The sequence below is a fragment of the Python bivittatus genome, unplaced genomic scaffold, assembly GCF_059951505.1.
Source record: "Python bivittatus isolate LINGU-HERP-01145 unplaced genomic scaffold, Pbiv_v1 ctg000700_np1212, whole genome shotgun sequence".
Lineage (NCBI taxonomy): Eukaryota > Metazoa > Chordata > Lepidosauria > Squamata > Pythonidae > Python > Python bivittatus.
Genome location: NW_028277098.1, coordinates 42,515,307 through 42,587,395, shown reverse-complemented (window position 1 = coordinate 42,587,395; position 72,089 = coordinate 42,515,307). Strand labels below are relative to the sequence as shown.

Below are 72,089 nucleotides of genomic sequence, written 5' to 3'. Positions count from 1 at the left end.
TGTTATAGTTCTTAAACCTGCTTCACTAATCATTGCTCAATCAGATTCCCACTTTTAGGAACACTGAGATACACACCAGAACATTTCAACCTCTTTCCTCCTGAGCTCTTTTCCTCTTTGCCTTGGTGTACATCACACAACTGGCCTTTCCTCCTTATACCAACCTTATGCCAAGCATCATGGTGCAAGTACCAGTCCCATTGGTTTCTACATGTGAAATGGCTGGAAGAAGTTCTTAGGCTGCAAAATGTCCCAGGCTGGCAAAAAATGGATGGTACCATTTTGTACTATATCAATTTTGAAAGCTTTCATAGAAGCAAAGTTTGTCAAATTAAAAGAAGAAGAACGAAGCAGTATAAAGAATATAGTTTGGGGTAGTCCACCACTGATACTGGCTCACTTGCAGCAGCTTTAAATATGGGGGGAGGGGTGTTACTAAAAAGATGATGATCTTCATGTCTGTGGCTTGCTCTAAGTTTATTTCATGTTTATAGAACACCTCTAACTGAAGACATGCTGACTACAAAAGGATTCTTAAAATATAATCTAATTATAAAAGGATGTATTTATTGTGTATTTGGGAAATTTTCTATTAAAATAGAAATATAGGTAGAGGTTATGATGGTGCTGAACAAAGGGACTTACGACTAGTCCTCAAAGTTCCAGCTGTTGCAGTGCTCCCGTGGTCATATGAACAAAATTTAGGCTCAGTTGGGCCCACCCGCATTTATAGACACCTTTCAGCTTCCCATCTATCTGCCACCACCAGCTGACCCCACCATCCAGCCCTGCCCCCACCATGCCCCCACCACACCGCATGCCGCTACTGTACAGGCTGGAGCCTTCTTTTGTGCCACCTTCTTTTGCACCAGTTCAGTCAGGGCTTCTCTCGTGCCCCACCCAGGGCCTCCATTCACACGCCAGCCGGGGCCTCTGTTCATGACCTGCCCAGGGCCTTCTTTTGCGAAAGAAGGCCCTGGGTGGGACATGAATGGAGACCCTGGGTGGAGTGTGAATGGAGGCCCTAGCTGGCATGAACAGAGGTCCTAGGCAGGGCGCATGAGAAGCTCTGGCTGCACTGGTGCAAAAGAAGCAGCGCAAAAGAAGGCTCTGGCTCGTACCGTAGCGGCGTGTGATGCGGTGGGTGCAGTGTAGTGGGCAGGGCTAGGTGGCGGGAGCAGTTGGCAGCAGCGAGTAGGCAGGCGGTCAAAAGGGCAGAGATGGGGAAGAGATAGAAAGGTGGAGGGATTCAACAGGAGGCAGAGGAGGCAGTCCCTTACTTTTCCAAGGTTAGGGCTGGGCGGGACTGAGCCGGGAATGGCTTGGATTTTGGGATGGATCCTCACCTAATGACTGGGGGGGATTCAGTTAACTCCAGTAATGGGGACTGCTTGGATTGCTGTCACTAAGCAATGCTGTCACATGACATTGCGCTTTATGACCACATCGCTTAACAATAGAAATTCTGGGGCTAATTACCATCTTTAACCGAGGACTACCTGTAATTAAAAAATGAAATGCGTGCAGGAGAGGAATTAGAACTAACAGGGCTTATGAAAGATCCAGTAGAAGAGGGAATGGATTGAGAAGAATTCATCAGAAGTGCTATGTTTACATGGTGATTGCCTAAATCAGTGTGCCCCAAGCTACGGCTCTCCACATTTATTTGATTTTATCTCCCAGAAATCTCAGGTCATACTAAATCAAAATGATGGGAGTCTAGTTCAACATATTTGGAGGCCCCATGTTGGAGAAGGCTGGTGAACATTAATGATAGTTTGTGTTTTTTAATGTCAGCAGTGAGGAAGCTTGATTTTCTTCAGATAGTATTTGTAGTGGGAAATATCATATGTGAATCAGGAACTGAGTGATATAATCGGCATAGATTTTTGTGACTGCAGGAGCTGCAAAACTGGTCTCACAAGCATGAGTGTTGAGGCTGCCTTCATCTGCCAGTTCACACATTGCATTTCCTCGCATAAATGTGTACTTGAAGTAGGTTAAGAATGCTCATTAGGAGAAGTGGGGAGGAGAGGAAAGCATTGTTTGAACCAGCCCATGGGAGCTTCTTTCTGTTTAGAAAGAATGCAGACATTTAATCTACAATGTGTAGAAATTCTCTGACTCAGAAAATAAAAAGCAGATGTGTCTTATTCCTCTGTTTTGGGAGACTGATGTTCATTTGGGTCAGTTAACTCATTGAGGTCTGTGAAAGGGATCAGAACAACACAACACAACACAAGTCATGAATGGCTTCACACAAGGGGGAGGGGGCATTTATTTTGGTATTTATAGCCTGCTTTTCAAGGCAAATTGCTTCCACCAAGCAGCTAACAGTGTAATTAAAACAATATAAATACATTGTGAAACAGTATAATCAATTATCATAAAATAAAAATAATTTGAAATAAAGAGAACACTCATTAAAGTTAAGGCAGCTGCAACAAAGACACCCCAAGAGAAAATGAAATGCATTAAAAAAAAAAAAGATTAGTTTTAGTATTTTAAAGCAGACTGTGACAACAATAACAAAGGACCGTTCAGAGCAACTAAAGCAGGGTGGGTGGGGAATTCAATGATAGGAAGTTAACACACAAAAACAAGGCAGCAAAAATACCATCAGCAATTATATGAAAGGTTTCTGACCATCCAGAAGGACATACAGAATTGCATTCCCCTCTATAGGTCATTCCCCAGAGTAATGGAGGCTGTTCTTGGAACTGATCTTATTGAGTTAACATCTTTCCTGTTCACATTAGCACTGGGAGTGTACTGACAGCCTGAATGGTCATTAAAATAATGACCAAGCACACAATCTAGCCAAAATAAGACTGATTTGCCATATATGTTTTTAATAAATCATCTGTGCATCCTTATTATTATTTATCCCCTCCTACTAGATCCGCATGCTAGCTATACTGTCTCTGAGTATGGCCAGTGAATATAATCAATTTGGCTTACTGGGCCACAGGTTCCTGACTGATTGTGTTTGTGGTGGGGAGGGGGAGGGTACCTTTTATCACCACAGGTGAGATAGGGTGAAACTGAAGGCAAAAAGAACTGGAACCCTCTTTTGGAACTGCTAACATAAAAAAGGACCATGACAAGTTTAAACTTACTGAGCTTAAAACATTTGGCACTGCATTTGGCATCTGTGTTAACCAAGGATGTCTTCAAGAGGAAAGCTATCTATATAGAACTTTATATACATAGGCCATCTGAAGTCTTGATAGCCAATCAAAAAGTTTTAGATTTTCCAAAAGCCTACAGATGGATCAATAAATATATGCTCGATTTATCATTCATCCATCCATCCATCCATCCATCCATCCATCCATCCATCCATCCATCCATCCATCCATCCATCTATCTATCTATCTATCTATCTATCTATCTATCTATCTATCTATCTATCTATCTATCCATCCATCCATCCATCCATCCATCCATCCATCCATCCATCCATCCATCCGGCAGGGAAAAATATTCCTGTCATAACGAATCTTCATGGCAAATTTCAGATAGGTTAAGAGGTTTTATCATAAAGGGAAGGATTATGGTAAGGGACAATGATCCTCCCTGAATGCGGTAGCGCTGATTTTTGGAGTCTGAGGACAAGTTATTTCTCTGGAGTTTTCTATAAAATAAAATAAAATAAAATAAAATAAAATAAAATAAAATAAAATAAAATAAAATAAAATAAAATAAAATAAAATAAAATAAAATAAAATAAAATAAAACAGTTGTGAAATGCCATCAGTTAGCTAAAAGAGCAACTGTACAGCAAAAATTTGTGAACTAAGAATGAGGTAGAACAAATGATAACAATATAAATCTGTCTTCAAGATCTCTCCACTCCTCAGTGATCTGATCATAAGAGTCATTCTAATTTAAGAAAAGGCCTCTCAGTATTCATATTTAGTTCCATATCTACCTCTCCCCACTGAGTAGCAAAACATTTTTAAAAACATATTTTCCTTCTCTTTTGGCATGGCTGCCTGGCTCCTCCAGACTCAATAAAGAGGCCTTGAAACTTTCCAGAGTTTTTAAACAGAAAAAAAGTGGGTTGTCCACTTTTAGTGGGTAAAAGGTTATCCTGAATTCCTGTGACTTGCCCCATGTTTTGGTTTCATCCCCAGCTGCGGCACAGGCCCAACCCTAGAATGTACTGTATTTTCCATCATTAAGGAATCAGATAATATTAGACACCCCTTTTATTCATTATTTTATGGAAGAGGGAAGCAGGGTTGCGAATACAGACTCAGCTACACCCTTTTCCTGTGTTCAGCTGAAGATAAAAGCATGTGTGTGGGGCAGTTTATGACTGAACATGCAGGTGGGTTTGCAGATCTGGACATGATCTACCTTTCTTTTCTGTGCATTTTTGGAATATAACAAGTGGGGATGGATAGATCTGTCGATTTCAGTTTGTTTTAGCTTTTCACCTTTCCACTCTGAAATGTGGTTTCTGCATCTGATTGCTTTGTTTTAATTAGTGCAAAAGTGGGAATGCATAGTTCCTTCATTTAAAGTGTATTATACTAGGGCTATATGAAGGCTAATTTGAAGGTGACTTGATTGAATCATATATTGCAATTTCTAACTTGATTCAAGGCATTGAATTGAACTGGATGCTTTCAAACAGATTTGGCAACTCAGTGAACGATATGTGTACACACACTTTTTATAGAATTAGCTCAACCCAATGAATCAAAAATTTGAATTTGTCCACAGTCAGTCAGTCAGTCAGTTCCAGTACTCTCAAATAAGCAGTGCAGCAAGAAGAGAATTATGGAAAAAAGGGGGAATATTGAGGAATTTGACTGAATATGAAAATCTTACATCCCATAATACTGTATATTTATTTGCTGACACAATTTATAATCTGTTATTGATACATGATTCACAACCTGAACAAGTCAAAGACTGTATGATTAAATGGATGCAAAATTTGAACGCAGTTGTAGAGACAGAATAGTGGGAATTTCAATGGAAAAAGAATATTAAATTCAACTCAAACATAATACCATAGAGAACTGGTATTAGATATTTTATCCCTGGTACATCATTCCATTTATGATTTCTAGAATGAATGGCTCCTTTTCCCTGAAATGCTAAAAATGCAATGAACAGATTGGATTTTTCATCTATATTTGGTGGCAAAGTTGCAAAGGTGAACAATATTGGAAATTAATTCATTGTAAATTGGAACAAATTTTGAACATCATACAGGTAGTCATCACTTAGTGACCACAACTGGGACTGGCAATTCTTCTGCTAAGTGGAAAATCATGTACCATGATGGACTTACAACGTAACTTCCCATTTCGTCATTAAGTGAGTCACTGTGGTTGTTAAGCAAAACATCATGGGATCATGACTTACAATTTTCCTCCCGCATTCTCCATAAACTCTGCTTGTTGCAAGCTGGTTGGGAAGCATGCAAATGGTGATCACATGACTGTGGGATGCTGTGATGGTTGTAAATGCAAGGATTGGTCACAAAGGTGTTTTTTTACACTGTCATAACTTTAAACGGTCACTAAATGAGGCAGTTGGTAACGATGACCACCTGTAATCCCATTTCAACCTTAGATATTTTACTAAGCTTCACCAATCCACACTTTCCTTCAAAATACACTGAACTGCCATTATATATGATAACAGCTGAGCAGATTTTATACACTTTTTATTGGAAAAGATTTCTGATTCCCTCTATGGCAGAATGGTTAATTAGACTGTGGCAATATGTGTCAATGTCTGGAATCACATCAAAAAAGTAAATCTGATGTACTGTTTAATCTTTTTGGAAAGATGGATTTCTGGACTGCAATTCTATAAATGAAATTGTGCCTCACTCCATATCTGGGTTCTAGAGTTTACATTTTAATTGGACATATAGCCTTCACATTCTTGACAGTATTCTTTTAATATATTGCTTACTATTTATAGCTTTCTTTTTCCTTTTTGAATCTAATTGTCTTAACCAAGTATTTATACAGTTCAGTTGAGACATCTGTTGATTAGAAATTGGGTATGAAATGTCTTGTAGTACTCTAAGTTGTTAATGGTGTACAATATTAGAATATGTTAGTCATGTGATATTTTTGATCTGCTGGTTATTCGTGACTTGTTGGCTATTCTATTGCTTCTATTGTTTCTATTTTGTTCCTTTATTTTCTATAGTTTTCTAAATGTCTATTTGTATTCATTTTTTCCTTTTTCTTCTTTCTTGGAATTATAATAAATAAATAAATAAATGTATTAAAGATATGAGAAGAACTATGCATAAAAGCACTTCATAGGATGCATTTGGGGTCTGGTACCAACCTGTACTGTTAGCAACTCACTCAATGTTGGTTCTTTGCTCAGAGAAATCTATTTCAAACTTACAGTTGCATATCTATCTATCTATCTATCTATCTATCTATCTATCTATCTATCTATCTATCTATCTATTTGTCAAACTGTCTGTCTATTTTATATGGCTGCTCACTTGCAAAGCAATTTTGGTTGGCTTACAATTGTAAGCAGAAAAACAAAAGCGGTAAAAACAAACACAAAAGCTTCCAGAATCAATGAACCAAATAATAGAATAATGGGATCAAAGGAAGCAGAATAGCCAAAGTCAGCCATTGTACAGTCCATTGAGGACCCTTTCATTCTGATAAGCACTGAAGCTCTTAAAATCTTACTAATATATTTTCAATTTCACAATTCATGTTTTCCCCCCAAAAAACTGCCAATATAAGAAACATATCTTTTTTTTAAGGAGCTCCTTGTTGAAACAAAGCAGACTGGCACACATTTGGGGATAGATCAGCTGCTTTAAAATGTAAATAGTTCATCATGTTATGACATTGTATTTACTCTCTCTGTTGATGTGGTTGCTTGGTTATTACCATTTATTTTATCTTATTTTATTTGTTGGATATTTATTTGTTTGCAAGATTTATATCCCACTTTTCATATAGAAGCTCAAGACAGCATACAGTATGTAGTGTTTCCTCCTCCTATTTTTCTGCACAACAACCCTGTGAGGTAGGTTGGCTCTGAGTGTCTGTCCCAAAGTCACCCAGTGAGCTTCCATGGTTGAAAGAGAACTAGAACCTCTGTCTCTTTTGTACTGTGGGGCTACCAAAAAATAGGCTAAGCACATACAAAAATAAGTAAGAAGATGGAAGAGATGGGAAATATAGCCAGAAATAGGATTCTCTTGAAATTTTTTAAACTGATACAGCAACTTTCACCCAGAAAAGTGAGCTTCATGAAAAGTTCAAGAAATTTGCAACTCCACTCATTTAAACATTTAAAAAACATCATTATTAAAGGATACACATGATTACACTATGGAATAAGGGAAGTAGATTGTCTGCAAGGTCTATAGCAGGTCACAACAGAAATGATCTATGAGCATCTTTAAGCAGCTGTTATTTCTTCTAGGATGTATGACTGGCTTCTCCAATATTTCTTTCCCATGACTTAGGATGTAAACTTTCTTGCTTTGACCAATTTAACACTGATACATATCTGCAGTGCATGCAGAATTTTCAAGCAGGCCAGCAAAAATAATTGTCCCACTTAACGAAACATTTTCTGAATCTACTGTACTCAATTATCTTAAAATGAAAGCTGTCTTCTCTGATCTTTTAATAAGAATCAGAGCTGTCTGACTAAATAAAAAGGAACCTCAACTCTACATGTTGTTAGCAGGGAGGAGTGCATATCAGTAAGCTAGGACACAATTAATCTTTTTAAAGCCAATGGAAATATAGAAATTACAGAAATCATGAAGGAAATTCTACTTTTAATGGATGATTGAAAAATAGTCCCATTTGATAATGAATGGGGGGGGGGGGAAGAAAAGAAACAAAATGTGAAGATTCTACGGAAGGTGGGAATAAGATGATGATGATGATGATGATGATGATGATGATGATGATGATGATGATGATATTGCTGAGTAATTGTGAAACTAAGCTGTTACTTAAGGCAAATCCAGATAAGTCATTGCACAACACTAGAGTTTACCACCAAAAGTGGCATCTCCTCATTACACACACACACACACACACACACAAATATCAGATAGAGAATAATGTGAAAAATAAGGAATACGTATACATGTGTTTATTCAGAATTAATTCTCATGGACTTCCTAGGTTTAAGGTCCAGTTAAGTGGTTAAAGATTGCTGTATGAATTTGCTTACCCATTAAAATATAACTTATCAGTAGAGATTAGTGGAATGATAGAGTACAGTATCTTAATCACGATGTTAAACAATTAGCCCAATAGGACCATTAAATATAAAGAATTGCAATAAAGGAAAGGAAATGAACAAAGATAACATATGGCAGAAAAGTATAACAGTTTATAAGACTTGGATATTACCCATCTTTAAGTCAGGAGATGAGTTAAACTGTCAATTGCATTGAAAACATATGGTTTAATTTAATTATGCTGAAGGATGTTACAACTAATGCAGGACATCTATGTGCTGTGAGTGAATTACAAGAGAAAATAAAAGCAAAATAATGTATCTATTATACAGTACATACTACATATAATAACTTCTTACAATGTTCAGTGATATAGAATGATATAGAAAATGTAAAGGTATCTCATTATACAGTAGTTGCAACACATCTAAGGTCGAATCCTTCAAGGGAAGACCTAATCACTCTGGAGTCCATTAAAAACAACCTCCTCTGGTCTTATTCTTTACCTGCATTGACACCTTTGGCTGAATCCTCAAGGACTGAGGGGCTTGTGATCCAATGTACTACTTATCCTTATCTGCCATACAAAGCAATTGTTCCATCATGCTTAATCATAGGGTTGGCCCTGACTGCATGTCAATCCCAGCTTGCGATTCTGTTTTGTTCTGGTCTCGAAATACTGATCTTCCTTTCCCTCTGATTCTCTTACATACATTGTGAACCTGGAGATGGGGCCTACTCCCTCCACATATGCTGGGACCATAACTCCCACTATTTCTAGCCTCTATTCTCTAAGCTGTAGGGGATCAACTGGAAAAGGCTGTCCGAAAGAATTGTAGACACTATTGGGCACACTAGACCATGAACTGCGATTGCATAAGACTGGCTGATATATCCCTTTTATGCACTTGATAGATTAGGGACTTGCATAACCAGATTCTGGTCACTGTTACTTAGAAACATCTGGAGTTCTCTAGATTTGCCATTCCTGCTATAATACATGGGTCTGAAGATTTGGACCTCTTTTGTACTTGGTATTTATTAACTGGGTTTAAAAGGAAAGCACTTATTCCAGGGATATTTTTTTCAATATGGTTTATTCGGCATGAAACGAATGAAGAAAGTCCTATTCAGCAGTTTACGATAGGTTGCTTTCTCACCCCCCTCGTATCAGGCTGAGTACATGTGGAAAGAAGAACCTTTTTGAGTTGTGTGCGGTATTCCTTTCCTTACCCATAAATGTCTGCAGTATTGATGTTTTCTTGTGTGCACCTCGCTGTAAATCTCATCCCACTTTAGAATTCTTTGTAACACAAGTAATATAACAGATCTGCAATATGTTGAAAGAGCTGCCAAGTCTGAGAATGCAAGATAGACAGCCTTGGCAGAATTGCAAAAGGCCAAAGAAATGGGGGGTTGTCCCTCAAAGTGTAGTAAATCAGTTGCAAACCAGCAATAATCTTTCTTGATGATTTGAGGGGTATTTCATCCCAGGATGCAAATCCTTGGTAATTTAAATATGGTCAAGTGCAGCTAAGTCATATTTATCTAGATGTGTTACCGGAAGCCCAAACTGATCATATTTATTCTAAGATAAGAGAGAATAAAATGGTTCATTGAAGGCAGGGAGCAGTCAAATATACAAATCAAGAACAAATTAAAATAATAACTGGTTAGTTTGCAACAAGTTCATACTGCTATAGATAAAGAGGTTTTTTTTTTCTTTTATAATCTACATTTGTTTATCTAGGGGTCAGCCAGCCACACGTACATTGTATGTGGAGAAGAGCATTGTGCATCTTTCAATTTATGTCAGGGTTAAACATCTATTTGTTGCAAAGAATATTTCAGACATTTTCCCTAATATTTTCTTACTTAGAGAATCATGAGGCTGATCTTGTGGGGAAGAGGATGTGACATTCTGCATGAGAGAAAAGCTCCTGTTGGCATCAAGGCAAATAAGAAGTTACTGGCATCTCACTCAGATTTCGATCACAGCAAGGGCAAAGATTAAAGTCATCTTCCCAACCATACAGTCTTTCTCCAGCTTCCCCTACTTTGGGTATTTATTTTTTTTAAATCAAGGCAAACCTTGGAAAAAATGTTGATCTCTCATATGCTCTTTATGGAGGGGTTTTATAGATAGTGAATCTGTTAACATTTTAGATAAATATATCTTCTGGAATGCTTCTATAGAATCATGCTGAGAACAGTACTTTAAAATGGCCTTCCCCATCCTCATGCCCTCCAGATGTGTTGGTCTAAAACTCCAATAACCCTCAGGCCCATTTATTGGGGGCCGACATGTCAGCTCTAACCTTTCATTATTATACATGGTTGTCTGATGGGGGTTCTTTGTTTGTAATCCTTGCTACTGGATGAGATTAGAGAACCACACTTACGTCTTTCTTTGTGTGCAGAAAGTACATTGGTTCACTTGGGATATGCACATTTAAGCCTTTTAAAGCTTGGATATGCTTCCTAGCTGGCTTATAATGAAGTTACTGTATATTACCTAATGTGAGGTCATTCTCTGGTATATAGTAAAAACTTGGATTTTTTTTTTTTTTTACTATTTCTTCTAGAATAATGTCTCATGGGAAGATAGTTTATTATGGACAGTAGCTGACTTTTGCCATTATTCTCTTCAGCTGAATGTGAAGGGGCCATGTTCACTTTAAACTGCTTTCCCCATTTCTTGGAGGCACAAGAAAATGACATCCCTGCCTCTTATTCCCCATCAAACAATTGAATAGATGCTTAAAAAAAACCCCATTGTAATTCCAAGCTTCTAGTATTCTACAGTTTTCTGCAAATTATCACTGACAATCATTAGCAGGGATAGTCCCTAAACCAGGCCAGGTATGGCATAGACCAGTGTTTCTCAACCTTGGCAACTTTAAGACATGTGGACTTCAACTCCCACCCATGCTGGCTGGGAAATTCTGGGAGTTGAAGTCCACACATCTAAAAGTTGCCAAGACTGAGAAACACTGGCATAGACGATTCAGGTGTTCCAGAGTGCTTGCATATATGGCTTTGCCATTTTGGACCCTTCCAAAGGGAAGCCATGAAATAGGTTCACACATACTGTAGATCTAGTTCATAAGTCACATAAAGCTGTCATGTACTTTTTGGGTGTAGCTTAACATGTTATTTAAGCCCCGCTATATAATATTAGAAAAATGTCATAGGCATCTATATGAGTTATTAAGCTGGGGAAAAATACTGTGATCTTTGCGAATGGGTACTACTTTAGATATAATGTTATCTGATGCTTAGTCAGGTATCTGATGAAAAAATGTTAATGGCATTCTGTGACTGACATTGTTTTTGCTACGCGGGGAATTTATCCACATGATAGGAAGAACAGGTAGGTTTTGAAAAGACAGCTAAAAGCTTAGCCTATGATGACATGGAGAGATATTTGGGTTCAGCACGAGTTTATTTATTATTTTTATTATTTTTATTTATTTAATTTGTCCCCGCCCATCTCCCCACAGTGTGGGACTCTGGGCGGCTTACAACACACTAAAAAACATAAATACCATTAAAAGTTATAAAACCAAACATTAAAAATAAAAAACTAAGGACTGAAGGAATCAAATCATATAGCTTTTGGACCTGATTAATGTACTGTAGATTTTTCAGCTTACACCAGAGCTTCAATTGTCCAGATTTTCTTTTTATTTTACATAGGTGTAATTAGGGTGTGTGTGTTTTTTTAAAATCAGGTGCATGTTGACTTCAAAAGCAGCTCTGCTTTACCATATATTTTTATTTTTCTTTACAGAGGAAGTCGGCATCCAGGAGATATTAAACAAAGTGATGTCTTTCATTACCATTACCACCTAGAATTTGGTGAGCTGGTTTAGAAAGCACCATCCACTTCCTCTACCTGAGTAAGGGGTCTGAAGTAAACTCACACAATTGTATCCTTTTTGTTTACTTTTATTTTTTGGTGCCTGGACTAGTCCCTGCAGTTTTCTTGGCAATATTTTGGAAGTGGTTTGCCATTGCCTTCTTCCTAGGGGTGAGAGAGAGTGACTGGCTCAAGGGCAACTAGCTGGCATCATGCCTAAGGTGGGACTAGAACTCACAATCTCCCAGTTTCTAGCCCAGTGCCTTAACCATTATATTAAACCAGCTCTCTTTTTGTTTATTACTCCTTTTAATATTATCTGAATGCTTTCAATAGGCCTTCCATTCATAAGGGACATGAATTTCTTCACAGACAGGTGTCTTCTTTACATAAAAAGTAACTTTCTTGGATCTACTTGTTTTGAAATAATAATAATAATAATAATAATAATAATAATAATAATAATAATAGACGTTAGAATTCAAACAGACAAGCACCTGCCATACAACATCCCAGACTTAACAACTGTTGATAAGAAAGACAAAAAAGTCTGGACAGTAGATATTGCAATACCTGGAGACAGCAGAAGAGAAGAGAAAGAACTGGAGAAAATCACAAAATATAAAGACCTGCAAATAGAAGTACGACGACTATGGCAAAAGAAAGCAAAGATAGTACCAATAGTTGTAGGTGCCTTGGTGCAATCCCAAAACATCTGGAGCACCACGTGAAGACCATCGGCATTGACAAAATCACCATCAGTCAATTGCAAAAGGCATCTTTACTTGGAACAGCTTATATCTTGTGATGATACTTTTAACACCATCAAACAACAACATCTGCCTATCCTTGGGAAGGACTCGATAGGTGGATAAAACTGCCAAATCCAGTCTAAACATCTGGCTGACTGGCGAGCAACAATAATAATTTATTAAATTTGTATGCTGCCCAACTCCCAACAATTTTGGGCAGCGCACAACAATCAAACAAAGAAATAACAATAAAATCAATTAAGCATAAAAGATAAAGATAAAAGATGGCAAATAAGATGAAGTGAGGGATGTCGCTCTCCCTTGCCAATATCTTCCAGTTTCTGTGTTCTAATCATGATTTTTATCCTATCAGATTTCTTTGTTATTATCAAGTCATATTTGCTTTTCTGAATTAAACTTCCTGTTTGTCACTTTAGTATATAGACCAATTCCATTGGCCAAGCTCTACCCTGGATGAAATAGTGAGTGACAACATCTGGAATAAGGTAGGGGGAGGTAGGGGATTATTTTTCCCCCTTTACAAGATATTTATTTGTTTGTCAAATTTATATGGCTGCCTATCTCACAAACAACTCTAGGTGGCATACAACAAAGCTAAAAAACAAAGCTAAAAAACAATGAATATATACAAGATAATTGTTAATATTATTATTATTATTATTATTATTATTAAAAACTTTATAAAAGCACAAAAACTAAAAGAAAAAAAATATTGGGAGAACAGCATGTGTTAATAACAGTGGAGCCACCTCGATATTTCACCAGTTCCCTGTGGTCCCCAGGACTGATGGCACAACCAGGCCAGGTCTTGAGGGACTTCTGAAAAGAGAGAAGGGATGAAGCCAGCCTCATTTCAGGAGAGAGAATATTTCAGAAGCGGCCATCACAGCAGAAAAGGCCTGCCACCCAGGACTGCTTAGGACTTGCCAAGTGCAGTTCCCTAGTCAACGAGACCCGCAGCATGCTCTCTCTGCTGGATCTGGTGCGATGGGCAGACATAATTGGGGAGAGGTGGTCCCTCAAGTAACCCAATCCTATGCCATGTAGAGCTTTAAGGGTCAAAATGAGCACCTTGAATTGGACCTGGAAACAAACTGGTAAGCAATGCAGCTTGCGGAGCAGAGGTGTAACATGTGTTCATCTAGAAATACACATAACTGCCTCCACGGCTGCATTCCGTACCAGCTGAAGCTTCCGGATACTCTTCAAGGGCAGGTCCATGCAGGGTGTGCTACAGTCGTCCAACTGGGAAGCGACTAGGGCATGAGAGACTGTGAGCCTTTCCAAAGGCTGCACACTTATTGGCTTTTGTTTCTGACAAAAATTATTGGCAATTTGCACCTCTTTTTTGCCACACAATTTAAGTGGGAGAACTAAAAAAATGGTCAGGGGCTGCATGTGCCCCAGGAAGCAATGGATTGCATACTTCTGTACCAAGAAGAGGAATATCAAAAACAGCCCAATGATATCAGAGCATGCTCAGAGATCACAGAATGCTAATTCCTCATGGCAATGGTGAGGTATCATCTTGCATATGGCATTTGTGTTATTAAATTCTGTCACTCCTTTCTCATTTATTTTTTTAGAATTGAAGATATTTTATTCCTCACATAAGTTACAACTGAAAGAAAAAGGCCATGGACTAAGTCATATTACACTTGCGTCCTGTTTCCATGACACATCTGACCCAATAATCCCCTCCTTCAGTCAGTTCACTCACTTTCATGTGCTGGCAGCACATGATTTGGGATGGCGGGGTCAGACAGCCAGTTATCATGGACTTAGTCCTCCCAGCTGTTGCTAAGGAGGCTGGAAGGCTGTCATTTCCCTCCCCTGTTCCTGCTGTTGCAGACAGAATCAGGGGGTCATAGGAAATGCCTCACCCATTCCTGCCTTTTTTTCACTTCTCCATGTAGTTGCAGGGAGTGAAAACCAAAACAGCTAAAGAGACAGAGTACTAGAGAGGCCGCATTTTCACATATCTTTCTTGTACTTCATCTCTGCTATGGATGTTGGATGAGTGAGTTAACCCCAGATGAGTCATTTGCAGGGCAGGGTGGTGGGGGGACATTTGTTGGCTGGACAGAGTTATTGAAGTCCATACAAGGCCAGATCTGTTTGGGGTTAAGCCTAACCCTTTTTGTGCTGGGTTAGTCAACTGTGTCTGGAGGTCCCCATGACATGCTAGTTAGATCCTCTACCCAATATCCACTTCAATGTATCAGGGACCCAGATTCTCAGAGTGATTTGCTTCTAAGTGAAGCTGGTGGAATGGTGCTGCTGAGCTCTAAATATCCCTTTGAGTGAAGACAGTGCAGAAGGCTCTTCAGAAACAGGCTTTGAGGAAAGCAAGTGTGTTTATGACAAGGGGGAAAATACAAGAGCATGCCACGCTGTGAAGTACTTTGGATTACTACCAAGGGCGAGGAGCAAACCTTGGACCTTTCATTTGAAGGGCTCAATGCCTTTCTCACTTACAGAAAGACTTTGAAATTTGGCAGGGACTTGAATAGTAAGGTCAGAGAAGTGTTTTCTTCTGGCCATCATTAAAGCTGTATCCATTTAGCTGAGTTATGATCTGTTGAGCACATATATAGATTATTTGGCTCGGTCAGCTGGTGCTCAAAGAAACTGATTTCAGTTCTTTTTATATCTGTTAGTGTCAGTGCTGAACACTGACAAGTGACTTTTCAGCACTGTTAATAATCTATAAGGGTTAATAATGCTTGCCAAGGGTCTTTTTTCCCCAAGTACATACTTAATTTTGAACCTTAAAAGTTTCTAATAATAAGCTAAATTTAAATGATAATGTTAGAATATGATATGTATTTTCTTTAAAAAAATAATATATATTATACTGTTGTTTGATTTCTTTAGAGATAACAAAAGCAGAAAAGGAAACTTTGAAAATGCCATGGTTGATATGCATGTTAGGGCTACAAAAATCCATATGGCTCCTAAATAGCGACAAAGAGTGTCTTCTGAATTTTATTACTTAATGGTTGCCCACATTTTTGCAGGCTAAATCTTGTAGTCTAAGTCTGTGCCTATATGTGCATGGATATGTATATGTGTAGACCTAACTCGAATAGATTTTCTCCCACCTGGGAAGGCTTAAGGTTTTTACAGATAGTGATAGATTCTTGGGGCTTCTCAGACTGAAGTCATAGAAAACTGCCTATGCTAAGTCAGATAATAGGTCCATCTATTATCAGCCTATCACCTAATATACCCATCTATTATCTCTGTAGTCTATTAGCCATTGCCACTTAGCATCCTCCAGATGTGGCAATATTAGAACTACCAGAATTCCTAGCTAGCTGTCTGCAAGTCCCAAAAGGTTTCTTGGTCCAGCTAAGCTGATATCCACTGAGTGGCATACAAAGAAAGCTATGCAGACCTATCCCCAGTTGCTAGGAATTAGTAGATATTTGAATCAGTCCAGCTCCTTTTGCATTCCCCACTCGGGGAAGAATTGTAGGCACTCCAATTACTCAATTACTCTCCTTGCAGGATGACTAAGCTTTTGAGAGATTGGCTGCTGACTCTTTAATGGCAGGTTCAGTTTATCATGCAGAGTTGAGAAAAATGACATAGGCTGAATTTCCCTCTTCTGAGCAACTATTAAAGAAAGGAGAACCTTATATTCCTTGGAGGTTAAGTTTATATCTGCAAAAACCAGAAGCAGAATTCTTATTCATAAGTAGAGCTGCTGGAGGGTTTTGTTTTCTGGCTAGTTCAGCTGCAGGGCTTCTGTGGTGGGGTGGCGGGCAGATGAAGGGCTGCATTTCAAGCAGCATATTTTCTTCTTCCTGTTCTTTGAAACAGACCCCTCCCCAGCTGGCAGTTTTGCAAGATCCATAGTAGCTCTGCCAACTGGAAAGGGTTCCATTTCACTCTTTCAGTTACCAAGGATCTGATGTTCCATGTAACATATGTTCACTTCAGTGACAGTATGCAGAACAGCTTTGGAGACTGAATCCTTTTTCTGTATTCAGTCCTGAAGTGAAGCACTCATTAGTGACTTTAGTCACTCGGGACCTGACAGCCATGTGATATCTTGGAAATGAATAGTTACAGAGACAGATTTGGAAATCTGTGCAATTGGACGAACAAGTTTAGAAATGAATTTTGGCTGTTTAGCCCTGCAACATTCCTTTGAGCCCAATGAATTCTACACCATTGTGCAGTCTTTGGGGGTATTTGGCTAGTATGGTTGATATTTTAAGACACTGCAGCTGTTTATCAAAAACCTCTCAGATGTTTCCTTTCACTTGAAGCAGTTTTACCTTTTGAACCAAATCTGAAGTGGAAAATTGCAGTGTAAGCATTATTACCTGGCTTGGTTGAGACATCAAAAAGTAAAAAAATTGGTAACCTTGCAGGCCTACCTAACACATCTCTGATACACTTGGATCATATGCTATATACACAAGCACAAGTATTTTCTTGTTCTTGATCCAAAATTACTTTCCAAAAAATTCTCAAAGGCTAGAGTTACTCACAGAGAATAGAAATTAGAAAAACCAAGAGAAACACTTACAGGACAGGGTAAAGCGATGAGAAAATGAAACATGACAGGTTGTGCCAGCTCATTTCAGAATTACTCAAGCATTTCTTAGATTTTATATGCACAATTATACCCACACAGATCACCCACGATGCCTCACCAACTTATATGAGTGTAACCAAAATAATGTTTGCAAAAACATTGAGATACTGTTAGTCACCTCCGCATGAAATTCCACATTTGTTTGTAACTGTGCAATGGAAATGGAAAAAATATGCACGCCTATGTGTCTAACTATAAGCTAAAACATCCTTTGAGAGTACATTTTCTGTCTGTTGTCTGAGCCTTGTTCTCTGGCTTACTCACTGAGCTTTTCTTATTCACTGGTAGCTTTCAAGGCCTAGCACCTCCATTTAAAATGATCAGAAAAGAAGTCCTGAAATATACCACTGAATGTCAGCTAGTGCACTAGATAACACAGTGTATCGGGTTTTCTCCAACTACAACTCCCATAATTGCTGGCTTTTAGATATACTTACTGCAGCCAAAAGGAAATCCAACGCCTTTGGAAGGCACAAGATGGCCTACCAGCCCTGTGCAAGATGGCTGGAATTTGTCCTGATGAGGCACTTTTGCTGTGGAGCATCACAGTTCTCACTGAAGCAAAGCGATTGTGTGATTTGGCTTGATTAGGCCAAATCAGAGCCTTCATTGGCACTTACATGTGCAACACAATCTTCTTCCAGCTACTGAAACTCCCAGAGGAAGTATCACAAAAGGCATAACAAAGCAATGTGGCTGATTCACTATTAAAAGTGAAGAAGGTCCCTTGCTTCACAAAGAAGTTTCTGGGGCGCTTAAATTGAACTCTCCTCAAAGTCAAGTGCCCTTCAAAATTTGCACAGCAGTGGCCTATTCCAGAGTAGATGTTCTTAGGCCACACCAATAAAATCAACTGACTCAATATCAGGGATGGTTCTACTATTAGGCGCAAAGAAGCACTCTCTTTGGGCACTAGACTGGGATGGGCAATGAGTTAGGCCCAAGCCCACTTGCTACTCGCCCAGCTTCCCATCCTCAGGAACTGCTTCATTGTGGCCAAGTCGGGTAGTCTTTCAGAGTGGCTAGCCCAATAGCCAGCCACCTTGTACTGGACATATGGAAGTTCTCAGGGCAATACATAGTTTGGTGAATCCGAACTATGAACTGGCTGTGGTGAATCTAACTGAATGTTAGATGTGTATGCCTGGAGGTTTTAGATGAACTCTGGTGATTTAAAAAAAAAACTTTCTGAAGCCTTATTATTTCCTTGCTGCACTTATGCTTGTGTTGTCTTTGTTACACTACTCCTCTCATTATTCTGTTTACAGGGCTTTACATTTGCTTTCCTTTCTTATTAGTACCACTCTAACAGGAATCAATGAAAAGGTAGCAAAAAAATAAGCACACTTTCTTTCCTTTTTTAAAGAAGAAATTAATTATTAGCTATTTAATTAATGTTGTGGGAAGAAATATAGTATTTCAGTTTAAAAGAGGCAGAAGAAACATAACCTTTCTGTGAACCTCTCAGTCTTACTTGAATCATAATTTAAAACCTCTTAGCCAAGAGGCTTTTTGGCACAAGACCGATGTCTACAATCAGAATTCTGTCTGCAGGTATTCATAGATTCATTCAAAATCTCTCTGCCTCCTGGAACTTTCAGCCCCAAAGAGACTTCTTCTATTTTGGTTTAATTTTTTTATAGTCGATGTTAGTAGGCTTCTGTGGTCTTGGTCAACTGGGGGCCACAGTTTTGGTTCTTGGAGCTGCCTTCCTGATTTCTTCTCTAACTGCAAGGAAAATGCACAGAGAGTGTAATAAAAAGGCCAGGGAAAGTGAAGGAGGACAGACAGAGAATTCTTTAGTATGACCTTCTGATGATATTTGGTTGTTTGCTACCATAGATCTGTTAATTCAGAAGAGAAACTGCACTGAGTAAAAGGTTTATTCCAGTTAATGTCTGGCTCTCCTTCCTCAATAAGTGAATTTAAGGAAATCAAGGTATGAGAAAGTAGAAACAAAGGCACCACCCAGGTTATTTTCAGACTAACCCATATTAACTCAAAGTAACACAGCAGCCAACAGTTTACCGTATATACTGGTGGATAAGCTGAGAATTTTAGGTGCCCAAATACATCCAAGAAATCGGGTTTAGCTTATCTGTGAGTATATATAGTACTGTAATATTTTTTACAAGTACCCATAGTTCCCGTATATACTTGCAGATAAGCCTATCCATGGATAAGCAGACCCTCGATTTTTCAAAATACCATGAAAAATGTGGTGTGGCTTATCCCCGGATGGGCTTACATGCAAGTACATAAGGTAGATCATGCTGAGATATTATGCACCAATTCACTTACGCCATGCCTTGAATGGATAGGGGAAAGGGTTGACGGAGCAGGCCCATTCCACCAGCCAGCTGCAGAAGGAGAAAGGGGAAACAGACATTTATAATTTCTCCAGCAAGGCAACAATTTCAGCTACAGTATTTTGTATTCCAGCTAGTTGTTTGTTACTCCAAGACTGAATTTATTTATTTCCTGATGGCTTCTGATGGCTCTGCTTAACCCAGTTAGTAATCGATCTAGTTAAATATCCTTACCACTGAATCTGGTGCACACAGTCACATTCACTGGATCAGAAGTCATATTGGGGGAATACAGAGTTCCTCCTTTTGTCTCAAGAATTGTGCCGCACCAGGAGAATACATCATAAGCCCCTTCCCCACTGGCCAGGCAGGGAACAAGTGGTATGATGCTGCAAATAATGAGGGCTTGGAGCTGTGTTTTGTGTTGCCAGCTAATTTTATAAAGAAGAGGTCTGATTTTTCTGCTGTTTTCTTCTTCTTCTCCAGCTCTTTTTCTTGAAGTCTTATATAGGAAAAATTGAACAACTGACCAAGTTTTGATGTTAACATGACATGGTATTTTGGGTAGAGTTAGCTTAATCCTTGGAAGAGTAGATGTCCTTCAGGCTAAATCTAACCAGCTTGGGATTAACTGGGCCAAATGAACTATTTCTGGTGTCCCCCAAACTCACTACTCCTCTCCCAGTGACATTTGTAAGCTCATTCTGGGAATAAAGCCATTGCATTTATATCTGGTGATGTTTGAGGAAACTGTGTAATTTAATTGAGTAAGCCAGTGGGCATATGACTGCCTATGATTATTTTAGAAACTGAGAAAAAAGGAACAATTTGGATTGGTCAAGATGTCTGCAGATTTGAATGGGTTGTTAGAAAGCCTATAAGGAACATGAAATTATAGCCAAGAGCAGCGGCACCCACAGGGGAACTGATTAAAACAGGAAAGATGGCAGATGCATTATTGTGATCCAAGTGCTGCAGCTTTGTATGGACATTGCTGTTGCATCCATGGAGCTCAGATTACAGCACTGGGTCTGCCATCTTCCTTCCCTGCTTGGTCTATACCTCTTCCCCTATGGGCACTGTTGGCCAGGAGTTTCAAAGCACCAGGGGTAGTTGGTGAATTATTCTGTGGCTGAGAAGAACACTGAACATCTGAGAAGAACACAGAAGTGGAGGAAAAGAAAGCCTTCCACACTGAGAGAACCAGTTGCCCCAATCATCTATAGGCCACTGCTAATGGTAGATAGGCAGGAAGCTGCACTACAAGAGGATGGTGAAGATTCTGGCAGGCAGCAAAACCCAGTCCCAGAAGTTTCAGAAAGCTTCAAAGTGAGCTTCAGAAAAAAGAGCTAAAAGATTCACTGACTGGACAGTCAGAGGCAGCTGAAAGGATTGAAATCAGATGATTTCAGACATACTGTATCTGTTTTGGTTGTGTGGGATTTGACTGGGATGGAATTTAGGGAAATTTGCTCTAAGCAAGGAGCCATTTAGAACTTCTTAGCTTGCAAATGCTCACATAAAAATAGGAATGATACCCACACACATAAAATTAATGTACAATCAAGGTTAAAAGGTCCATATGTGAAAGACCTATTTCCAATACTAACATTGCTGATGGATACTGTTCTCCCTTATTTTGAATCTATTTTAAAAGTACATTTTTCACAGTAGTACCTGACAACCAAATCAGCTGCTATATAATAGTTTGATTAGCAATAGCAACCTTCTTTTTGGATTTTTCAAAAAGAAAAATTGCTATTTAGTACAAGCAACTGATTCTCCCTGTGACCCCAGATCATATGAAAGGAGTTAAAACTGTTTCCTCTCAGCTGCAGGCTAGCAAAAACTGTCCCCCATGCAGCAATTAAACCAGGTTTCTGTTTTTAATTTGATTTACATGAATTTTAGTTATGCTTTTGTTAAATGTTACACAGAGAGATGTTAGCTACAGGGTGATTAGTAAATCTTACAAGTAAATAAATAAAACAAGTTTTAAACTCTGGAGAAAAAGAAACCTGCTCATTGGTGCAAATGGAAACTTTTTAATAAAGTTAATTACAAATCTGCTGTTGAGTTGTCAGGAAAACACTGGAGAAGGGATTATTTAAACTTTCCTCCTTATTCACGGTTGTCCCAATGAGAACAGTTAAGCATTAATGAATTTAGTATTAATTAATTAAACTCAGCTATGGTTCCTAAGCACCCAAAACAACAAGTAGTTTGGCTCCAGATCTCAAATACAAGAGCAAGTATTGTATAAGTATTTCCTTTGCAATCACACAGAGGACATTGTCTGAACTTTATGTAAGTCTATGCAAACATACAGGAATGGGTGTAAGGGGTTGATAAAATGTTTGTCTTATATTTATTAACTTTCTGAATGATGGCAGATTCTCTCCAGGAGCTGGTTAGACTATGTGGAAAAACATTTCGATTTGGATGTTGTTTATGTTTTTAATAATATTTTATTGAAATTTTAAAGTTACAAAGTTAAAAGTTAGAAATGAAAAAGAAAATTGAAAATACAAATTATAAAGAAAAGGAAAAGAAAAAGTGAGATAAAGTAAAAGAAAAAGATATGAAAAATAGATAACTTCCCATCTTATCTCTAGTCTTAGGAATAATAAGACTATCATAAGTGCTAGTTTTTAATACATTAAGTAGGAATAATTCTTTGTCAAAACATATCCCATTACATTTATAATCTAATCTTCAAATCCCCATGTAAGCTTCACCCCACCTGCATTTTGTAAATAGTCCATCAATGGTTTCCATTCTTTAAGGTAATAGTTATTTGAGTTTTCTTTTAATAAGCAAGTCAGTTTATCATTTTCTGCCATTTCCATCAGTTTTAACAATTGTTTAGGAACGATGTTTTGGGCTTTCGAAAGTTTACAGACTTGTGAGATAGCAGGGAGAGGAAGATCTCTCCAACTGATGTCTGCTGCTCCAGAGTTCATATTTTGTTGGAAGTTTTATAGGCAAATAGCTCTGTGCATGCTGGTGATGTCATGAACATGCCACATCGTATATGGTGTCCTCTGGTGACAATTGATTTATAGCTTTCTCCTCTCATAAAAATCCAGTATCTTGCCAAACAAAGCTCAGCTGGAGTTGTGAAATCAGTAACTAGAAGATAGTCCATGCTGCAGTACGAATGTGGACTGAGAGTTAGCTTCAAAATGCCATTTATTTGGAACACAGAAGCATGGAAGCCTAGTGCATTTAGCGTAAAGCATGCTGGGTATTCATATTAAGGTGTGAACTCCAGTACAATGGAAATGTATGAACCATTTGAACTGACTGTAGAGTTTTGGAGATTCTGTTAATCCAGCAGATGCTGTTTCTGGTCATCACCAAATACTTGCCTTGCCTAAAACAGAGGGCTCATCTTCAGACTTGCTAACTGCAAGCATGATGATGCCCACTAGTTGTTTCTAAAATTTATTTAACAACAAGTCTAGTCATCTTCCAACCAACATACCAGTGAATATAAGAAACCTGTATAATGTCTGAATGGCACTCTGTAAATCGCAGGTCAGGCATTACATGTTCTCATGGAACCATCTTTTTCTCATCCCCAGTCCATTGTGGAGGCAGCCTAAACTTTTCCCCGGCTGTTCCAATGTTAAAGTAGTATTTTTCATCTTCTTCTGACACAAATCTTGGTGTACAAATGATCTAAGATGCTTCATCCACAATATTGGTGGTGATATGGTCAGTAGCTGGCATACGTTAACTTCTGTTGAGTGGGTGAGGCTGCCGTGCACATGCTCCCTCCTCTTCAGTCACTGGGCACTATCTCCATGTCCCTTTTGGCTTTGGCTGCAGGAAAAACCAGAAACTAGTTACTTCTGCATGGACATCTGCCCTTGTAACGCCTGACCTGCGATTTACAGAGTGCCATTCAGACATTATACGGGTTTCTTATACTCACTGGTATGTTGGTTGGAAGATGACTAGACTTGTTGTTAAATAAATGTCCAAAGACCAGTAGACATGTTTGAAAAAAAATCAGTCTAAACTGAGAAATATTATAATAAGTGCATTAAAGGTTGTTTGCTAGTTCTGCCAACAAAGGGTTTTAGATGGCTGTACTTTTTATTGTTGTTAATACTATGGGAGGAAGACAATTCCATTTTGCCTGCACTAACACCGTTGTGTCTGCTCCACTTCTGAATGCTGCTGGCTGCTAGCAGCTACTGTCTCTCCCTGCAGCACAGTTTCTCTGGAGTAAAACTGATCAGAGTCTTGCAAATTTTCCCTTCTGGCCCAACTGACAAGCAGCCTGGAAAACTGTCTACCAAGCATCTCAATGCACTGGGTGACCTCTCCCCTAATTTCACCCCACTCCATACCTCTTTTCTGACCCAACCACCTATCAGCTGGGCTATTTTTGGACAGGTCTTCTAGGTTTTCTTTTTCAAACTGGGTTCTGCAGAACTCTAGGTTCAGTGAGGACTTGATGGGTTCTGTGGATCTAAGGTGGGGAGGAATTCCCTTGTCCTTGTGGAGAATTTTATTTCCCTTTGGTCCCTTGCAGAGATCCCCACGTGGCAAAACTCTACACAAGGAATTAGGGCAACTGTAGTGTACTGTGTTTTCAGACTTTTTTTTTTTTGATCAGGGAAAAATAAGTGCTAGTGACTGGAAGTGGAAAGTCCAAATTGACTTCCAGGTCAATTTATGGTGAGGTTTATATAAACAGCTTATATAAAAAGTCATAATAAACACAATTCAATGAAACATAGAAAAACAGCATTCAACAGCATGTAATTAATAAATAATTATGGAAGGTAATGGAAAACTAGACAGGAGAATCAAGAAAGGCCTGGCTAAACAGATATATCTCAAACCATAGGTGGAGGCAATTGGGTTTTAAAGATACCTGTCTTCCCTTTTTGCAAACCCTCTAAGACAGTGTTGTCCAAACTTGGCCATTTTAAGATGAGTGGACTTCAACTCCCAGAATTCCCCAGCCAGTCATGCTGGCTGGGGAATTCTGGGAGTTGAAGTCCACTCATCTTAAAGTGGCCAAGTTTGGACAACACTGCTCTAAGACATCAAAGCAGTGCCTTGTAGTATGTAGCATCCAAGGAAAGGGGAGAATGCTATCTTATCTTTCTTGAGAAAGATTACGCGCTGTCAGAAGCAAGAAAAATGTGGTTCTTCTCATCTTGTATTGCCACCCCACTCTTCTATTTAGGCATCTTGATTGTAGACGTTTGAACCCAGGGCTTTGCAAAATAAAGCCAGCCAAAATCAGTCTTGAAAAGGCTGTTTGGAAAAAACAAAAGAGAGGAAGGTGTTCCAAACATTGAAATCTCTGGCTCTGCGTAATTCCCTTCTGTGTACATGAGCTGAATAAACTAGACTTTATATCTGGATGAAATGCACAATATGGTCAAAAAAAAAAGTCCTAGCAGAAAGTCACACTGCTACCAGACACTCACTCACGTTCCTGAAGGCGAGTGTGCATTCGATTCTAGCTAGGTTCTAATGAAGCCTCCCCATTTGGGAGAAAATAATAGACAACTAAATGTGTAAGTAATACAAAGTGGCTTTTCTGGCTTGCTGGAATATTAAACAGAAGCACCCTACCACTCGATGATTTGTTAAAGGCCCCAGTTCTCCATTACTAAAACTGTGCTATGAAACGGAAACCCACTTCAAAGCAGAAAAGTCACTTTACAGAAAGTTTGATGGACCCTCCTATCACACAAAAGCAGCCCTTTGGCTTGCAGGTGTCTACTTCAAAGCAGGAACCCATTGCTCATGAGAGGCAAATTGAGTCAAGGTCAAGTATGTGAATCAGAGGGACTTAGTGGTGAGAAAGATCCAAACAATAATATACAAATGAACATCTTTGAACATAAAGAGCAGAAAAAAATAATCCATAATAATAAAGGGGAAACTGGGGTAACATAAATATTGCGGAACAGATACAGCAAGAGCACGCATGTGATTATAGGAAAGTTTTCACGAATTGAGCCAATAATACTCAATCACTTCTGTTCAACAAAATATACCAAAGAAGGAAACTAGTGGTTTTTTTTTTTTTTTTTTAAATGTACAAAATAGAATAACATTGTAGGTGGAAAGATTGGAAGGAGTCTTTCAGTCATTCCCCAGAATACCTTCCATGTAGATGTCATACTTTTCTCTCTGCTTAGATTTAAAAGCACAAGTCTGACCTCTTAAAAAAAAAAAGGGGGGGGGGAGGAAGAAGAATATCTACATGTTGTAGTCCTTCAAAAAGTTATTGTGTGGTATTATAGGATGTGATACATTGTAGTTGACTGTAAAGAAGGAAGGCCTTTAGAAGCATGGTTAATAATATAAGTTCAGTTGGTAGAAGTTTGTTCAGTAGTAAGTTTCCTAGAAAGTCAATCTGTTGTTGATGTTGTGTTGTACAACTCTGCTTCTCTCTAGTTTTTCACTAGGGTTCTGTTCAATATCTAGTGGAAATCTGCTGAGCGATGCACAACATGAAGTTTTGTTTGCAACTTCAGAAAGGCAACCTATAGTCTCTTAAAGAACTGCCATGCAGTAAATTGGGATTAAGTGGTGATTTTTTTTTTTTTAAATGTCTTCGAGTCACTGTTGACTCCTAGTGGTTGCCTGGACTAGTCCCTGCAATTTTCTTGGCAAGATTTTGGAAGTGGTTTGTCATTGCCTGTTTCCTGGGGCTGAGAGAGAGAGTGACTGGCCCAAGGTCACCCAGCTCGCTTTGTGCTGAAGGTATGATTAGAATTCACAGTCTCCTGGTTTCTAGTCTAAAATGCTTTTAACCACTACACCAAACTGGCTCTTCAAAATAAGAGAAAGTTTATTTTTCTCTTTTTTTAAAAAAAAATGCAATATATTGCTACAAATAGTGATTGAGTGGATGATCAAAGAAAAAAAAAGAGAAGGTAAGAATATATGTTCCCTTTAGTCATCAAGGCTTCAGTCATTTGTGAAGTCTCGTAGAAGGTCTGGTTTCTATCTCCCAGTGGAAGGCTTTGTTTCTATCATTAAAACTGACATTCAGACAGGACTCACTTTGAACTGTAATTTGTCTTTATATTATTTCAAAAATATTATTTATATGTTTATGCATGTTGGCAGAGGTGCTCTTACACTGTCATTTTTTGGGAGGCTATTCATCCTACAGTCAAGTCCAGATTCGTCATAGATACCCTTTGACATGCTGATCTTTGTTTCTCTGGTCTGCTGAATTGGAGGTAAGTGTACAACATGCAAACCATCAAGCCACAATATGGCAGCACGCTTCAGAAATGTGCTCGGTTGCCTCACCTTTCAGCAACTGTATACCTCAAGAAAGGGATCCCTTGATGGCATTTTGTGATGAAATCTTGGAACCATTTGGCTACCAAATGAAGGATGTGGTCTATCCTTTTCAAAAAGGCAAAGATTTCACATGTTTACTTTGGCTCCTCTCAATCAAAGCCTGCTGTGATTTCACTATACTTAAAATTAACAATCTGTGTTATGCTCACTGTATTGAATGACTCAGGTTTCCTCCCCCCTTCACCAAAGTATTTGCTAGAGAAATAGTAAAAGCAGAGAAGTAACCCAACCCTTTGCCGTCTGTAACCTACACTTTTACTGTGCTGATTGCAACAGTGATGATCTGAGACCAATTCTTTTTTATGATCAGCTGAAAGGCTTATACATATTTTCATTTTAATATCTGAAGCCCATATTTGTGACTTTAAGTTTTTATGCTGCTAACTCTAGATGGACTCATAACAGCTTACACTCAAAATAAAACACTAGTAGCAGCAACATACATTAAAATATACAGTCAACCACAAATATTAAAATAATGCATACCAAGTTTATGGTAAAATCCACCATAGTCAGCTCAAAACGATAAGCGAAACTCCTTTCACAATCAATCAGCACCCTCCCTCATTTTGACCATCAACCAGGCAGATAGGCAGTCTGTCTCACATGCAACCTGCATGTACGTTATCAATCTATTTTTCCCTCCCTCTTACCCCCACCTTTTCTTCCTCTCACTCACATAAGCCTTCTTTCACCTAGCCATTCTATGCATCTGATGAAGTGAGCTGCAGCTCTTGGAAGCTGATGCCTTTTGATAAAATTCGAAAGTTGGAAAAGGTACCATCAAATTCTTGATTCTTTGAACCTGAACCAGGTAATCCACTTCTTCCAGAGTGATCTATAGCTGTTTCCCCACCACCTTCTCAACAACCTTCCCCAAAGATTAGTTGGATCTAGAAAAGGCCTCTTAAGGAGGGACACACTACAGCCTCTTGCAAGGCTGCAGGCAACATTGTCTCAGGCCATAAGGCGTTGACCATTTTCCTAATGCAGTCACTCACATTCCCATCTACACCCACTCCCACCACAGAGCCAGGTGGGGCATAGATCCATCCCATAGGTGCCAGAGGGCATGCAAGAGACTACTCTACCACTTCATTAGAGTCTACAGTCCAAACAAAATCCCAGATTATCATTATCATTAGTTATCACCCTAGGAACCACCTTGGACACTGCCTACTGGTGAAACCAAGCATCTTTGTTTGGGTTGTGCAAAACTGGTGCAGTGCTCAGGTGTAGGATCTACCTGCCGATATTGATTTTTATTAATGTATAATGAAAATAGATGTATTCGTTTAATGCCTGAAGGATGCTGGGGAGGGAAAAAAGGCAAACCCTGACATTATTGTGGGAAAATATTGCAACAGGAGAAGTATGTAAGGGTAACCTTAACCATTAATATGTCTGATTGACAGAGGCAGCCCTGCCATCAAGAGAAAGAGAAGAATTTGGTGGTATCATTCATGCTTGCTCCACCAGCAGGGACAACCATTTCTGAGAACAACCCAGGTGGTGTCAACTGATGGTCAAAATCTGGTGTGAGGTATGAAAAGCTTGGAAATATTGTAACCAGTGCTCCTGCCTAAAGATTTAAAACGACTCTTTTTGAATTTTTACCATAGTTACATTATTTTATCTTTCAGACATAATATTTACAACCATAGGCATCAGGCATCTGTAGTTCTTTACTCACCAAAAGGAATTAATTAACAGCAGCTACATTGAGTTTGCTTCACATCGCAACTTCTATGTTGTCCTGCCTTGATAAGTCTCTGAATCTGTCCCTAAGTGGAAATGGTTTTCTTGTAACTTAAGAAAGAAGAAAATCAGTGATGTATGGAGTGAGTGGCTGTGGGAAACATGTCTCTACAGTAAAACAGGATGATGTTTCTTCTCAAGCAAACACACCCTGGCAAAACAATGCCTATAGTTGTAGTATGTTTTAAATAGTCCTGCTTATTTACTGTGAGCAGATTCTGAAACAAGTGGGTAACAAGAGGGACTGTGAACACAAGTAGATTTCAGTTCAGGAACATCTTAGAATAAACATTTAGGACTTCTGAGTCTCAGTTCATGAAAAAAAAATATTTTTTTCATATGGTACCTAGTGGTAGCACTTCAAGTGTAGTCTTACTTCAGCCCACTTTATTTGGTCAAAGGCATCATGGGGCTGGGGAGGAACGTAGTGTGGGGAGCAAGGAACCCATTTTTTTTCCTGACTTGTATTCAGTTCCAGAAAAGAAAATGCAGAATCTGAATAGACACCCTCATTTCTAAAGTTCAACCAAGGAAGTCTGTGGTTGAAACAACATATAATATTAGACTTCCAGTTAGTCACTATGATGTACCTCTTAATCCTGAGGAGATATTTTAGCTCCAGGTTTGTGCTATATAGTCATATCAGAAGCTAGAGCGGGCATAAAATGTTTCTCCATGATACAACAGCTCCCACATGGAATGAATAAATCAGTGAGGTCAGTGGGACTGTTTTAATTGGTATAAATCTGGTCTGTTTTATGGTCTCTGTGAATAGGGCACTATTCTAGCCCAGTATCAGTTAAAATATAGGTGATTCAGTACATTTTTTTTTTTTTTTGGAATATGCTCTGGTACTCTGGAACATCTTGCCTCCAGAAATCCAAATAGCACGCTCCAAAATGGTTTTTCAGAATGAACTGAAATGAAGCTTCTCTGTAGAACTTTTAACTGATGAAGAACAAAAGGAAATTGCTTGCTGGATTTTGGGTTCTGGGGTGGGGTTATGTTTATGGTTTTCATGGATTTCAAATTCAGCTTTTTTTGTAAACCACTGGCAGCCTTTGTGGAGTTGGCGATATGGAAATGCTGTAAATAATGAATAAATTCACTTTATATAGATTAGATTAATTAGATTAGATTGTCAGAGACTAAACATACTTAACCAACTGAATGCAATTATAAGAAAAAATAGTGGGGAAGCACAGAAAACATGCAAAAACTTGAACAATGAACTGCAATAAGTATACAATATCATATGACACATAATATTTGTATAGATATTGTTCAGATTGCAAGACTATAGCAAAAGCCACCAAAAACTCCTGGCAACAGAGCAGAGTTTCTTCTAGGCTTTCCAAAATTTTGGGGGAGGGGGGACAAATCATACATACATACATACATTCAATAACTCCATCCAAACCTATTTTAAATATATATTTTTGTGACTTCATTTTATGTAAATTCACCCTGGATTTTTTTTTTTTTAATATAAATTAGCCCAATATGCCCTGGTGATGGTCACTTATGTCTTGCTTGCCACTTGGCTGGACTAGTGTAGTGCCTCTACATGGCACTGCCTTTGGAAATAACCCAAAATCTCCCACTGGTGCAGACAGTGGCAGCCACATTACTGGCAGGAGTACCCACCATCATAGTATAACACCAATTCTTAAGTTGCTGCTCTGGTTACTAGTATGGTTCTGGCCCCAATTCAAAGTGTTGGTTATTACCACATTGTTACAGTCCTAGAGGGCAAGACTGGGAAATATCTGAGAAGAAGAATCTGCCTATCTGCTCTCGGTATTTACAGAGGGCCTGCTGAGGGTCTCCCTTTCTTGGAATATTTCCCAGTCCATGGGGTATGGACTAGGCAAGAGTGGTGGTCTCAGTGGTGGCCCCCACTCTTAGGAATATCCTCCCCCCCAGAAATATGGATGGCATTTCACAAGCAAGTTAAAACCATCTTCAAGGGTGCTGTTGGCCCTCATTTGTTTCTTGGAGTATTCTCATGTGTTTTACTTTTTTCTTTGGTTTTTGTATTGTACACTTTATCTTGTTGTTACCCACCCAAAATTCATGAGGACTGGGGCAGGATAGAAATATGGAAAATAAATAAATGAACACAAGCTGTTTATGTAACTTTAAGAACATTAGATTGGGGAGGGAATATATCTGTCAGGATGAATTTTGACTAGAGAAAGATTTTTATTTCACTTAAATTAAATTAAATTAAAATTCTTTCAATTAAGAGAAATGAAACCAATATTGCTAAGCTTTTCATATCAGCCAGTTATAAAATAAATTATACTTAGTAATGAAATGAAAAAGGAATTTTTGCTCCCAAATTAAACACTTTATAAACTCAAATTATATTCTTAAAAATTACAACTTTCTAGAGTGAAATACACTCATAAATTCAAATGTAAGTTTTTGAATGAAAATTGTGGATCAACATTTTTTTTTAAAATGCTCAGCTTGCTAGATTCTAGTTCCAAGAAAAGTATTTTATTCTGAATTGCAAATAGCTGGAACTGGATACTTTGAATCAGGAAATTAAATTTGGTGACATCTGTTCTAGACTCTTTTTATTTTCATCTCACTAAAGCTTCATTCAATAACACTCTATAACATTTATTAAATGCTTCAAAGCCCCATCAGAAAGAGCTGTCAACTTAAATTCATATTTAAAATGGTTTCTTCTGACTGTTAAATTACACCTCAGATTTTAGGAGATTTTAATTCATATATTTCTGCTTTCAAATACTGATTTTTCATATTTGAGTACAAACACTCAGAAGAATTAGTAGGTGCTGAGTGTTTTTATCTTCAGTTTCAATGGCCAATTATTGACAATAGCAATGTTCCCACATTTAATAATATTGGATTACTACTTTTAGCTATGAAAATGAAATACTACTTTTAACAGCAATGAGAATTCTACACACTAACTTTTGCACACACAGACCTCCCTCTCTCCCTTTCCCAACCCCAACAGCATTAGGTATCTCACAGCAGGGTCTGATGACAAAGTCATGAGATTCTATTAAGTCTTAGTTTTTGAATCTTTTATCCGAGATAAATGCAACTTTTGAAGAATAACACTCATTGGCTTGGACTTACTCTCTTGAGAACAACAACCTTTATGATGCAAATGCATTTTGCAATGAATTGGCAATGCAAGATGTTATTGCTAAGCCTCTGAGTTTATAAAATACAGAATGAAATTTAAGTCTGTGGCCCAGCCAGGTTCATCAGTGTTAATCATGGAGTATTTACTTCTATGTGAAATGCGATTTCTTTCTGTATGTATTTGCTGTGTCCCCAATGTATTGTAGACTACATTATAAGATAACCACAAATGACCATGACTAACATGGAGGATATATCATCATCTCCTCTCCCAAGAGGACAATTTCTCTGACTCAGAGTAGAGACAATCTAAACTGGAAGGGTGTGAGAGAGAAAGCAACTATCTCCATTATATGGCCATACTATTTGGAGCCTGCCTTGTTTTTATCAGTTTAAAAAGAATGTAGAAACCATACATTATGATTTAGATTCCTTGTAATGATGGAAACCTCAAAGTATGAAGTGCAATACTACAGAACTATTAACTGCAGTAAAAATAAAAATAAAACACACACAAAGGGATAATATAGGCCACAATATATTTTGCCTGTAAGAAGTGGGAAGCCATTAACAATTATTGCTAACTTGGATTTTGGAACACTAGGTCTGTTTTTTTAACACATTAAGAAAATTGGAATGGTTTTAGATTCCATCGCAGCATTCTTTGAGATGCTAGGGTATAAAATTGAATACTCTATTTTAAACATGCTTTCTACTAAGTGAAGAGCAATTCTAGAAGTCAGCTATGTTGCATTTTGAGAATATACTTATACAGAATGCATGTTATATCCTAATTATAATTTTTAAAGCTCCTTTTAAAGAATGTGGAGCTTTCTCTATCTCTTGATGGGCCATTTGCAGCTTCTTGGGCCCAGATGGATAAGTCTCCTGTGCTAGGTTTAATAAGCCAGAGGATTCTGGTCCAAATGCCACTGTAGTCAGGTGGGCAATGCAGGCCAGCACTCCATGCAGTTTTATTATTCTGATAACTGTTTAGTTACTAGTGCTGTGACCTGATTCTGATTGGATAGCACACAAGAAAGTTTTAGTTCCATAAACCCCACCCCAAAACCAAGGTGACAACCAACTGTCTCAACTGATATGTGATGGGAATTCCAGAAGAGAAGAAGGAATTTTGGCAGCACCAATATCTGAAGTCCTCATCCTGACAGAACATTATCAGCTGGTTACTGGGAGTGTTTTTTGTAATCTAGCCTCTTCTCTTCATGCAGCTGGGAAGCCTTAGTTATTTACTGTGAAGTTTGTCAGATTTTCAGTGAAGAATGAAGTCTTAAAGAAAGCTTGATTTACTGGCATCACTGAATAGGGAAAGAAGAAGTCTATTCCCACTTCATATTAAGGAGGTTCAACAATGTAGAAAGGCATTTGGTGCAGTGAAAATCTGGCATAGGAGAGGCATGTTCAATAGTTTATTAAGTATCCAGCAATTTTTTGTTCTGAGATATATGGGATGAACTCCAGAGATTCTTTCACAGTTCTGCAGAAACAAGCTAAACAACTGATTACTTAAGTTCCCACTGAATGGTTTTGGAGGATTGAAAACTTTCCATGCTTGGTTGTGCCTACTGTCAAGTTCAGGGGGCCAGATTGTGTAGCTTCTGCTTCTAATTAGGCTTTTGTTTGTTCTATACAGATGACAGAGAGTGTTGGATGATAAACATCCAACATTTTGCTACTGCTATTTAGCTTCCTTTCCCCTTTCGTCTTCTAACCCCCCTCCCCTTCACCCCCTTGTTATTCCTCCTCTCATGCAGACTCATTGAGGGGCCATGTTATTTAACAGGTCAAATAGCAGAATTAGAGTTTTTCCCCCCTCCATGTTGGTTCATAAAAATAATTAGCTGATTAAGGTATAGTGGGAGTATGCAACTACAGTATACTCTGCAATAATTCTGAATATCACAGAGCAGGAGTGCAAATTTCATTTCTCTTTTTCAGTTTTTCCACTGGGGAGAGCAATCTGATATGTTCCTATTAGAGTTTGTATATGCTAATGATAGGCATGGAAATAGACTTTTTTCTTGCTTCTCATATTAATTTTAATGGCATTTTTTTTTTTTTGTAACATGGACTGTTAAGGGGGCAAGTTCACCTTCTAAGTATATATAAGTACAGTATTATCAAAGCTGAAACAAATTAGGGGAAGTGTATATATAGCTTCTTGAATTCTTTCCAGCTCGTTTAGCAGGAGTGGCCATTGGAGGTGTCTGTTTTTTCTTCTGTGTAACAAAGTAATATGTGCTTGTGTGTATTTCTGTTTTTTTCTTACATTGAATCTGTGTGTGCTGGGGAGTTCACAGAAAGCTGTTTATCCTTTGCTCTGCATCATGTGATGAAGAAGGAGGAGTGAAGTGGCTTAGATGGAGGAGTCACCAACTACTAGAGCAGTGTTTCTCAACCTTGGCAACTTGAAGATCAGTGTTTCTCAACCTTGGCAGCTTGAAGATGTCTGGACTTCAACTCCCAGAATTCCAGGAGTTGAAGTCCAGACATCTTCAAGTTGCCAGGGTTGAGAAACACTGTACTAGAGATATGCGCTGGGGGAATTTTTCTTGGAATATTTTTTTCTATAGAACTCAAACTTTCTTTCCCATCATACCAAATTTGATTCCTTTCTGTTTAATATTCAGAGAGTTATCTGGAAATCCCAAGCCCCCCACTTATGTTCTTTCCAAAATTCTGTTGCATTGGGAAAAAATTAAAAAATGGGAACTGATACTGTTTTCTTCCAGGAAACTCATATTCTTGTAAGAATAGGTCTTAGAGAAAGGTTGGGTGTGGGAAGTATCTAAGTGGTAATTGTATATATTACAATTTTGATTAGGAGCCTGGAAAAAAGATCTTGGAGGAAATAGTTTCAACCAACAGCCACCTCTCTATATCAGATGGCAAAGAGGTTTTGACCTTGATCAGACCAAGATTAATAATAACCTAATACTAATTTATTAACACATTAATTATAACCTGATATTTATTGTTATAACTTGATTATAAATTAATTAGACTACTTATAATCTGATACTAAAAATACCTGATTAATGGCTGACAGGCAGAGGGGTGGGTAGCAGTAGTTGCAGCTCCTGAATTAGTATCTACAATACAGCAGCATATCTCTGCTGTTTATTAAAGCAGCCATGTCTCTTTTTCAGTATAAAAAGGTAGCAGGATGGTGCTGCACTCACACCAATTCCAAAACACTTCTTTTGAATCAATGCACAGCCTTATTCAACACTAACATTAAGAGCACCTCTAGTATCTCAAGTAGGAAACTATTTCATGCATAGGCCACAAGCAGTAGCTTCAACACATTCTCAGCACCCACCACAAACCACTGAATTTCCAAGTGGGATTTACCAGACTGGAGGCCTGCAGAGAGATGAAATTTCTCTGATGCTACTGTAAATAGCCAGATGAGACTACGGATCTGTGAAAAAGTATTTGTCCCCTTTGGGATTATTGGAAATTTTCCCTATCTTTGCCCCTGAATGTTTTAAGAATGTTGTATGAAATAAATGTAACAAGCACCAGCCTTTAGTATTATTTGTTATATTATTCTTTTCATATATCAGTACAATCCATATGAAGCTCAGTAGCAAAAGAATGCAAAACTTCAGAAGGTCCAAAAGGAGACAAAAACTTTTTCACAGAACTGTAATTCTTCCTAGTTCCACTGCCCATTTCTCAGTAATACATGTACCCAGCCAGATTGCTTTATCAAGGTTAATAGACCCATCATCTCATTCTGTACTGAGCTCTGCTCTATTAATTGCTTACATCCAGATTTTGACTAGCTTTGAACAGTAAACTAAATCCAGATGATCCATGTTGTTCTGGATGTTGGGTATAGTCTCTACAAACCTTGGAAGGATAAGAATGAGAAATCCCCTTCTCAGTTTTCCTTCTGATTTCTAGAGCCATTAGTTTTGATCAAGTAAGAGTTATACTGAAAATGATGCAATGTTAATCAATCCTCCAATATGTAAGCATGATTTAATTATGTGGCAAAACCTATCTGTTGAAAGGAATTCAGTTCTGGGTACCATCATAGAATAGTTTGGCGGGATGCACACATTCACTTAATGCTTTATGCTTGTGCCAGAAGTTCTACAGGTTTTTGGGAGGGGATGGTGGTATAAGCTGCCAGACCAGGAGACATATTTGTGTGTATTGAGTAGGGCAAGATTGGTTGACCAGTTCTAATTACCACTTATTTCTTTGCCTCAAAGAAGCCAGCATTTCAACCACACATAAGTGACTCTCATGTTTTTTAGCTTCCTTTATAGCTGGAGATGAGATTAGTTTAGTGGGAACCCAGAAGGCCTAGATGATGTCATCTGCTCTGTGTCTACTTTTTGTTTTCTGAAATTTATATTAACCTGAAAAATGTGAATGCCAAGGAGGTTTGGGGCACTTCTTGGTTTTTGAGGCTCATCTATCACCATGAACATGCTTTCAATCATAGGTTATTGAATGAAAGTTTTATTTCCAGTTTATAGTGACAGGAAGGCAGCATCATGGAGTCTTCATAAAGGCAAGGGCAGGCAATGTTTTGGCAGAGAGTGACTGCTCTTCTTTTTCAAGGAATCCTTTCAGTAACCAGCGGCTGGCAATGACATGCTAACCTTAACAGAGAAGATGGGGCCAGATTTTCAGTTTTTTTGCAAACTGGGGTAACAAAATCACCTGACTTTTTGTTTAAAGTAGAATAGATGTATTGTGTCTGTCAGAAATTTAGCACATCTTTTGTTACCAAAAAAAGTAAAACAAAAGAAATCAAAGGAAAATGATATTGTTTTATTAAATGGTTTTGTAATTTTGGGAGCTGCAAAAAAGCAAGAGGATTGCATGCAGCTGGCAGGCTATGGCTTGCTCATTCCTGCCATATAGAATTGATTGTCTCACAATTCCTTTATGCTCATTTCCAAATTTGAGCAGTCACATTGGCTGCCAGCTGCCACAATTATGTCATCTCCTTTCCTTCTTTGGGAGTCCAGAGGCCTTCTGAAACTAAAGCAAAGAAAAGAGGCTAGAGGTTTGCTGTTCCTCTTCCAGGAAGTCCAGCCACTCCCCAAGGTGTGCAAGTATTTTTCAACAAAACCAAAAGAGCCAAGCTACATACATACATACATACATACATACATACATACATACATACATACGTATATACATACATATATATAAGATGTCCATGTGCACCAGGTTGAATAGCCCAAGATTCACAGCACATTTTTACAGTCTGTAGCTGACCTGGAGGGGTTTTATTAATGTGCAGGATTCTACACATGGAATGAGGGCTTTAAACCTTTCATTCCCACCCTTCATTTCCAAATTTACTTCCTGCCCTGTCCCACCTCTGTCCAGGTGAGCAGAAATGTAGAAAGAAAGAAAGAAAGAAAGAAAGAAAGAAAGAAAGAAAGAAAGAAAGAAAGAAAGAAAGAAAGAAAGGGAGGGAGGGAGGGAAGGAAGGAAAGAAAGAAAGAAAGAAAGAAAGAAAGAAAGAAAGAAAGAAAGAAAGAAAGAAAGAAAGAAAGAAAGAAAGAAAGAAAGGGCACACTACATTGTGAATGTAAAATGTGCTGATATCCTAAATCAGACATTAATACGTGTGGTCTGTTCACGCTTGTCACTGGTACATTTTATAGGGCTATGCAACTCTTTGAAGAATTGCTTTGCTTTGATGCAGGTTTGAAACACTCCCTCAAAGATGCTTCGTGAAACAACATGGTCTCCTTGCTTCTCAGAGCAGAGCTACTGTACTGTTTTACTTTGATCTGCTTTGTAGCCTCTCCTCAGCACAGTTTCCTGACATTACTTGCCAAGGCAGTGCTAGCTAGAGAATGCACCCCTTACCTCCTCTAGCACCACTCAGTATGCATCCCAGACACATTTGGGTGGTGATGCCAGAGAATACACCATTTGCTCAGGCAGGCCCTTGCTAAAAGCAGATGTTCCAGATCAGGTATAGTGCTTGCATAGAAACTGTTCCTGCTTTGGCAAGAGATCAAGAAAACCTTCAAGACCACACAAAGGGCTTAGATGCAATGAAACATCTTATCTCCATGGTGCAAATCTCTTTCACTGAATTGCTTTCAAAATTCTAATATTTACACCCCAGTCCTAAATTCTTTCATCTTCAAAACATTTATTTTCACTCATAGATGCTTGCTTTAGAAGGGAAGGATGAATTCTACGTGTTGGTTAATGGGGATGTTACATTTATTGGCATGGCTTTTCATTTTTACCTGAAATAATAATTACCTTGCCCTTAGTTACAAATCGTCACCCTTCTCCAGCCTGGTGCCCTTCAAATAGGGCAATGACCATACTAGTTGGAAATGATGGGTTGTCACCCAACACCTTTGAAAAATCCCAGTTAGAAAACACGAAAGTACTTTCACCAAATGTCATTAAATTAAAAAGAGAGAGAGAAAAAACAGGATGTAACTCATTCTGTTAGTCCTGCCTGTGGAGTAAGTGGCCATTATATTGTTTCAGTCACTATACAGGAGTACATACAGTTATTTAATATAGAATGATGAATTTTCCTCAATGGTGGCGAGGCATAAGGCTTATGGCAGTGTTGTCCAAACTTGGCCACTTTAAGATGTGTGGACTTCAACTCCCAGAATTCCCCAGCCAGCATGGCTGGCTGGGTAATTCTGGGAGTTTAACTCCACTCATCTTAAAGTGGCCAAGTATGGACAACATTGGCTTATGGGATTTATTAGGACTCTAGGTTGAAATGGAACCTGTAACAAGTGGGGTTTTTTGAAAAGCATGTGAGAGATCTCTCATGAATACTAAGCAAACAATTGGCCTATTAATGTTGTTAATAATCATTTCCATCTTGCTGGACTGAGGAGGCATACCTTCTCTGTCATAGTGCCTGCCCTATAGAACAGCCTTCCACCTAAGATTTGGATGGCTCTGACTCTCTGTGTCTTCCAAAAGGCTGTTAAAACCTGGATTTTCCCCAGGCTTTAAGGATCAGGATGTTACGGAGCCCAATATACGTACCTCTGTTTGCTTTTATGGAATTGTTATGTAGCACCTTGGCTATCTTTTCTTCCATTGGATTAATTGGTTATTTTTTTTTAATATTGTGTTTGGATGGGTTGTTTGTCACCCAGAGTTATGTATGTAAGATAGGTGGGTATATATATATGTTTTCTAAATCCATCAATATATTACTCAGAATAATTCTTGGAGATATATATATATATATATATATATATATATATATATATATATATATATATAGGCAGTACGAAAGATAAAAACAATACAAGGCATAAAAATGAAAGAAAAAAAAGTTAGTGACATCAACTGAGAGAAAGATGTTGTTTTAGACATACTCAGTGATACAAAACCCATTTATTTCTTTACAGTCCAAGACCAAGTAAAAAATCCATATATACTGTGACTTTGAAAATGCATTTAATGATTTTTTCTTCTGCATATTATTTTTGAATGTTTATCTTACATGTTAAAGTTCAATAAGCATATTAGCGCTGTGCCAAATGCTGAACGATTTCCTGAATGATTTCTTTGAATGTTCCTTCAGGGAAGAAAGTCTGCAGGTTAATTCAAAGAAATCATTTAAAAAAATCAGGAAATACTTCAGGAAATAATCTTGCAGAAAAGGAAAGCTATGTGTGAAGGCTGGATTTGCACACAGTTTCCTTTTCTTTGCAGAATGTCTTGGAAAGTTTGGGGACCATGTAGTGTTTGTTTTATTTATTGATTTGATTTCTACCTGCCTTTTCTAGCTGACAAGTATAGAACAAATTAAAACTGATATGAAGATCATTTAATAATTAAAATAGAATATTAATGATCACCTGACTATTTTGGATAATTGGATAACCTAGGAACTGAGCCTATTGCTACCATGACCACACACAGGGTGTTTTAAACTGAGAGTGACCAACTAGTTCACTGAACACGGTAAATGTTTGAAGAAATACTTTCCCTTCTCATCTTCATTGCTCCCCTTTTCTGTTTACCCACATCCTCCATTTAAAAGCAAAAAAGCAAAAGAATAAAATAGCTGTTAAAAAAAAGAGATCTATCCCGGTTAGCATTCTTCACACCATCCAGGAGTGTGCTCCTATAAATTTGCTTTCTCATCTCTGCAGCCAAATAAGTTTACTCTTAATAACAAGCAAACAGTGCTTGCAAGGGAAGTGAACCAGTTATAAGTGCCCCATATAGAGAGCAATACAATAGCCCAAATGTAAGGTGACTAGAATATTAGTCACCATCTGAAGTGCCTCACAATCTAGGAACAGGTAAAACTGTCATACTAGATGAATCTGTGCAAAGACTCCCTTGGACACAACTGTCACCTGTACCTTGAGCAAGAACTTTGAGTCCAAGACAACTTCCAGGTTGCACAACTGTCTTGAATGGGCAAATGCAGCCCCTCCAAGACTAAACATGGAGAATCCCCAGTACCAGGGGTCCTAAATATCAGGACTGAGTCTAACCTTAGCCTGTTTTGCCCCATCCAGACCCACCTACTTTCCAGACACAGACACAAGACATTGACAGCAATACTCGGACAGTCCAAGGTTGAGATGTGCAACTGGGTACCATCAGCATACTGACGATACTGGATCCCAAACTGACAGATAATTTCGCCCAGTATTTCATGTAGATGTCAAACAAAAGGAGATCTTTTTTGAGGCACCCCACAGCCTCAAAGCCCACAGCCTTGAGGCACCCCACAGATGAGGGGCCAAAGGCACAGTCTATCCCTCCTCATCAACACTGACTGGAATCAACCACACAGAAAGGAGAACCACTGTGATACAGTGCCACCCACCCCAAGCCCTGCAGGTGGTCCAGAAGGATACCGTGACCAATGGTATTGAAAGCTGCTGACAGATTAAGGAGCGCTCTACCAAAGGTAATCAACAAGCTTGGCCAATGTTATGTTTATATTATATCCCAGCCTGAAACCTGAGTGAAATGAGTCCAGATAATCCTCTTCCTCCAGGGCCCTCTATAACAGCTGTCTGACCACCATATCAACAACCTTCCCTAAAAAGGGAAGATTGGAGACTAGTTGACAGGTCTCTGGGTTTTTCTGGTCCAGCAATGGCCAAAGTTCTGCTTTAGTTTTGATCTGCTTCACGCATTTCCTGATGCTACTATCTGAGAATTAAAACAAACAACCCTCTTCAAGAACCATGGGCATGACAGGAGTTAGGTTTGGCTTTCAGTAGTTTATTATCTAGCTTACCTCTCATTATCATTCAGCTTAAGATGACAGAGAAGAAGTTTCAAGCCAGGATTTAATACTGAGACAGCTTTCATCATGCTTGTTGATGATCTGTGGCAGAGCTGGGATGGCAGTGCTCTTTGATCTCTCAGTGACTTCCAATACCATAAACCACAGTATCTTTCTGAGCTGGCTCCATGGGTTGAGGATTGGGGGCACCGTTTTATGCTGGTTCTCTTCTTTTCTCTGGGGCCAGTTCCAGTTGGTGTTGGTTGGTGGGGAGATATCGTTCCTTAGGCCCCTCCTTTATGGGGTGCTGCAGGGTTCTATTCTTTCTCCCCTCCTTTTCAACATCTACATAAAAGAGCTGGGTGAGGTCACCCACCAGTTTGGGTTCAGTATCATCAGTATGCTGATAATACCCAATTATATCTTTTGACTCTGGACTGGGCGAGTGAGGCTGTTGAGGTCCTGTCCCAGTGGCTGGAGGCTCTGCAGGTTTGGGTGGGGAGGAACTGTTTCTGACTCAATCCTACCAAGATGGAGTGGCTGTGGGTGTTTGGACTGTCCAGATCTGGGAATATTCCAACTTTGACTTTGGATGGGGTGGTACTTCCCATTCAAGGGTGGTATGCAATTTAGGGGGTCTTCCTGGACTCATAGCTCCTGGTTGATAAGCAGGTGACAGCTGTGGCCAGGAAAGCTTTTGCCCAACTTCATCTGGTTCATCCATTGCCCTTTCCTAGATAAGAGGGCCCTTCAGACAGTCACCTGGCATGTTCACCTCATGCCTTGACCACTGCAATCCATTGTATATGGGGCTGTCCTTGAAGACCACCCAGAAGGTTTGCTGATCCAGAATGCAGTGGCATGGGCAGTAATGGGCATGCTGTGATATGCCCGTGTAACACCTCTGCTTCACAAGCTGCACTATAGCCAGTTTGCTTCTGGGTATGATTCAAGATGCTTGTCACTACCTATCAAGCCCTACATGGCATATGGCCCAGGTTACTTGATAGACCACCTGTCTCTCACAGAATCTGCCCAGCTGGTTCCATCTGGCTTTCACTGATTAAACAATGCCATCTATCAGAACCCCGAAGGTGCACCTTCTCTAGCACTGCCTGCCCTCTGGAATGAGTTTCACCCTGAGATTCAAAAGGCTCCCACCTACTGGTGTTTCAAAGGGCCCTCAAGATGTGGCTCTTTGCCCAGGCCTTTGGTGAGGACAATTGATACCCCTCTTCTTCTTTTTCCTTGTCCCCATCCAGGTTTGTTTCCTCTGCCATCTCCATTTCTTTGTTTTGTGTTGTTTTTGTGTTTTTTGTTTTGTTATTTGTTTTAAAATGTTTTTAACAATTTGTAAACAGTAGCACCATGCATTCTTTTTAAGGCAAATGGGCTGCAAAGGCAAGATGAGCTGATAGACTAGTTGATTAAAGCCAGGATGATATTGCCAAGTTATGAAGAAAACATTCTTCTTTGTCTGTTAAATTCACATGAATCCCACGTAGTTAAGAAAAGTATGTAGAGTTGCTGCTCATTGAAGGTCCTCTTTTTATTAGTTAAACATTTAATCCTTCATTTCCATTTATTGTCCCATATAAACTGTAGGGACATTTTTTTTAATCCAAAGACAAATAGTAATAGTTCATAATTATAGCATGCCACAAGAATAGGACTATATATTTGATAAACCTAATAGCAAACACTCAGATGTAAACAAAGTGTAACATGATAGTAGAATTATAGTGAAGCCACATTTTTGATTTGGATAGAACTCAGATTCATGTTGTTGTTAATACGTTTTTCAGTTGTAATATGGTGTAATTCATTCCATTTCTTTTAATAAATCTTCCATTTCTTTGTGTCCTATTTGTTTTCCATCACAAATTCCCATGATTCCTGTTGTACACAAATATCCATGATTGCTCTAGTGTTATATCAAGCTATCTCCCTTAAGTTGTCATCTCTGCTTGTTTACCTTGTATAACTCTTTTCCCCAAAAGAAAATAAATAGATATTTTGAAATTAAATCTTCCATGCTGGCTCCTCTCCTTATCAGAGGCCAATCTCCAGAAAGCCATATATGAAATTAAATGAAGGTGTTCATAGCCCACAACTAATTCTCTCACTTTCTATTTACTATTTTCTCAGCTTACTGCTAAGGCGTGGGGGAATGGTTTGAATGGTGGGTGGGATAACATTTAATTCCCTCCTCCCCCTAGATCCCTTTATTTATTTAGTTTAACATAAGCCTTCTGATTTTTAGTCTTCCCGTTACAGAGTAACATAACCTGCAAGGTAACCTTACGCTTAGTTAGCTTATTACACTTTGCATCTTAAGTTTCTTGACAATTTATTTTTCTTTTTATGGTCTTAAGAAAATGGAGAAACCTGTTCCATGTTGAGATCACATTTCTTTCAGACATGCAAACAAAAATATCCAGGGGTGGTCTTAACGAGTTCCAGGGATAACTACAAAGAAGCAGGGATGCCCATTAACCTTCTGTATTTGGTGCAGTTGGGCTTCTTTCATCAACCTGCCTTTATTTGGGGCATGAGTTGAGTCTGTGTCAAACTCCTGCTGATCTATGAAGACCAGTGGCTTAGAGCTTGACTTTTCTTGTTTCCAGGGGTTTTGAAAGAACTCTATGGGAGAAACAAGGCAGCTGCTTTATGGTGAGTCAAAGTTTGGTCAACCTAGTATTTCCTTCCTTCCTTTCTTTATGTCTAGCTTTCTGTTTAAAACATCTTACAACAATTACATTAAAAAAAAGGTAGAACCTAACAAAATTCATACAATCAAAATAAAAACCAGAATTACACCAGACGTTAAAATAATTAACAGTGAAAAGCTTGATGGAAGAGAGAGTGTCACGGATTTCCTAAAGACTGAGAGCTAAATGCACTTCCTTAGAGAGTATGCTCCATAGTCTGGGAGTCACACCAACAGCTCTTGCTTGTTAGTAGCACTTCTTTCAAGAAGGACTTCACCTACTCCTCTGAGTAACTGCATGTTTATAGTGGGAGAGGGTTCCATCATATCACCAGGCCCTAATCTGTTTAGGGCAGTGTTTCTCAGCCTTGGGAACTTTAAGATGTGTGGACTTCAACTCCCAGAATTCCCCAGCCAGCCATTGTATGAATTCTGGAAGTTGAAGTCTACACATCTTAAAGGTCCCAAGGTTGAGAAACACTGATTTAGGGCTTTAAAGGTTAGCACTAGATCCTTAAATTGCACTGGGTAGACAGTTGGTTACCCATGTAGATATTTAGTACAACCATCTATGATTTCTGTATCATATAATACAGCAACCTGGCCATATTTTGCAATAATTGCAAATTCTAGACATTTTTCAAAGGTGGTCCTATGTAAAGCTCATTGCAGGGTCAAAACAGGTGGTAAGTAAGGCATGGATAGCAGTTGCTAAGACTGATTGCTCAGGAATGGTCAGAGTTGGTGCATATGTCAACATAAATAAATAAACAAATTTGCAAATCTAGTAGCAGTTGGGGATGAAGGACCACTTACCAAACTATCTTTTTGAGGGAGTTCTGGTTTATCCTAATACTACCTCAGCCTTACCCAGATTTAATTTCAGCCTGTTCTTCTTCATCCAGCCCATCATCAAGATTAAGCACTATGCAAGGGTGCTGATAGCTTTTGTGAAGTTAAAGAAGGTAGGGAGTAATAGATCAGGATCTCATCAACATACAGACCCCTGCAAAGTGGTTTCATGTAGAAATTCTAATAAATTCAGAATTTCAGGTCAGAGTTTTTCCATCCTTACCTGAAGGTGCCCCAAATTGCAAAGCATATACCACTGAGCTATATCTCTTCTCCAGTGTTGACATATAACACTTCCGGGAATCAAGTATGTCAAAAATAGTCTATTTAGAACAGTTTTGAAATATGCCATAGATTAAGGCATTCCTAGTTCTGTGCCTTTCAGTGTATTGAGCTACAATACCCATTACTCAAGTTGGAAAAATAGGCTAATTGAGAGATTTCTCTACATGTCTCTCAGTTTAGTTCTATCCCAACTGTGCTAGGAAAAAAGAAAGGAAAAGTATTCCTTTTGTCCTGAGTAAGCACTGTTAATAGGAAAAGATTAGAGGTATTCACAATGTATGAACTCTGCTGGCAATTCATTTAATCTCAGGATCCTGTTTTCGGAGGCATTTACCCCCTCCTGCCATAACTTATTGAGGAGATGCATAAAAGCCTGATCTCATTCTAAATCATATTTTATATAAACTTGTGATTTGGTCATGGCTGGATTAATGTTTTGAAGTTAACAATGTCAATGTTATTTTAAATTATATTCTAAAAGTACAGAATCTGACAGTTTTTGAGGAGGGTATGGGAATAGCCAAGAGAATTATATCAAGAGATTGGAACCCTGGATATCAAAAATTCAAGAAATTTGTAATTTATCCATTTAAAAAAGCTTTTTAAAAAAAACTAATTGAACAGACATAATACATTTCCTTTTTGCATAGATTTCATAATACATTACAAGAGCAAATTTCTATGCACAATTTCAAATATTTCTATTATATAATTGAATGGATAGGTGATATATTAAGTTGATTTATGTTCATTTCAGACATTAGTTTCTAAGGTTTTTTGTTTAATTTTTGTTTGCTTTGGTATTACACATTTATAATGAATTTGTTGCATATTTTTCTGTTAATTTGTTTTTGTATATTTTAATGTATTTTTTCTGTATTTCTCTTTTAAAAATGGGAATCATTTTCTTTAAAAATATGAAACTTGAGTACTTTCATAATATGGAATAGAAATATGGAATAGAAAAGGAGAAGGAGCCAAGACAAAGTGCAAATTTCCCCAAAGAAATGAGGGAGATGCATGTGAAAAAGGGGCAGGACTTTGCTTGAATGGTTGTGGCTGCCATCTTGACTTTTTTTGACCCCCACCCCTGCAGATCCCCCATGCCCCTGCAGTATCATTTTCCACAGTGTTCTGGAGGACCCCTGATTCTATGGAACGTCTTTCAAGGGAGCATTGGAGGCCTGTGGGGGACAGATAAGGCCTTGAGCTTTGCTCAGCTCCTGATGAATGCATTTATTGAAGGATGACTAGGTGCTATCCCTTAGTTGGGCACAGAGGGCTGGCAATTTGGCTAAACCCAGCTTTCCCCTTTCTTCCAACAAAGTCATCCTGTGAATGAAGTTCTCCTCAGACACGCTATGATCTAACCCATATTTTTTCCCACTGCCAATCAAATTAGCAGCAGGAAAAGATCTTTGGTTATGCAAAATTCTTTCAAACTCCTTAAAAAGCTGTTCAAACAACAAGCAATTGTTAAAAAATCAGCAGGAATATCATTTGAGGAAATCATGTATAACTTGTCCTGTAAGCTCATTGTCATTCTATTATAGCTTACTTCAAGGTCTAATATGATTTGATATTTCATATATTCCCATGCCCTTTTCATATTTGCTTCCATGGACTGACCTTGGTGCTAGGGGTCTATTGAAAACCATGGCGCTTTTGGATAAGTCTATTGCCAAATCACTTCTAATAAAAATCCAAGGAATGATAAATAGAACAGTGTGAAAAAGATTCAAGCAGCAAAACCACTAGGTTAAGTCAACATAAAGAGGACAAAAGCATAACAAATATACCAGTGAAGTTCTGAGTTTGCTTTTATGAGAACACAGAAACGGTTCATAAACGAATCTCTGTTCTCTATTATATCTTCTTGTTTTTCTGATTTTGTAACAGCTAAACATTGAGAGAAATGCTGTTAAATCTGCTTAAAAGTGCAATGACCAATAGATAAAACTATCTGGGATTTCATAATATCTGCAGCATATTCTTTTTATCTCTTGCATCTGATTAGAGTTGCTTTTTTTACATTCATCTTTTAAATAAATATTAACAGCTATACTGAATTGGTTAACATTGATCTTTTTAAACGCTTGTCGCTTTATAGGACACAATGATTTTCACTGGCAAATGTAACATGGGGAGAATTTTAAATCATTTGGAAACACTCGATGACTTTTATGTTTACATTAGGTTTGGGATCTAGACTAGTGAAATTTGCAGTAGTACTCTTTGGTATTTTAAGTGACTTCTTTGCATTAATGGTATTAGGTCAGTTTGAGAGGTATATTTTGTATTTGACTTTGACTGTATCTCCTTACCCTCTGTGTTTGTGTCTGTAAATTTATGTGACTAGATCTGTGGGGCTACTTCTAATGTTATGTAATAATGTAGTTCTCCACTCACTGCATCTCCTCACTTTCTTCCTCTCTACCATTGCAGATACATTCCAACTATCTGGAGCAGATCTGGGAAATATGAGGAGGTACAGGGAGTGAATGGTCTGAAGGAAAAAAAAGTGTAGAGACACAGCAAGGAAAAGTACAAGTATAAAAGCACAATATGGAAAGTTGCAAGTATTCTACATGGCCATTAACAGAGAAGAAAAAAGCAGAAGTCCCAGAGAGAGGAATTAAGGCAGAACTGCATTTGTAAGAAGAAAACATTGCTATATAATAGTAATACTATAGAGTGTAGTATAGTAATAGTAAAGAAGAAATGTCATAATAAGAGAATAGTTATATAATAGTATATACTGTAATAGTAATAGTAATTGAATAGTAATAGAGTACAGTAATTGTAATTGTTACAGTAATAGTAATTAATGTAGTAATATAGAAATAATAGCAATAGAATAGAATATGGTATAGAAGTAATAAAAAACACATAGATTTTTAAGTTTCACATTTCACTTTTATATCTTGGGTTTTTTTCAAAATAAAATATCTCCCCAAACCTCATAGGGAGATTTAAAAAAAAAAACAACTGTCCAGGGCTTTTGTGGCTCTTTTGAGTTTGGGTTAATCTAATTGGGTACAGTTTAAAAGAAAAAGAAAAAGAACCTGTGATAGTAGGAATTATACAGTCACTACCTACTTATTTGGGAAGTGAATGAGTGCCATACCTCTACTGCAGCTGTTCCCAAGCCTGCTTTACTTTTTTGGCTTTCAGCTCCCACAGTTTTCAGCCTGCAAGGCCAAAGGTACCTTCCAGATGTGTTGGGAAATCCAACACATGAGAGATGCAGACTGAAGGAAAGCTGACATAGTAGAATTAGTCTTCATTCTCCTGTCCATGGTCTTTCCTATTTTTAGACCACATTAGAGTGTTTTGGTGGTGCGTAGGCCATTGATCTCTAAATATCAATATTCATAGTCCTTTTTAGAAATTGGAAACAAAAGAGTTAGAGGTGTGCTGAACCAGGTAGATTTGAAGAACAAAAAATATGTTGTTGTTCAGCTTGTTAAAAGAAACCTTAATTCAATTTAAAAACACAACAAACTCATAAGGTGTGAATTTGGCTTGTGATATCTCTTCAGAATTCACTACATCTTTGAAGGAGAAAAATTTGTGAGGTGGCTATATAAAGCAATATAATGAATGAATGAATAAATGAATAAATAAATAAAACAAGACAACTATACAAATGTATAATAAAAAGGGAAGTTTTTTGGTGGGGAATGAGGAAGAGTGGATAGAGATGCAAATATTATTAAAACGTTAAAGATTCATTTCACAATTGGCCAATTTTCCTCATTTCCTTGATTCCAAATTTTGGCAAGGAAGGACAATAATAAAAAATCAAATTGTTTACAGAGTGCAGACACTTTTCCCCCCCTGATGTGTCCCATGGCTTCTGTTGCACAGAAAGGATGCCATGAAAGCTTAGCTTATTTTGTTTTATTTTTATACTTATATAAATCCAAAGGCAAATGTACTGTATTTGTTTTACTTTTGCTTGTCCCACAAGACAGAGTGTAGTTTTTCACCAATGTCATGTTCTTCTCTCCTCTCTTTTCTCTCTCTCTCCACGAATTAAGTTGTCCCTGTTCTTTGCTACAATTCCTTCGTGTTTATAAGTTTAGTAGGGGGTCTACGGAGTGAAATGAAAAGCACATGGCTCTGTATTTTTACATGTAATGAAAGAAATATAATATGGCAGATGAATTATGTTGTTTATGGAGTTATGGATTTTACTGAAGGACATCTTTACTGATTCAGAATTAAAACTTTCAAAATATGCTTTGTGTTTTATCTATTGATATCAGAAAGATACAATGGAGAGAATTGTATTTGGTTCTGGGGAAACTATTTTCCATGCTAATTCTGAGTTAAGGCATAATCAACTATGCAGGATACTGCAACCCATGGAAGTAAGTTAAAGGTAATGCTAGATTATATTTTTTATAGTATATTATTGTACCATTTGGTGAAACATAGTTATAATAAGCTACCTTGTGGTTTTTTTTTTTTATGTTGAAAGATGAAGCAGAAAGGTTATAAATTCATATACATGTACCATCTGTAAAAATATGTACCTAAAGCCCAATGTCCTTAATATTACAAAACAGAACTGGGAATACAGTGGCAATGTATGCATCAGGCAAAATGACTGTGTCAGAATCCCCCAAAGAAATCTGATTTATATCAAAATGCTGTGCTCATACAAACAAGCGCTCATGCTGGGAAAGAGAAGAGAAGGATGATAGGGCTGGTTGCAAATTTAGAAATCACCACTATAATTTAAATATATCTAATGCATTTCACCATAGGGCAGAAGAATGTGACCAAATGACTATGTGTGTGCACAATTTACTGCCAGGTGCTGAGTGCTGATGGGGAGCTTTCTGATATTATTTTCTTTTCATTAAATTAGGTTTAAATTATGCTTTGAATAGAGTAACATCAGCTAGCCTATCTGGAAAAGTGATTTGGAATGGCAAAGCAACTGGGTAAAATTCTGAACTTTGTTGTTTTCCCCAATCTACAATTTGATTTGCAGAATTAGTAAATAAATATCATATTATATAAAATTGAGTCATTGAAATTGGAGAGCTCTGGGTAGAATTTAAATTATCCTCATTGGCAGAATGACTTTGGTCTGAAAGACAAGGAGAAAATTACCCCCTTCCCTCCTGTTTCAAAATCTGCTCTAGAAAAATTCTGGAACCATCAGGTCCTAAACAGATATGGAAGGAGGGGGCAGATAGGAGCAGAATATACAGGATTAGGGAAATTATGCTGCATTAGCAGAATTTGTATCCTGAGGGTACTGGTATTCTGTGTGTACCTCCTAGCTGATGGGCATATTATCTTGAATGCAAGGTTGTCTTTAGAGATCCTGGATCGCATAGAATAACATGGGCAAGTTTGTGATAAGATGCCAAATATGACAAAAGTAATCAGTATTGTCCTTGCTATCAAATATCCATTGGAGTGGATATTACTAGGGAGAGTAACATGGTCTGCTTTCTCCTCTTATTAAAAATCATGATGCGAAAGCCTTGATTGATCGAAACCATGATGGGAACTAGTGGGATTCGGTGATTCTTTGATTCCACATCCCAGAGTCCCCAGATTATAATGAATAATGTATTATAATGTATAAATAAATAAATAAAATGAGAAAACTCAAGCTTCAAGGCCAGGAGTAAAAAGTCACAGATGTTGCTCAATTATAACACCATCTATATCTGGAGGCTACAGGTTCCCATCCCTGCTTTAGGCCCTAGGGTCTACTTTATTTGCTTATTCTCTAGCTTAAAATGATTTGTATTATTAAAATCTCCTTCTTCCTCATCCTTTGCATTTATGGGTTTGTAACTTTTCATGTATGTAGTAATGTTATAAATAGTATCTGCTTCCATCAGGCTTAAATGCATTTAAAATATATTCTATAATAGTGGTAAAACCTTTCTTCCATTACATACAAATTATATATTATACCTTCTCCAGTAGTACATATGATGCAAAAGAAATATTGACTGGTTATGTGCCATCCAGTTGGTGTCAACTCTGTAGTGACAAAATAACTACACCTTCTCCTGGATGAAATACATGGAACCCCAACAAGTTTGGTCAGGATTGTTTCTTTCTTTCCTTTGGAAAAAAAAAAGTTGAATTATATCAAAACAGAAAATTAATTTGTCTTTAAACCCATTCTCTAAATGGTATATTAAGGGCATATGTATTCCTGGAAGGTTTGATTAGCATCTACCAAAAAATATTAATATATTTTTTAAAAAATCTGTGCAATAGCAAACTAGGGCTTTCCTATTTGGTTTCTCCTTTTTAAAAACATTCACATTTTTGGCTAAAGTTGTCCATTAGATTTGAAGACAAAAAACCCTCCAAATGAAAAATTGGCACATAAAATTAATGATTGCTGAAGTTGGCAATGCTTCCTAGGAAACTGAGGTCCTTCTGGCATTTGTATTTGGAACTTCATCAAAGCTTAAAGCCTCCATTCAATGTAACAGCTGAAAAGTAAAGATACAAGAGAGAGAGAGAGAGTGAGGAAAATGTCTCCAGAATACCAGGTGCAAAGAAAAACTAAAAGTTTATTAGGAAAGATCATTTTGTAGCTGTGTTCAAGTTTCCCTCCAGTGAAACAATTTTTTTAATGTATATGGAAAAAACAGTCTTCTGAGATTTAGTGAATTCTGGTTCATTTTTCCTTCCTCTAATATTAAATTGGAAGTGAAAGTAAGAGTAAGGTCAGAAAAACCCACAAAAAATGGACAAAACAATCTAAGCTGCCAAGCTGAACTTAGGAGAAATTTAGCTCTTCTCTAGGAATGACTAAGCTGTGTTAAGACAACACAGTTCCTTTTGGCCAACTTGACTAAAACCCAGATTTGATTATTTCTCTGATGCGACATGTGTTCAGTTTCACGCTTTTAAGATAATCCCCCAAAGCTTGATCTTTCTTGTATTATTTTATTTTACACAGCAACATCTTTGAACAGTGAGCTTCACATATATTGGACCAGATTTCAGCTTTCATGAGCAAAACTTTTACCCTTGACATTACTAGGAATGTCCTTGACACAGAGCTAATAGAATCAAAAGCAGGTTCAAGTCATCACACAGCTGCCAATGCATTCGCTCACTGAGCGGATTAGTGTGCAAAGCAAAAATGTGGAGAGAATCATGTAACTGGGATGTGAAACATACAAACAGTATTCCCCTCTTTAGGGGGAAAAGGGCATATTTTAGGGATGGGGTGAGAAAGAAGCAACGTTGCCCTTCCCTTATTTTTTTTTCCAGCTTAATGGCTAGAGGAAAATTGTGTTGGGATGGGCATTCTCTACTGGACTGAGGTTTTAAAATGTCATACTTCTAATCATTTCTTCCAAATGACTTTACAGCTATTTCTGACAACATCGCTCTGCATAAATTCTTCACCTTTTCTGTGGTGGTTCAGATCTAGAACTGTCATAGCATTGGTTCAAAATGATAATATCCCAGAGTTGGAACAGGCCATTTAGCCCACACAGATGTAAAGGCTTAAGAGAAAACTACCTGGCCCTTCCTAGCCACTGTATGTTGCTAACTGCAGTTGTGATACATGATTAAGGAGGAAATGAAAGATGGAAAAGAAGGTAGTCACAAAAATTATCCAGTGGAATTCTGGAAAGCAAAAGTTGCATGGACTGGAGATGTTTATATATGTAAGCCACTTAGCTGTTACATTGAATGGAGGCTTTAAGCTTTGATGAAGTTCCAAATACAGATGCCAGAAGGACCTCAGTTTCCTAGGAAGCATTGCCAACTTATCTAACATTAGAACTACTTTTCAGCTAACACCAGAACTACTGAACAGTGATTTATACACCAGATAGACGGCCTTATAGGAGAGCTAGATTGATCATATCAGAAGCAGCTAAGAGATCCAGGATGATCAAGTGTGGCACTTCTGTCTCTCCTGGAACAGGTAATCTGTTGTGGTAACCTGAGCAATTTTGTGATAAAAACCCATTTCAATCTTGTTGGAATGGGCCAAAATAATCTGTAATCTTCCACGAATACATGAAAATTGATATCCAGTCAAGCACCTTGATCTAAAAAAGGTTATTTGCAACAGGTCAATGGTTCTTAAATATGATGAAACTTTGATTTAATGGACTCTGTGTAGCAGACTTCAGATGCAACAGACCAGATTTCTGTCTGGAGGTCTACTGAATGAATGGACAAGTCTGTTGTATCTGATATAGTCCAGATGAGGCAGTTAAATGTATGTTAAATGTACCATAACTTTACAATATTGTGATGTAATTTGCATAATGACATCATTATACAAATTTTAAATAATTGCACTGTGTTCTTCTGTACTTAACAGACATTCAGGAGTAACTAACACACTCTCCTTCTAAAAGGTCCATTAAATTGAAATTTCACTCTCTGGGGGTGGGGGGAGCATATCACAGACTCTTTTTGGTGGTGTGATCTTGGGAAGATCCAAGGATAGCAAAAAGCAGGGTCCCAGATCTGGGCTGCAAAAATCTAAACAACTAGAGTTAGCAAAGTGGGAATGGGGAAAGTATATCCAACAGAATTCAGGTTGCTCACTCCTAAAGTAGACAATTAAGGTACATAGCCACGGTTATTGGACCTCACTATTGTCCTCACTAGAATACAAATAGATGTATATTCTAAGATGCATCAAGTCCTTAATTGAAACTTGGCAACTGTTTAAGATCCTTTAAGATCTAATAACTGCAGAATTACAACTTTAGTCCAGGTTCTCTCCATGTTTATTTCAATTCCTGCTAATTAGTGGCTGCTGTTATATTTATTCAGTAATACTATGGCAAAGCTGAACATGGGACACAGGATGGAGGTCATTCAGTGGCTAAAGAAGCAGAAGAAATATTTTAATAACAACAAATGAGTGATTTGCTCACTGAAGGCCACCATAATGAGACGTCTTGAGTAAACAACCATGGAGAAGAAGGACAAAATGTGGAAATGATCTGTGAGTCATTCAACATGACTCAGATATTCAATGCTCAAAATATTTTTAAATAAAAAGGCTGCTTCTAAATATGTTGTTACCCGTGGAAATGTTAAGTATAGCAATAAACTTTTCATATACAATCAAGGATCCACTAAAACCAAGTAAACCAAATTTAATAAAAAACAAATCTATTAAAAAGGCAGTACAGCATCACCTGGAGGAGGATGGTCTCCAGAATCTTCTAAAAGGTTAATAGATTAGAGGTTCTACGTACTTCAGGATACACACTGTTCCACAGAGTTGAGGCAGACACTGAGAAGGCTTGCCTTTGGGAACCCACTCCTTTCAGTTCAGATGGGATAGAAACTCAAAGCATACCTTCACAGGAAGAATGCATAGATCAGTTAAATCTACCTGGAAGAGACAGTCATATAAGTACCTAGGAGCTAAACCATGTAAGACTTCATAGTTTAAAATCAACACTTTGAATTGAGTCCAGAACCAATTGGTAGCCAATGTAGTGATCAAAGAATTACTGCAATATAGCTTAACTTATTCCTACTGATAGCATCCTGCCTTCTGTGTTTTGGATCAACTGAAGTTTTTTGAGTCATCTGCAAAGGAAGATTCATGTCAAATGAACTGCAGTAGACTAATCACATGGTGATGAGGGCATGAATCACCATAAGCAAGGTTTCCTAGTCCAGAAGGACTCATACATGGTGCCTGATACACTTATTCAACAACCCTGTGAAGTAAGTTAGGCTGACAGGGTGTGACTGGCCCAAAGTGAATTTCTGTGGCTAAGAATGGACTTAAACCTGGGATTCCCAGTCCAATGCCCAGTCCAGATATTCGTCAATACCACCTTGTGGATGGATTGCCCACAGACCTGCCATTAACAGCTGAAGACCAAGTAGCCCAACTATCTACCCCTCTGGGCCCAAGGGAAAAGCAGAAAGAACAGAAGCAAGAACTGGCACTAAATTATAGGTCCCCTTTCTTTTGGAACAGCCCACCCAGTGCTTTCTGTCTTAGTACTTATTGGTTGTCACGTGGTAATGCATTCCTCCTTTGTCCTCATGCCCCCTGATCCTCCTTGAGCTACAGCCCACAAATGCGCACCACACATTTCAGCCAGGCACAGTCTGGATATCCATTCCTGCTTCCTTGGAAATTCACTCTTGCTCCATTCACTTTCCAACAGCCACTTTAATTCCCTTCCCAGGTCTCCCTCCCACTAAGGCCTAGTAAAAACCCACTTGGGATTCTCTGATGCTGGGAATGGCCACTTCCTCTCCATCCTTCCATTTCTAGTCCAGGATATTCCTTTTTCTGGTGCTGCAAAACCTCCAAGCCTCTGGCATGCTGTCTATCTCCAGGCTGGGCATGTGTGATTCCACTCCTCTTTGCAAGACTCATCAGACACACCAAATTCATGTGGACCTCTACCTCTTTTATTCTTGAATTATACTGACTTCCCTGAACCTAAACCCCACTGAATTTAATGAGGCTTATCTCTGAGTAGACTATCCATGTAATCGATAGTTAATGAATCAAAGTAATAAGAATTTATTCCCTATACAATACACTAGCATCTATCCATTGATTTTGCAATCATTTTCCTTGCTTTGTTTCTTTGTTCATTAAAAATTCTCTGTTTGATGCCAGGGTGAAATATAGAACTGATATGACTTATATCTTGCTCATGTTTTCCAGGAAAGAAAACAGATCAAATACCCAAGTGCATTAGTATAAGATCACAGCCTTAATCACAAAATGCAACTTTCTTTTTATAACTAATAGTGTTATGGCATATTTCAGTATACTTTAAATATAATCTTTATATCATGTCTTTGTTATGGATACACACTATTTCTCCCATGCTTATGTGTATCTTGTGTTTCATGCAATTCTATACATTGTTACTGAGAAGTGAACCCATTGAGTTCAATGAGAATCTCAGGTGAATGAATACGGCACTGAAGCCCCAGTTGAATAAACAAAACTGAACACTTTCTCCCAGCTCCCAAAATATTTAAGCACAGAGTACCCTTTTCAAATGAAAAAAGGAGAAACTTCTCTGTAGATCATATGTTAGATTAGAATACTCTCTTCTCACCTTTTTCACTCTGTTATGGCACAGGGGAACTTAAATAAAGAAACTTGGCTCGGGTTTGAAAGGCATAAATTAAGAGAGGCGGAGCTTAGAAAACCCCCCTTGGAGCCCCAGCATAAAAGAGTTCAAATGCTGAGCTTTCAGCTGTTTGAGATAAAAGTTCTACAGCTTTCCAATCTTCCTTTTTGCTTCTGCCAATAACCAGGGGGAGGGCTCTGAGCAATTTACTGCCAAAGAAATAACAGAGATAAATAAAGCAGAATAAATATACACCGGACTGAATAGATAGTAATTTCACTGACTAAATATCAAAGCATACCTCTCTCTCTCTCTTTCTTTCTCTCTCTCCCTCTCTCTCTCCCCCCACCTCTCCAAATGCAAAATAGGTATTTGAAGTTCTATAAAGGCCGCCTTCACCCATATGTATGGGACTGGATTATTTGAGGGACCGCCTCTCCCCAGTTACATCTATAGGTCCCAGCAGGACCAGCAGGAGAGGTGGGTTATGGGTCTTGCCTACAAAAGAATGTCATTTGGAAGGAGCCAGGAAGAGAGCCTTTTCTGCCATGGTTCCTGTGGAACATTATCCCCCCAGACCTTAGATTGGCCCTGACCCCCTCAGCCTTTAGGAAGGCCCTAAAGACATGGTTCTGTCACCATGCCTGGGGGTCCGGCAATGGTGGGGAGCTCTTACAATGGTTGTATTGAGCTGAAGTAGAATGAATTTTGCTGCTGATCATGATTTTATGTTTTTAAATTGATTATGGACAGATTTTATCTATTTGTATATTGGTTTTATCTGTTATTAGCTGCCCAGACACATACAAATTGAAAATAATAATAACGATAACCACACCAGGTGAAGATGAACTGCATGGTTTTTGGTTGAAACATCTGACTGGTCTGCACCCACTTATTACCAAGCAGTTTCACAACATACTGCAAGGAGGTGAAATTGAAGATTGGTTAATATTTGGCAAAACCTACCTGATAATGAAAGATCCAGCAAAAGGGGCAGCACTAGCAACTACAGGCCAATTACTTGCTTGCCAACAACTTTCAAATTGCTAACTGGTGTGGTAGCTGTTGCAGTCCACAGCACCTAGTTGAAAACAACCTCTTTCCATCTGAGCAGAAAGGAAACTGTCCAAGCAGTAGAGGGACAAAAGATCGGCTCCTAACTGACAAGATGATTTTGGAAAACTGTAAGAGAAGAAAGACCAACTTGAATGTAGTTTGGATTGATTACAAGAAGGCATTCGACTCCCTGCCACATGACTGAATAGTCAAGTGCCTAGAAATAACAGGAGTCAGTGGAAACATCAGAAGCTTTGTGCCAAGATCAATGGCACAATGGAAGACACAGTTGCTGGTCAATGGTGATAGACTGGGAGAGGTTAACATCAAGAGAGGAATCTTTCAAGGAGACTCACTATCACCACTACTGCTTATCATTGCATTGACTCCTCTGTCAACAATACTGAATGAGTCAGGCCATGGCTGTCAAACATCAAAAACATCTGCTAGGCTATCCCACCTCCTCTACATGGACAGTCTGAAGCTGTATGGAAAAATGCCATCTGAAATAGAATCGCTGCTCAGCCCTGTCCGAATATGCAGCCAAGATATTGCAATGGAATTTGGACTGGACAAATGTGCCACCCTGACCATCAACAGAGGAAGAATAGTGAAAACTGAAGGAATCAAGATGCCTAATGGAAATACCATCAAGAGTCTGGATGAAGAAATCTCTCCAAATACCAGGGCATCCTTCAGGCTACAACATCAAGCACACTGAAGTCAAGAAGAAGGTTAGTAGTGAATACATCAGAAGAGTGAAGAAGATCTTAAAGTCCAAACTCAATGGAGGAAATATGATCAAGGCAATTAACACCTGGGCAATTCCAGTCATTAGATATAAAGCTGGAATAGTGGACTGGACTCAAGCTGAATTAAAAGCCTGGATAGGAAGACCAGAAAAATAATGACAATGAATCATGCCCTTCATCCATGCAGTGACATTGACAGACTCTACTTACCAAAGAGCATAGATGGGTGTAGAATGTTACAAGTACACTGGACAGTTGAAGATGAAAAAAGTTGAAGATGAAAAAAGGGCATTGGAAGAATATCTGAAGGACAGTGAAGAAGATGCACTGAAGCTAGTACACCACGAATGCTTACTGAATACCAAAGAAACCAAACTGGCCTATAAGAAAGACCACACGAAGAATAGAAAAGAGACATGGCAAGGCAAAGTATTACATGGCCAGTACACAAAAAAACTAGTAGGTAAAGCAGATAACAACAAGACCTGGCAATGGCGAAGAGCAGGAAAGCTGAAGAAAGAGACAGAGGGGCTAATTCTGGCTGCACAAGACCAAGCCTTAAGAACAAAAGCATACAAAGCCAGAATTGAGAAGACAGAAAATGCCACCTCTGCAAAGAAGCTGAAGAAACAGTGGACTATCTAGTTAGCTGCTGCAAGAAGATCACACAGACTGACTATAAACAATGGCATGACAAAGTGGCAACAATGGTGCATTGGAATACCATTTGCCTGCAAGCAAGAACTGGTGGGACCACAAAACAGACAAAGTAATAGAAAATGAAGAAGCTAAAGTGCTCTGGGACTTTAGAATTCAAACAGACAAGCACCTGCCACACAACATCCCAGACTTAAGACAAAAAAGTCTGGATAGTGGACATTGCAATACCTGGAGACAGCAGAAGAGAAGAGAAAGAACTGGAGAAAATAACAAAATATAAAGACCTGCAAATAAAAGTACGACGATTATGGCAAAAAAGCAAAGATAGTCCCAATAGTTATAGGTGCCTTAGGTGAAATCCCAAAACATCTGGAGCACCACTTGAAGACCATCGACATTGACAAAATCACCATCAGTCAGTTGCAAAAGGCAGCTTTACCTGGAACAGCTTTTATCCTGCGATGATACCTTTAACACCATCAAACAACATCTGCCTATCCCAGGTTCTTGGGAAGGACTCGATAGGTGGATAAAAATGCCAAATCCAGTCTAAACAACTGGCTGACTGTGCGACCAAAAATAATAATAATAATAATCTGGTTCATTGGCTACGGTTAGTGCTAGGATTGAGGAAAAGCAATCGGAAAAAATTGTAAAATACCGGGACTTGCAGACCAAAGTTGAATGCTTATTGAAAAAGAAATCTGTTGTTATACCAGTTGTGATTGCAGCCCTAGAAGCAATACCTAAAGGAGTCCCTTGATATTTGGAAATTTTGAATCTATCAGGCTGGAATACCCTACTTTTACAAAAAAAATACACTGCTTGGAACTGCCTATATCCTCAGATGCTATCTTAATAATCCTTAGGTCCTTGGTTAGGCCTTGGATTATTAAGTTTCCACCAGTCTTTGACTGTGAATCTAATTATAGATTGACGATGATGATGATGATGATGATGATGTCACTATTTTTTTAAAAAAAAGAATGAAAATAATTCATTGTCAATACAGTTTCAGAGTCTTAGAGCATATCCACATTGTTTCCTGAAACTGCTCCAGTCCTGTTCTAATGCCAGCTTAAGTCTAAGTTGGTTTAGGAAAAACTTTTCCTGGACAGAGATGATTTAGCCCAGACTTGCAAGAAATTCAGTCTGAACTGCAAGCTACCAAGACCATCCTTGCTCCTGTGCCTTCCCAACTTTCCTTTTCAGGAACACAATTGTCAATCATTTTCCTTTCTGTGTGCTCTCTCACAGGACAGATATATTTTCATATACGTTAAATTTATTTACCTAGATAAAGCATCCAAATGCACATATATGCAGGCATGACAATCAGCTTTAAAATGAATATTCCTTGGGGTTGGACTAGAAGACCTCCAACATCCCTTCCAACCCTATGATTCTATGATTCTTTTCCTCAAGACATTATGCTGCAGCTTTTGTGACAGGTCTTTCTCAGTGGTGTAGTGGCTGTAACACTTACTTGACATGCAGAATGTACTCTGTTGGAAGCACAGTAGAAATGTGGTGTTTTTTATGGGGAATCAACACACAGGACACAAATGCAAAATAATCAAGGCTTCACTGCAGGTTTATTAGACAAATGTACTGGGGGGGACTCCACCAAGGGTTAGTGGGAGACACTCCCCTGCAGGCAAAATGGATGCCCTGATATTTATACAATTCTACAAGAAGGGAAAGGGAAAAAGAACACATACACATACATATTCATATGATGATGCAGGCATAGCTAAATAAGCAATACTTCTAAAGTTACTTTCTGCCCCTCTCTTGTCTGCTATCTACAAGGACAGGACAATTGCTATCTACAAGGAAAACAATAGTGTCTCAGAGAGGAAAATACAAATTAATTCAAGGTGCAGCTGCCAGAAAGTTTACAACGAGGCTGGTTAAAAATTCCTTATCACAAATATCCTCCCTTAAGTTGCTATGGGGATGTTTGTGATAAGAAATTTACAACCAGCCCAGTTCATACCAGCTTCAAGGGTGCTGCACATTCCTTTATGTTTCAATTTTATTAAGGTGATCCCATTCATCTGAGGCCTCTGAAATATCTTTCTTTCACCCAAAGATATATTTTCCTCACATTTATTTACTATTTTTCTTTTCCTAAGTTCTTACTTTTCCACTGGGCTATTTTTTCTTTAATAAGTCTACCAATGCACCACTGTTTGTTTTTCCAGTCAAAACCTGAGAGAGAAGGATTTCCAGTAAAAACCAGTGCAACTTTGAGGTAGAAGGGTTTTATCCCAACTTTACTTAAGGTGAAAATCTTCAACCTCAGGTGACTGGAAAAACAATGAAATGGTGCACTTATTTTTTAAAAAGTCCACTAGGAAAGAGGGTACCTTTGGGAACGAAAAATAATCTACTTAAGGAAAGGTTTTTTTTCCTTAATAAAGGAATGAATCATAAATACAAAGGAAGTATGTTCATGTTTGTTTGTTGTATGTTTGTTACTATAACAAACAGCAAGTGGTTTGGAGGAACCAATTGCAGCAGAACTAAAAAATAAACATGAACACTGCCACTCCAAACTCTTTCTGCAGACAATTTTTGTATTAGAACATCAAGAGAGATTAGTTATGCAGCATGAGTGAAGGGAAAGAAACATACCACAAAGCTTTATTTTCTGGAAGTGATGCACATTTGGGCATGAACTCATAGACTTGCTGGGATGGGTTCTGCAGCCAGCACAAACAAGTGAAAAATGAGTGATTTCTTGTACAGAATGAGACAAGGAAGGCATTCCATAACAAAATCTCTCTATTGCTAGAACAACCCTGATTTCTGAGATGAGTTGCCACTGATTCACGTATATTGCCCTTTTCCCAAAGCAGGAAAATGACACTTAACCCACATTTTAAGTTAATCTAACTTTTCTAAATCTCCCCTGCTGCTAAATGCTTCATTCTTGTTGTTGTTTGTTTGGAGAGATGGGTATGAAGGACTCACAGAACTGTGACAGAAATCCTACTTGGCCATTTTGCAATGAGAAGACTCTTAAATTTATACAGATAGGTTCTGTCTTATGTACAGGCTTTTAGGGCTAAAGGCAATGAAAATGTTGTTGAAAAAAACCACTGAATATGCAGTCATAGGAGTTATTGTTGTTGTTCTACTGCTATTACTATTATTATTCCTGTGAAAACTAGCATCACTTTTTATAGTGCTCTAAAATATAATTTACTGTGAAACCATATTAATCATAATAGCCACCTTGTGTATATTTGCCCTTCACTTTAATTTAGACTGTACTGAGGCCAATATTTTTTCAGTCCAAGGCTGTGACCTGTTTTATTGAAGAGATCATAGAAACCAGATCATAGAAGAACAGTGACCCTACCTGGCTGTAAAGTCAACAGTTATTGCTATAATTTCAGAAGATTTCCAAAGACCTAAGCCTCATGCTGAGAACTTTGAACATCATTTAAGAGTTCTTGGAATGTGTTTATGAGAGGGAGGGAAGAACCCAAAGCCACTTAGTAGAAAGCGCGAGCAACCATTTTATGCTGGGTTTTTTTTCCTCCCATAGCCAAACCATATTAATCCTCTAATGATTTCACTAAAAAGCCTTTCTTGGCAGATTCTCTCCCTTCCCAACAAAGCAGTGTTTTACAAGAATGTTAAGAAAAATAAGGAAATCAACTATTGTTTCAAAATTAAAATGCAGTATACTAATTTACCAATATACTAAGGTAAAGCTCAGAGTTTCTACCTGAGGATGGAGAGCAGGGATGTAGGAAAAATTCCTTCTTGGCTCCAAGTGTGACTGATGCTCAGAAGGGGGCATTGCTTCATCCATCAAGGACTGAAATTGGCAGTAAATGTACATCATGCCTGAATCAACTGTAGATTAATCCCACTGCAATGAATGGGAGGTAACATGAAGGAGGGAAGGAACATTGTTTCTTCCCTTTTTCTTATTCTCGTTCATAATTAAGTTTACATCTTCACTTCTCTGCCTGCGTTCATCAACTCCACTCCATAAGATTAGACCTCCATTCACATGTAGGAACTAACTTTCTCTTAGCTCCACAGACCTTCCTTCCTTCCTTCCTTCCTTCCTTCCTTCCTTCCTTCCTTCCTTCCTTCCTTCCTTCCTTCCTTCCTTCCTTCCTTCTTTCCTTCCATTCCATTCCATTCCATTCCATTCCATTCCATTCCATTCCATTCCTGCTTTTTAACATTTATTCCTCTGACATTCAAAGCCTCAATCTTTTGTATTCCATAGTTTCAGCAGGTGGCCCCACAGATATTGACCTCTGCCATCCATCATGACTTTAGTCAGTTGTGGGTTTCATATAACGTAACATATAGAAGGTGTAGACTAAGTTACCAACCATAGTAGTTGTATCCATGCCACATGCAGCATTCCCTGTAATGGTAAGGACATTACTGATCGGTCTGGCACATTTGGGCTAATATGCCACAAGTGCAGTCACAAACCAGTTTTAGTCAATATGGCAGCTTAAACATGATATAACCTAGGACATATGAGTCAGGCTTTCTAATTGCCATCCAAATACAGACAGGAGAAACAGACATTATTTAAAATCCATTAAACATGCAAATCTGTTTTCAGCCAAGTCCTGTTACAAAAATCAGAATCTAAGTGTCTTAGTGTTCTTTACTTTATTCAGTTTTTTAAAGTATTCTGGAAAATCTTCTGAATGCCTGCAGAGTTGAGACAGAACATTGCTACTCGGGCTAGCCACCACTCAACATGAATTGTAAAAATCCAATTTTTGAAGTTTGATATTTAAGCTTTGCAGAACAGGCTGTTTTTACATTGCATAAAATGTAAAAACATTTTCCTTCCCACTGATCTCCTCTGAACTATTACAAGCACACTGGTAGATTTGACAGGCAACCATATCAGTGGATATGCAGTCAATTCTTCTAATTAGTTTCTGATCAATTACACTGGTGATGGTAACCCAAGGCAGCTTCTAGCCTTTGGGTCTTTTCTTTCCGTCTCTGGAACCTCTTCTGGCCAGTATTGCTGAAGATTAGTGGAACAGGTTTTCATCATTCTATGGCAGAAAACATATGAAAATTCTACAGCAGGCCCAACAATAAATTTAACAGAATTTTAAAATGAAAAAGGATCTGCTAAACTCTGTTCAAGGAACAAATAACCACCCACTTTGTATTTTGGGGCTCTCCTAAGTGTAGCATTAGGAGATTAGCAGATTGTCCACACCTTATTTACACAATCCCTGTAAAAATACTGCCCAGCTTGATTTTCCCTGCTTATTAGTAAACTTGATCTTAATCTTTCTACACAGTTTCTGGACAATTTCACAATCCCTGTAAAGATACCACTGATTTGATTTGTCCTGCCTATACAAGCAGCATGCAACAAATTCTTGCTCCATCCCAACTCCCAGTCTCAAGCCAGCCATTTCTCCCCCTCCATACCCAAACATGTTTCAGTATACAGACTCAAGGTCTATATATTGAAACCTTCAACCAAGGTTGAAGAACTTGCGGAAAGTACCTGATTGCAAAAGTATGGTGTCATGGCATCTTCAGGGGTTCAGTGGAAATCTATATGGAGAAAGAACGGTGTTTTGATAAGTAGGCAGCTCTTTCCTCATACCAGTTAGCTTAGGTATTTTAGGAAGATAGTCAAACACACGTGGCAAGGAGTGAAAACATAGGAGATTGGAGCAAGCAGTTTATTTTCCCTCCTTTCTTTGGGGAGAAGGACAAGCATATTTTTGTTACTCCAAAAGCTGCATTCTCGTGGTATACAGTGGGAGGGAGCACTGATTGGTTCAATCTGTTTTGCTTCTAAGAATCCTCAAGTCATCAGGAGTGAAGACAATTGCAGGGCCAACTTCAAGATACTTCAGGAAAATTTGGGAGTGAGAACCCTACTGTGGAAATGCCTCTTGGAGCCATGCCAGGATTTGGGGGATTTTCCGAAGGCTGTTCATATCCATTACAGCTGGCCGTCGCTTAACCATTCATTCAGCAACTATTCGAAGTTACAACGGCACTGAACCAGTGGTACTTATGACCAGTCCTCATACTTACAACGGCTGCAGTGCCTTAGGGTCATGTGATCACCATTTGTGACCTCTTGCTAGTTTCCGACAAGCAAAGTCAATGGGGAAGCTGGCAGGAGGTTGCAAATGGCGACCACATGACATTGCATTTAATGACGGCACTTAATGAATTTGTTTAACAATAGCAACTGGAAATGCTGGAATTTTCATCGCTAAGCTGTGCAGTTATGTGACATTGCACTTTACGACAGCATTGCTTAGCGATGGAAATTCTGCTCCCAATTACCATCGTTAAGGGAGGACTACCTGTATTACATTTCTCAGAGCAAGGAGCTAAAGTTGGCATCTGTCAGCACTTCCTGCATCCCACTTCCAGCGCTGGCAAGCAACAGAGGCTCCATGGGATGACCCTCTGCTTCAGGTTCATGGCCTCCAGAGTGCACATCAGGGAAAGAAAAAGATCGAGGAGCATATGCATATGGCACGTTGAGGAACTTCCCCAGTAACAACGCTCCTTTCAGCTTGGCTAGCTTAACTTCAGGAATAATTCTGACTCACCAGTTCATCCCCTAAGAGCTGTTATTGCAATCCTTTCCTGCCTTTTCTTAGCTTCCCCATAGAACCCCCCAGCCATCCCTGTGTACATATAGCCAATCCTCACTGTGCCTAACACTGCATGATGCTTCCCAGTTGCCTTCAGTTCCATCTGCCTGCTTTGCTGGCTGGTCATTCCTTCCCCTGTTGCTTGTATTTGTTTTAGTGTAAAAATATGGGTTGTGTATGAGGGGGAGGGGGGGTTGGTAACGTACTAGGGAATTAGGGGAGTTGATGTTCAAGATACTTGCAGAGATTTGGTTAGAAAATAAATCTTATGCTATATGCATTATTTGTCAGGCCTGAGGATGACAGCAACTGTCTTCACTAAGTTAACCTTCCTTTTTTACCTAGGAATGTTGGGAGTTATCTGCAGAACTAGTCATTAGAGAAGGCAATAATTTCTGCAAACTGTGATAGACAAGATGTCAACTTAAAATACTTGGGCATGTCTTATATATTGGGATTTATAAAATGCTACCATACCAAAATGGAAGAAAATCCACAATAAAAATAAAAATCCTTCATTTTAAGATGATAATACTAAACTCCTTCCCCCACATACACAACCCTCAAACTCCCAGCAAATGGGAGATTAACATAAATGTGAAGACTCTGCTGAGTCTTGTATGCTACTCTGGATTTAGAAGTGCCCTTGATGAAATTATGATTAATACATGTTGGCAGAGGAAAAATCCACCCACCGGCGTACAGGTTGCAATTTTGCAGTTTTTCTCAGTGTAGTTTATATACCTCAGATATGTTTAATTCCTGATCATTTGCAGAAATACTTAATCAGCGAGGGTAGAACTGATAATCAAGGCAGTAATGCAAGAATGCCAGTGTGACATCTGTCTATTGCTTTCTGAATCTATATCATTAATAATTTATAAAGTGGCATAAAGCACATAGGAGTACAGTTTAGCACTAGTATGTGTTTGGTTGGTATGCATCAGCTAGAAACCTAACAGATTTTAAACTTATTGAAAGTTATTGTGGAGCACAAATATTGCAGCAACATGAACTATAGAATGTGAACTAGGTCAGTATATATCAGGCAGAAAGAAATTAGGCATTTTTACAGGAATAGAGTTTATGGATTATAGACAAATTGAATTTATGCCTGAAGAGTTACTAAAGTAGATAGAATTTTGGAGCTACCAGATATGGTAGCTCTAATCTGAATGTATGCCCGTTCTTAAATGAAACACAATAGTTCCTTAGTACGTAGAAAGCTGGAGATTAATTACCGAAGATGAAGATTAATTTTTGATGGTATAATTTGATTTTAAAAATCAACAGGGATCAAAATCAGTAATTTTATCTAGAGGAAATGGACTTCAGATTATAACCCTATATTCAAGTGTCATAAATCTCTTTTTTCACTGTAGGAGCCTATAGTTTGTGGCTCAGCTTAGCATTCTTCATTTCACACACATACAGAAGTGGTTGCCATATTGACTCATAGGGGAAAAAGTCCACAATAGAACAATATTTTGATTAGGTTACCCAAAATGTTCCATAACGCAGAGTGAGTTTTTGCGTTTAGCTCAGAACTTTTGAATATTGGATCAAGTAGAGAGGAACAGAGAAAAGGCATGGAAGGCCTATTAACTTGCTTGGAAAGTGAACATGTGGAGGGGGTATGGCGAAGATCTAAAGAGAGACTGCCATAGCAGTGAACTTAATTACAACCCTCTGTGCCTTTCCCAACCCTGATTGTGCACAGGGTTCCGGATCCCGTAGGGTCTCCTGCTGAGTTCAGCTGTACATCTCACAATTTCATTTCAGAACTAGGATTAGATACAGTAGGGCTTTGTCTTTTCTTTGTACATTCTAACATCTGAACATGTCTGAGTCTGCAGTTGCCAAACATCCAGATGAAGTTCTTTTATAGGACTGGGGAAAGTGTAGCCCAGTAGATGTTGCTAAAGTAAAATTTCCAATAACTCCATTCAGCTGAGGAATGTTGGGAATTACAATACAGTAATATCCGGTGGGCAACGTATTTCCCATTGTGTCTTTGAAGCACCACACACAGATTTTAGGTTGCAGGGATAATGTTTAAGAATCACAGTGGTTGAACCTATTTTTAAAATAAGATAAATCAACTAGCCCTCTGAATTATTTTTTGTCCCTGATAACTCTAATTATACATAAGTTTCCTATTTTCTGGGTAATAAGCTCAAAATTTGTTTTGGTTCTAATTTCCATTGTAATCATAATCAAACATATTTGATTTAGGGTAAAGCATAGTTATTCCACGATGAAATGCCTAAGAATAGCTGTCCGTATCAACTAGGGAAATGAGTATTCCATTAAGTTCTCCTATTACATAGAAGAGTCACACTTCATGTTTTTAAGAAACACCCATGCAGAGAAGGAGGCTTGGACATAGCAATAGGAGGGAGTCATTTGTTATTGAGGTGAAAGACATAATTTAGACCATCAATTTGGACCAATGTCAAAAAGATGCTTGTCCAAACGTGCTTGGATGTGAATAATTGTCCCAATAGTCTAAAATTTGGATAAGCAGCAGCAGTATTATTTACATCGGGTTGCATGACACTATGCAGGTCACTAGGTGGAGAACAGAGGGTAACTTGGCATAATCACAAGGTATTCAATACTGAAGTTCTAGTTCATTTGAGGAACTAAATGCCAAGTGACACATTACATTGTTATTTACACTTAAAAAAATGTTTGAAGTGGTCATTTGTATCATTTATCTGGAATATGTTCCTGACCCAGCATCAGTCTTGTTGCTGCTATATGCCCTTAAAAGTGCTGTTTACAGCAAATAGCATTTTGAGAGTCAGGCAACCATTTGAGGGTGGGTGGGAAGGGGCTGCGATCTCAATCAGCAACATTTTTGACATGAAGCATGTGTGGGTCTGAGCTCATTCAGGATCATGTTGACTTTCCTTGTCATATTCAATGCCCTTATTAAGAATCTATGTGTATAATGTTCATGTTATGTTAACTTTACTTACTTATTCACTTACCTATATACATATGGATGTTTTATTACATTTTATTGTACTCTTTATTTCCCTAATTTCCTCCCTGTATTGGTCATAGACTGTAATAAAGTATTCTGTTCTATTCTATTCCAGTACCCAATTCTGCATTCTGGCCCAGAGTGCTTTTGGCTAGCTTTAGCTTTACTTGGCCTATTGGTTACAACTATTCCTAGGCAGGGATAACTTGATGATAGTAGTTGCTATATTGGTAATGTCCTATCTAGGTTATTATGATATGGGGTTGCTTCTGGGAATGACATGGAAGTCATAACTAGTGAAGAATACAGCAACTATCTTGCACATGGGAAAACACAGAATGTGAGTTTTAAGGGACTATACTGCTACCTGCATATTTTGGCTCCAAATTCAAGATATGAATCATGATACGTAAAGCTTTACTTCAGGGACTAGACAATCTTTTTGCACTGAAAACTAATTTGGGGAGCATGTGGTGGGTGTGCTCACAAAAGAGCTGCCAAGGGAGATTCACCTATGAACAAAATGGATGCTATAGAGGGCATGGCCTGTTACAAAATCTTTAATTACCAGAAGATGAAGTAGACCTACCAGGATGCTCTTTGCCTCACAGTGAGACTTGTGGGGTCTAATGGCCTTCCTGTAAATGATTATGACTATTGAAGTTAGTGCTTTGCTTTGTAGTCTGAAGGCTTTCTGTTTTCTTAAAATAAGGCAATTTAAAAAAGAATAAAGTCAGGTAAGGCAGATAATCAAATAGAGGTATCTGAGGACATATTGAAGCTCACAGGTGCCACATTATCTATTCTTGTTCTATATGGAGCGGGATCTCAGAATTTGATGGAGCTCTCTACAGATCTGACCAATATTAAGGTTGTTCAAGTATGCTCTTCTCTGCCTCCCACCACTGGGTATGAGAAGTGAAAAAGGATCTTCTTGGCCATAGCACCCTGGCTATGGGATATGAAAACCAGTTGACAGTGGCAAAGGTTACATTTCAGGGTCAGTGGAAGATCTACCTGTTCACCAAACTTTTGGATCTCAGTAATATTAACTTGCCATCGTATTTTGGATTCTTGAGCTTGCCATTTTGAGTTGCCGTATTTTTAGTAAGTAGATTTGAATTTTGAAAAATAATTTTCAAAAATTATGCAGACCCCCATAATCAGTGGATTATAAACATTTAAATTAATTATATGTTTAAAATGTGACTGCCTGCTATAAGATGAAAGGGTGCAAGCAGAAATCATTAATCTTCCCTTTCTTTTTGGCTGCACCATAATACTAGGGCCATTCTCTAAGACCTGGGATTGTAAAGCCACACAGAAAGCAGTGCAAACATTTAAACTCTGGCACTCAATCTGGGATAGTGTCCAAGAGTTTTTGTCCCCTCTGTTAAAATGTGTATCTAACTAACACACAATGGAAATTGACAGAAAACACACTGCTAGAATCATACAATTCCCCCGGCGCATTTCTCTATTTATTTCTAAATATATAGCTAATTGTGTGAAAAATGCTTGACAGACTTGGTGTTGATAGTGTGTTCAATGACATTTTCTTTAAATCCAGCCAAATGGCTTGTGAAAGATTGAAAGTCAGATTTTAAAATGAGTCTCGCTGATCTCAGTGGGACTGATTTTCAAGAATGTATGTTTAGTCTTGCTGCCCAGCTTTTGTTCACGTTCTGAGCAAGTAATGGTCAGTAAAAATATCATTAGCTGGTACATAACTGTGAGAGTACATCTTTTATGCTGAAACCAGTATTTTCCATTAAATGTGGTCTTCTTTCTAACACTTGGTTGCCAAGGTATTATAACTGTAAAGGGTTGATGATTTTTGAATGCCGAAAAGCATAATGGTAAAAAATACAAACCTTTTCATTTGTGTTTGTGTGTGACACTGAGATTGTTTGGAGAACTTGAATTTATTTGTAGCACCTGACTGATTTCGGCTAGGCTTAAAAGCTAACCAGAGTCAGCCTGATTAGTATTCAGATGAGAGATCACTAGGAAACTCCATGGGTAGATGCTAGATCAGGAAGCTGAAAATCATTCTAGAACGGTGTTTCTCAGGGCTGGCTGGGGAATTCTGGGAGTTGAAGTCCACACAGCTGCTGAGATTGAGAAACGCTGCCCTAGAAGAAGGCAATAACAATAACTTCTGTGTCATTGCCAATAAAATGGCGTGGATGTCTGTGCATGTCTATGCAGTCACCAGGAATCAAGCTTGAGGGGATTTAGAGATAATAGACAAGATTGATGAAGCACCACTATCATAGCAGATCTAGCAACACACATGACTTTAAAATTCCTATTGAAATTGTCACTCTTTATTCTTGTACAAGTTTTGCTCTCTGTTATACCTTTCTCTTCGTCTCCCTTCCATTTTGAGTTTTGTATCTAGTTGTTTACAATGTATATCTAACGTGTGACCTGAGTTACATTAGACATGTAGTGTTCTTTTGTTGTTTGTTTTGGAAAGATTTTAGTGTTCCTGATTGTGTTTGCCTTGGAAAAGGAACTTTAAATATTTCCTATGATACTGTAATCAAAATGGAAATACTGTCTCCAAAAGACACACTAATCTAGTAGCTTTGAAGGTAGGGTAGCCATTAAAATTCCCTAAGAAAGGAGGACAAGAACGTCAGAAAAGAAGACATGGTGAAAGAAAGGGAGACATGCACCTCTAAATAATAATATATGTAATAATGATATAATAACATAGCAATAAAGATAAGCTTGACACTGACTTGATTGCACATAATCAATGACAGTCAAGAATATCATTAGATCTGCACTTACCAATCAGAGACAGAGTAGTGATTGATATCTATGCCATTTCCTGACACTGTCTAGCAGCTTTCTGCTTTTTAGCAAACTTTTGATGACCACCCTTTCCCGTGGTGGTACTGCTACCACATCACAGGGGCACTGCATACAGAATGCATAATAACCATCAATTGTCTTCTTTGTTATAAGTGGGTGTTCTTTTGATCATTCTGAATTAAAGAAAGTCATTTGTTTTGGCATTTTGGATAAGCTGGCTAGCCAATGCTCTTTCTAGTAAAAATCATCCTGGAGTTTCTGGGCAAAATGGTCCAATGCACTTTTTCCTTTATATTCTGTCTAAGTGACACAACAGGTGACACAATTTTTTCTGTTGTTATTTTTCCCCTTTCTTTCTTTTTCTCTTTCACACATACACACACAAGGGATTTGAGGTTTTTTTACTAGATATGGGCAACAAAAACAGAGACAACCACTACAGTAGATGATAGCAAAGGGATATTTCTGTATTTCCTTGCTGCTGGCTAATGATTTTTGGTATTTTGGCACCTTGGATCTGGTAGAGCCAAGACTCCATGTCCCCCTGAGAGGTTAGGAGAGGAAAAGAAGTAGAGCAGACAAAAAAGATAGACCAAAGGTGAGTCTATCAGAGGGATGGAGAACAGAGGATAAACTTTAAAAAATCTGGAGTAACACTTTACTCAAGAGGAGAAGGTCTATTGGCACCTATGAAAATGTCCCTGCTGGAGCTAATAATATTTGGAGGAGGGGAGTTTGTATGTAGGCAAAGGTTAGAGCACCCCTTCCTATGTATCAAGGCAGTGAATCTTGACTGAAATTGTTATATGACTTTTATTTACATGTTCAACCTCACATTTAATTTGGCCCTCATTATGAATATCAAGAAAAAAATGGAAGGAGTCACAGGGAAATCTCCTGCTAAAACGGTATTATCCTCTTACAATATTGTAAG

At 38.3% G+C, this 72,089-nt stretch overlaps 1 long non-coding RNA gene across 1 annotated transcript; it reads left to right on the top strand.

The window, feature by feature from the left end:
• The first annotated feature begins 26,702 nt into the window (after positions 1-26,702).
• Positions 26,703-49,317, top strand: LOC112541061 (uncharacterized). Its single transcript, XR_003085098.2, has 3 exons — positions 26,703-27,910; positions 28,549-28,676; positions 47,569-49,317. It is a non-coding gene; the product is annotated as an uncharacterized LOC112541061 (long non-coding RNA).
• Positions 49,318-72,089: the final 22,772 nt, after the last annotated feature.